This window comes from Haliotis rufescens, unplaced genomic scaffold, assembly GCF_023055435.1.
Source record: "Haliotis rufescens isolate VD_foot unplaced genomic scaffold, xgHalRufe1.0.p SCAF_9, whole genome shotgun sequence".
Taxonomy (NCBI): domain Eukaryota; kingdom Metazoa; phylum Mollusca; class Gastropoda; order Lepetellida; family Haliotidae; genus Haliotis; species Haliotis rufescens.
Window position 1 is genome coordinate 10,637,233 of NW_025964383.1, and position 54,089 is coordinate 10,691,321.

A 54,089-nucleotide genomic window follows, 5' to 3' on the forward strand; every position below is an offset into this window, starting at 1 on the left:
CCATGTCCTGCAATGGCCAGCACTAATTCCTGACCTTTCTCCAATTGAACCACGCCTGGGACGTCATTGGCAGATGTATACGTCATCGTCAAAACCCACACACAACTCTTAATGAACTCGGTGTTGCTCTCACTGATGAGTAGAAAAAAACATGAATCAAACTGACATTGGTCGACTCATCAGAAGTATGCCTCGAAGAATACTGCGAAATGTAAAGTGCAAAATCACACCAAGCTTTAGAGCCCGGCAGAACTGATCGCCTACTCCCAAGCAGATATGTTCATATCATTTCATGTGCCAATATCATATGGATCAGGAGATATGTCTCGATGATTCCCATTATTCCTATGATATATTTCCATCGATGGCAGATGTACAGCACGTTTGCCGTTAAACAGGGATGCTACCTTTGAAAAGACGAAATGACAGATGCGTAATATGACAGATCTCTCGCAGATATGACAGATCTCTAGTAGATATGGCACATGTATACTCACACGCAAAAGAAACGCAAGTGGTTTTAAGCAAATAGGTAACATACACGGAACCGTAAATTGATACGAGTTTTAGCATGTAGTGAAGCCTGATAGTGTTATCAATATGTTTGGTTGCATTTTGGAAGCCCCGAGTAAAAACGCAACATAAAAAACGAATTGCCATTTCAATGAATATGTGGGTATCATGCACCCATTCCTCGCGAAATCGAAAATGCACGAACTGTCACGAACTGTAGTGGGTATAAAACTGTGGCCGATTCTTGGACCTACCACTGCTTGGTCAGCAATGCCACGCCTAACTCAAATTCTATCGGACTTTTAGATATATAGAAATGACAGATGTATAAAAGATATGACAAATATATAGCAGAAGACAAGATCACAAGATTATATAGCAGATATGACAAACTGTATAGTCTCCATAGGCAAGTGACTTTGCTCGAAATATGCTACAATTTACCGAGCAGTGAATGGGTACCCGGTAGGACGAGATTGTGATGTGACTGTCATCCTTCTAGCACCTCACGGGCTGCTTGGGATGTATACTCCCCAAGGAGCTGAGAAAGAAAATCCAGTTTACACTGTTCCATTGACCTTTAGAATCATGTAGCACTTTAAGCATGCCTTAGGGTGTGGATTTCGCACTGTATAAACATGCACATTTTATGCACATTATTTGTCATAGATCTCAATTAATATGTCTGTGGTGTCGATGTGCAGCTGATACGCCTGCGTTAGTAGACAGACCTTTATAGAGAATCGAATCATTCTATCTCTGCCATGTTAGTTTATCTTTCAAAGTGGCATTTAAATAGAAGTTAGCCCACGCTCTACAACTGCCGTTAAGCTATCCATGTGAATCATTAACGCCGATGTAACGATAACCGCCCTCGTGTATCTAGGATCAAAATAGGCCCCTACCACGCCATGGTTTTCGCATGAGCAGCGAGAAACAGGTGCTGGTGGTTGTGCAGGTTTATAATGGGAGTGGATCCTAGATAAAGGTGCCAAACTTTCGCAGAGGCACTATTACTGTGAGTATTACATAATATGCGGCACAGATTGCCTGTGCTAGGGCTGACTGCGGCATAAAACAACGCATGTTTACTGTCGCTATGTACATTTTTTCACAACGCAGGGTTCCATATCAAAGTTCTGCCACTAATGAAATACAACAGCATTGTACCATTCCTTTATCCAAATGCAAGTTGTGTCGAAGTTAAAGGGACCTACGTACATACTTCGAGTTATCCGAGGTTCGACACAACCGAACGTGATGAATAAAGAAGGAAAACACAGGGACCAAGCTTTTACTTTGAGACAACCGTAAGTTGGACACACAACGGTTTGACTATATATTTAGACTATTCGATAGATAGTCAGTAGGTTGAGTGCATCGCTTTGTTATGTTGAGTAGAATACAGAAAATCGAAAGTGTACGCAGGCAGCGAGCGTCTATTTTGGTCGCCCACAGTACGGGCAGGATGCTAAATTGGTTAGTCTCATGATCAAGGCAAATATGGGTTACGAACCATCTACCAGCGGCATTGCCAAAGGATGTTATGATAAAAAAATGTATGATATTTAAGTCGATATTAATATCCCAATAACGCTAATCCAACAACCTAACCCCCATCCAAGTATAACCAATCAACCATATACACAGTTAATGTTATTACCCTTACTTCATTAAGTTTATCTTTTAGCATAAACTCTCCAAAGGTGAATCATGTCATGTTTATTGAACGTGTGATGCCTAACAGATTTCTTGGTCACTAAAACCAAAATTATCATGTCAATGAAACTAATCTCTTATAGCTTTTATGTTATGTTCAAGCATATGGTTATGATTTGTGTGATTAGAATATTTTTAATCAAAATCATTAGAACCTCCTTACATGTGTGTCATGTTTGTTTGGTATGAGCAACACTTAGGGAATAGGGGGGCACGGGTGGCCCAGTCGTCTAAGGCGCCGCGGTTCGCTGTGCAGAGTTGCGTCCCTTGGGCACGCCAGAATCCTTTGATTGTGGGTTCGAATCCCAGTTCGCTCCGATTATGTTTCTAGGTTTGTCAGCACCATACCCGTGCTCGAGGGTTTCACCGAAGTGGTAAACGTCTGAGACCTGCATCACTTCGGGCTTTCCTCCCACATTAAGCTGACACGCCGTGATGTAACTGGAATACTGTTAAAAGCGGCGTTAAATCCAACTCACTCACTCACTTAGGGAATAGAGGCGTGGAGGACAGTGGTTTTGCGTTCGCCCGTCACGACGAAGGCAAGGGATAGATTCCCTACGTGATTTTATTGTGCCTACGTGAGTATATTTTGATATTGCTGGAATATTGCTAAAGGCGGGGGAAACCCATACTCAACTTCTCACTCACTTACTCACACATTCCAACAATGGCGTCTGTAACTGAGTGGATAGTTATACTGGGACAAAGTGAGTGAGTTGGATTTAACGCAACTTTGAGCAATATTTCAGATATATCGCGGCGTGTCAGCTTACTGTAGTATAAAAACCCAAAATGGTGTACGTCTTGTGGTCAGCGGATCCTGGTACATATCAGGCACGCAACTCGAAAGTGCGGAGCTCAGACGACAGCCACCCGTGCCGATAAATCGGCTAAAGAACCATAATGTACACACCAAGTGGGTTATTACAGGTGTATTTGAGGATGAGATGAGAATACCAGTAAGGAATATTGTGATCATAATTAAGCAACGTTGGTGTACAAAATACTGTGATATAAGTAAAGCATTCTATTAAAAAATGTGTTTCTTGTTTGATGTTTCTAATATAGTCGCACGCGACAGCATAGCTAGTTGAAAATAGCTCGATAAAACTCAAAATAAGCAGAAATAGTGACTCCCGTATGGTTTAATACAAATATGATTAAACCTTGAAATTGAGTATATATCATAGACGTCGAAAATTGGACTTCAACATTTAAAAGTACTCGAAAATAGAAGTTCCATAATGGCGTGCGACAACATCCGTCGGAACGACATTTCAGCGAACACGTTGTATGTTGTGTGAAATTTAAAAAAATATATTTACTTAGGAAAATAATTAATTCCAGCCGTGTGGGGGCAAGCACTCAAATCCCCTGTTATTTTAGCGAGGTAACAAAAATGGCGCCTGGAAAACTCAGGAACCGGTAATAAGGTATGAATTCGTGCACATCCCTTACCAAAATGGCGGAAGGTGTCCAGCATACTGCATTCGTGCTAATAACTAGAATTCTGATATGTCAACTGAGAATTGTCTATTGGTTATTTACACCCAGATGCTGGCAGGAATAGGATCAAGCTGTAATTCAACACACATTTAATTATAATAAGTAGATACAAATATGTCTACATAAATATGATTACTTCGATCTAAAATGAAATGTGTGATTAACTATCAAATGTCCGAAACTGTCAACATGCCATGGAATCCGATGCCCTGCGATGAAGGATGTTAAAACATAACGGTCTTCCTCGTCCTCCACCATGACTGTGGCATTTATTTTTCTGTAGGTATTTATTGTTTTACTAAAAGCCGAGGCAAGTCTAGATCAAACTGACCAAGTCCAGTTTGCTTGATTCCACATGACTGTGGAATTTATTTTTCTTTAGGTATTTATTGTTTTACTAAAACCCTAGGCAAGTCTAGATCAAACTGACCAGGTCCGGTTAGCTTGATTCCACATGACTGTGGAAGTTATTTTTCTTCAGGTATTTATTGTTTCACTAAAAGCCTAGGCAAGTCTAAATCAAACTAAGCAAATTAAGTTTGCATGATTCAACATGACTGTGGAATTTATATTTTTATGGTTATTTTGTTTTACTAAAAGCCTAGGCAAGTCCAGATCAAACTAACCAAATCTAGTTTGCTTGATTCCACATGACTGTGGAATTTATATTGTTATGGTATTTTGTTTTACTAAAAGCCTAGGCAAGTCTAGATCAAACTAATCAAGTCTAGGCTGCTTGATTCCACATTTCAGAGTAAAGGTCATTTCAAAGAAAAAACAACTATATTAAAGACATGTTTCTTTCAAAGAACAAAAAGTAATATGTAAAAGACATGTTATCATTGACTAAATATTAGTCTACGGTCTTCCAAACAACTGAATACATCTTTTCAGCTTTTACCTCTACACAAAACATTGAATTTAGATATATTAAAATAGTACCTACTTCTAATAACACATATTGCTTCAGTCAACAATAGACCATTGATATTTCCCCAAACCACACAGAATCAATAACATCAGCCTGTCATCATTGATATTCGTATTGGAAATTAATGGTCAACTGATCAAGAAGCTTATAAATGTCTTGCTAAAGGCCAAAGTCTGGGTCGTGTCCAAGAGTTATATATGATGCTGACTGACCCATACAGTGTATTCCAGACATATGTATTATTCATTAATGCTTGCCAAGTAAAGGTCAATAGCGGTATGTCTGTCTCAGCCAATTTACAAATGCCAAACTTTATCAGACCGATACAATTCGATTACCATACGATACAGCAGTAATTGTAGATTGAGCTCTTGTCCACGCTTCAACCTTTATTTGAAACGAGGATTATGTCGGATCTTAATTTGATAATTTCTTCATCGCCTCTTCCCCAGCGTGTAATATTAGGATCAAACATTACCGTGATTAAGTCAAGTGACGATGGTCTTCACCACTGGATGTCAGCAGTATTATATCGACCCTTCTTCAGTACCTGTTAAAGATAGTCATCGAATCATAATAAAAGGCTGGAAGACATAACGTAGCATGTGACCTACATTTCCCTTTTGCACGACACCAGTACTAGTGTTATAACTGTCACTTCAAAACCTGCATTGGACGTATCTCGCGAAGCAAAGACGTATGGTTAGCGACGATAATATCAGTAAGTCTCGCTGTGGCATGAAGCTGCGCTTGATGAACACTTGATGCTGACTTGATATGACAGTATGTAAGTCACGGTAGGAGAATATGGTATTGAAACAGTGAACTATTATACAGCACACTTGATGGTCATGATTTAGAGCACAGGTGTTCCGATATCGTGCACTATCCAGTCCCAGTATGTAGAACAATATCAGATGATCATGTATTTGCAACTGCCATATATGTTGAATGCTTTATTGCACAAGGATACAATGAATAACTGAATCTGTGGCAGTATGCTGTATATTAAGTCTTAGAAGGGCTGGCAAGGCAAGCCCTTTGTCCACGTGAAATGAAGCAAGACAGATAATTTACAGTATGATAATATACTGCTGTAATCGTCGCGGGGTTTTCGATCCACATGTCCTTGTTTGGAGTGGATCAAAGAGTGTATGTACTGATAAATGCAGTTCACAACGACATTCTACACATCCGATTTTCTGTTCAACAAACACATATGCTTGTGTCATCCTAAGCGGATTTGGGGGGCACAGGTGACCGAGTTGTCTAAGGCGCCGCGATTCGAACCCCCGACCTTCCGCTCTCCGGGCAGATGCTCTACCACTCGTCAGGGGCGGAGAGATAAAGTAGGCTGACAACAGCGAGTATACGGGTTCCCTCGTTTACATTGCCCGATGAACGATGAAAGGGCAAGAAACAGCCTTGACATTCTGTGCACAACTATACACCGTGAATGAGTGGAGTTTACCCTAACACTTTCAACCAGTATTCCAGTTATGTCGGGGGCACGGGTGGCACACTCGTATAAGGCGCAGCGATTCCCTGGGCAGAGTTGCGTCGCTTGGGCACGCCCGAAACCTATGATTGTGGGTTCGAATCCCGGTTCGCCGGGATTATGTTTCTAGGTTTGAATAATGTTAAAAGCGGTGTTAAACCCAACTCACTCACTCACTCAAATAAAGGTCAGTGCGTCAAGGATAATTAATTTACATGTACATGCATCAGTAACAGGTAAACCAAACACAAATAATCACTTCATCTAAGGTGATTTGGGGTTGGTATGTGACGCTGCAGAATGTGTCGGACTTATCGGTTTAGCAAATGGGGGTCAATTCAGAACAGGGCTGATACTGCTATGGGGCGTTACTCAACAAACAAACATTTATGTTTTATGCAAATTGCGTGAGTGGTAATCAGTGAGGCAGGACATGATGACCATTTCGCGAGCATCTGGTCTCATTCCTGGTTTCAGCGATCCATTCAAACAATGTTAATTTGATACCCGGGGGAGTCTGTTTCGGTGGCTTATCCAGACTGGCTATTCTGTGCTGTTAAAGTTACATTTTTACGTATAGCGTCCATAGAGCTGATATCTGGGGGTTAGAATGCACTGTTTTATTTAAATAGGTACCTGGTATTACTTACTAACGTATACGGCGTTGAAGACGTTAAATCGATAGCTCTTCAAGCTGTATTTGGCACGGATACGATCGAAAAATAAAATGATGGATGTGTCAGGGGGAAATCTATTAGTGAAGTGATCTTGTTGGTTTAGGTTTGCTCCTCGAACAGCTAAGTGCAACTGGGTATTAGTCCATACACATCGGATGTGCGAAGATCACGGGTACATATGGTCATTTACAATTCTTATTTCCTTTTCAACACACCGACGAATGACAAAGCGATGAGAAAAACAGTGGGGGATTTTATATTGCCCCCTCTTGTTTCCTTTAGACACATTTATGTCAATTTGACTTCAGTTAGTTGGGTTTAACGCCTCTTTTAACAGTATTACGGCGTGTCAGCTTCATGTGGGAGGAAAGCCCGAAGGGATGAAGGTCTCAGATGTTTACCACCTCGGTGAAACCCACGAGCACGGGTATGGTGCTGACAAACCTAGAAACATAATCGGGGCGAACCGGGATTCGAACCCACAATCATAGGTTTCTGGCGTGCCCAAGGGACCCAACTCTGCACAGCGAATCGCGGCGACTGGGGCACCCGTACCCCCCAATTTGACATCAACATGTGAGTAGCATTCCATTGAATGATTCTGCAAATTATATATCAGATATGGAACTATATATACAAACTTGTATGTTCGTCGAACACGTTTTGAAATAATCGAGCCTGGATCGGATAATCCAGTGAGTGGCATCGCGACATCGGTCTTCGCAATTGGGTTACGACGAGATGCATCGGTGATGATAGCAACAGTTAAAGACCTTCCTGTTCTCTACGTAAATATAGCATAATGCCAAGGAATTTATCTACTACTTCAAATAGTTTTTACTTGTAAAAAGAAGTTAAAGAACACCCGATTCGTTCACATTACTCAAAAGCATAGTTACTCTGTCATTACATAAACTTGTTTTGAGCAGTACAGTAAACTACGGTTATAACGAACACGCTTATAACGAACTGACGGATATAACGAACTAACTTTTTAGTCCCGACTATTTGCTGTAGTTATGCTGTATATATGCTTATAACGAACTACGGTTATAACGAACTAATAATAGTAGTCCCTTTGAGTTCGTTATAACCGTAGTTTACTGTATATATGAATCTTTGTATAGCTATCAGAAACCAGAAATGGCTGCAAGGCGAAGTGAACACATTGTCAATTGACCTGCCGTATTTTGTTGAATGTGAACTTGTCAAAAGTAAATCTGACCATTTATTACTACTAAGCACTGAGGTTTAAGCTCCCAACTTCACCCGATGCATTTATCCTTAAAGAATATGCACAGAGCATAGTGTTAAAAATGAATGTCGTGTTATTAGAACATTGACTTCAGACAATAGCACTACTCTGTTCCGGCTTTGTGGATTATGTAGGTAATAGGCTCAATAGCCCCCGAGTCACTTACCGGTGTTCGTAGACGTAGGGCAAAGATCGTATTATCATTTGTAGATAAGCACATGAGACAATGATTCAGCACATCCAAGACCGCCCAGTCAAGCGAATCATTTAAGTAAACTCTGCAATACAACTATCATACGCTCCTGGCACACACAACCAACAACTGATCAAGGTGGCCACAACTTGTCAAAACTATATCGCTTTATTCCTTTGCGTCTGTAACGTATATGGTATGGGTATATTATCCTTAGACAGTACATGTACAATGGACAAGTCTGCAGTAGTTCTACATAAGTACATGCAATACAAAAATACGATATGTTATGAAATAGCACTATACACCCTTGAAAAAAAGAAACGCACAGGTAGATTATTAATAAATTTATTGTACCTAATAAAGTCGATATATTTAATTTAATATCATGGATACAAATATGAAATTTTGGAGCTCGATATTCACATGTCGTCGTTGTACAAATGAATTGAAAACTGTTCATTGTCATGTCACATAAGGCCACAAAGTTGCGCTGAACTCGTTGCGTGTGACCGCCCCGGGCAGCAATCACGGCTCTGCATCTCCCCGGCAGTGACTGGATAAGTGTACGAATTCTGTCCTGCGGAATTCTGCGCAATTCTGCCTGTAACGCGTTGGCCAGTTGTGGGAGTGTCTGCGTGACATCCCAGAAGTGTTCGATTGGATTGAGATCTGGAGATCTCGACGGCCAGGGCAGGCCGTTGATGTTGGCATTGTGGGGGTAGTCTACAATGGCACGAGCTGTGGAGCTTTGTCCTGTTGAAACAGCTCCCTCTGGCGGTCAATGATTGTAAGAAGGTGAGGTTGAAGAATTTGACTCATGTAGCGATTTGCTGGCAAATTTCCCTGAACCACAACCAAGTCAAAACTCGTGGTGTAGGATATGGCCCTACACACCATGACACCACCGCCAGAGAATTTGTCGAATTCACGTACACAAAACGCTCATTTCAACGACGATAAACACGTTGTGTTCCATCTCTCCGGTGAATAAGAAATCGTGATTCATCGCTAAACCACACTCGTCTCCAGTTTCCCACATTCCAATTCCGTGAGGTATGGCACCAACGCAAGCGTCGGTGTCGATGAATATGTTGTAAAACATCGACGATAACTGGTCTTCTGGGTCGGTTTCCAGTCTCGCGAAGATGGTTCCTGACAGTCTTGTCCGATGTCCTCCTTCAACCAGGGATGCGTCCTGCAGTCTACGTAGGTGTAGTATTGCGATGGCATAGGTGGAACAGTCGAATGTAGCGATTCATTGCAGAGGTGGTAACTCTTGAACGGCCGGTTCTCGGACGGTCTGCTGTGGAATTGAACTGTGTGCATCGGTCACAAAGGCGGCAAATGGTGCTGTGGTGGAAATTGAAGTGGCGTACAACAGAAGACTGCGATTTTTCTTTGGATATGTCCAATGGCGATGTTCCGATCGGCAGCGCTGAGTCGCGGCATTTTCAAACTTGAAAAATGTTGACAATTGAATGACATCTTATAGGCTTAAGCTTGGCTTTTTATAGCAACTACCACGAGTTACGAATGCCATAACTTGCACGTCCATATTGCTTTAATATTTTCCTCCATGACATTTTTTATCAAGTGTGAAAACAATGCCGTTTAAAACATTACAAATCGACAATGGCTGCGTTTTAACGCTCCGTTTGTCTAATATCAGGCCACCAAAATTTTCAATAACATATATCCAATTTATATACCGTTATTTTTTGCTTAGTCAGGTTCAGTGAACTATATACTACCTGTGCGTTTCTTTTTTTGAAGAGTGTATGTCAAGGTAAATGTCATGTTGTTGATGTTCCACGTCGACACAATGTACAGTAAATAAACAAATATCTCAAAATATGTTGTGCTAGTGTCCCAGTTGTCAAAATATTGCTACCAGCGGTGACGCAGCAGTGACAATTCAGTATTCAACCCAGACCAGGAGCGTTTGGGTAAAACAAACAAACAAGCACGCTGTGACTGTTAGAGTACACGTGGCGTGATGAGACTTAGCTTTAAAGATTGTGTTCTTTCATCTTCCGGGTAGATGAAGGTGCCTCGTAGGGGTGGCAGAAATGATCGTGGGTTCGCATCCTGGTTCGTCTTGATTACGATTAAAAGTTGATCATGTCATGCTTGTGGGTTTCATCAAAGTGGTAAATGTCTAAGACATGTATCATTTGAGGCATTCCTCATGCCATCGTATGAGTGAAATACTCTTAAGCAAATACGGCGTTAAACGGAACTTACTCACCTGACATTATTTTAAATTGCAGAGGGTCTCGGCTCATTACACTGCGAAACTAAAAAGGTTTCTGCAGTACGTGAAGCTCCATGGCCCTTTTGTTATTGCACTGGGTGCGTTTTTCCGAATCGTACGTGTTTCCCGACTAATAGTTTGCATGTCCTTGTTGTGATAATTTTAATCCGGGAAATTTGTCACTGACACCATAACACATTACAACTCTTCATTTTGCACCTCTGTGTCCGCTAATTATGCCTTTAAGGCCAAAAATATCTATATTGCGTTTCTTTTTTGAAGAGTATATTTCAGAGTTTAAGCTCTTCTTCTTTGGAAGAAAGACTTTGTGCCTTGTCCATACGATAACCCTGTATATGGGGACAACGAAAATAGTAGATGTTCAAGGAAGATGAACAACTCATTGCGACATTCTTCTACTTTTTTATCACTTAATTTTCTTTTCAGGGTATAGGTACACTTTATGGGTATTAACACATTTCAAAGAGAAAAAATGATGGACAATATACTTTGTAAACTAGTTTTGACATGAGGACCAGAATGCATTCTGAATAGTAAGTGAACTATTTGAAATAATAAGAATTTGTTAGAATGAGACCATTCAAATTCGTACGTTTGTTATTGTAAAGGTATCATTTAGTTAGAACGAAAGTCAAATTAAGTACGTCATTCCTTCTATCCAAATATGACATTTCGCTTACTTACTCCAATTTTATGCCAGTATGGCTTTCTATCAATTTCGACATTGTTATGGTTTCTTTGACGTTAAGACCTAAAAGCAGCCACGAACATGATAATATAATTACGTCTCTGACACCACGTCTTTCGTGAAACTGATGGCCTGCCTGACACACCCGACAAGGTCAAGGTCAAGGCCACAAAATGTGTGTCCAGAGAGAAAACATTTACGGCTGCCCAATAAAAAAACACGAGGCTGGTTTTATTTGTGTATCTTTATAGCATATGATTCATCTTAACGGGCATGTGAGTCCTTGGGCCTCGGGTGGTACGTTCAGGCTTGCAGGTGGAAGGAAATGTCACTGCTTGATTGGGACATGTGTGGGATCCAAAATGTGGACTGAGTTGAGAGTGGTCCGGATAAGGGCGAATGTAGCAGAAATTGTGTCCAGTGAGTTGGGTTTAACGCCGCTTTTAACAGTATTCCAGTCATATCACGGCGTGCCAGCTAAATGTGGGAGGAAAGCCCGAAGTGATGCATGTTTCAGACGTTTATCACTTTGGTGAAACCCACGAGCACGGGTATGGTGCTGACAAACCTAGAAACATAATTGGAGCGAACCGGGATTCGAACCCAAAATCATAGGTTTCTGGCGTGCCCAAGGGACGCAACTCTGCACAGCGAATCGCGGCGCCTTAAACGACTGGGCCACCCGTGCCCACGTCAGCGATATGAACACAGAGGGTCAAATATAATATATACTTGAATTCATACATGAGTCAGGTCTTTGTATCTACGACGTTTACAATTCAAACCCTTAAAACAATCGTATTCCTCTTGACCGAAGGATTGTAGGAAGTTCAGATTTAAAAAATTGAACATAAATTACCGTAGTAAATTTGGGTTTGTCGAATTGTCTGGTATTGGAGGATATTGGATTAGTCCTAATCAAGTTTTGACAGATCTCACTGGATGCAAGGGCTGCTAAATACGATAAAGCAGTGTAGAGGATCAAATGTGTTGACAAACCTATTATCCATCACCCGTTCACTGCAATCTCATTATAATGACACTGGGGGTGTTATATTATATAGGCTGGTGTTGCATTGGCATGAATTGTAGTCCCTATTAGTTGCGAATAATTGACGACAAGGCAGGTACTGTTTCAACTAGGTTAAAAATAGGTGTTTAGCAAATGAAAAGGCGCTGGCTTGTTCATCTAAACAGCTTTTTCATGTCTTTGTAGATTTATATAATTCATGAAAACATGTGAGAACTCATCCTGGTCCAATGAGAAGAAACATGTGAATTGAAACTGTTGTCAAGGACTCACCTGGAGGTCTTGCTGTTGCCACAGCGCCAGCCGTGCTTGTGACACAAGCTATTCATCATCTACCTTGTGTCATGTCGACATCTTTTTTTTTCAAAAGGATATGAGTTGAACACCATATTTTAGAAAGTCGATAATCATATCAGCGTCCGCTTTACATGTTTTAAGATGGTTTAGGAAAACCAAATAGGAACCTGTCCAGGACCCGCTGTTCCTGGGGTCGAATCCAAGGATTCCACCTGGTAAATTTCTACATCGTGCTTCAAGTCTACTACGACCTGCGTATTACGCTCGAGCTCACACGCTGTAATATTTCTATTAAAAAAACTGTTCAAGGAGTGTTAAACTAAACTCACTCATTCTAAAGTAACCAATTTTGAAACTCTGGAAAATGACTCTTAACCTAAAATCCAAGTGATACTCAAAAACCGCATCTGTGACTTCAGTTATCCTATAGTGATCGTCTGACATGCTTATTAACTATTTAATAACAAGTTCAATACACATTTCAATGGTTTATGTCCCATGGCAGACTTTATTCTGGTTCGAGGCGCGAGCTTATAGGCTAAGGCTTTCGCCGAAGACCCGAGTTCGCTTGACCACATGGGTACGATGTGTAAAACTAGTGTCTATTTCCCCCGCGCTAATATTGCTGGAATATTGATGAAAGCGGTGCAGGACATGTGGGTTGGTACGTAAACGTTCTCTCTCCATCCTCCATAGACGTGTTTGACAAATATAGTTGCGAGTTTGTGATTTCGGTGAGGCGCGTCTTTATTTACTTCATAAGACATCAGCGCAGATTGATTTGGCAAACTTCCGAACCAGCCTTGTTCTATGAGCAAACCGTCTAGACAGCGTAATAGGCAAGCGATAGCCTGAACATGCGTGTAGAAGGAGGGTCTGTTGATTACTGGAATCCGAAAGACATTTTATGTAGATGTCGAACTGAACAAAAGAATATATTTATATGTGTGCGTAAGACGACGTAATTATCATGTTCCTCGGCAACTGAAGTGTTATGACGTCTTTTCACGATGCGTCATAAAACAGCCATATTAACAAACGTCAATGTGATGATCAAAAGAAATCAATCGCTAATACTAAGCAGAATATAGTTAATGTCATAACTGCTACCAAGGTAGAAAGGTCAAGGCAGCCAAAGGAGGCGCCCTTGTCTCAGATGGAATGCAGCTGAGACATAATTATGAGCTGCTTCCCTGTGGACGGGAACCTTAAGGCGCCTTATTTTGCTGTGAGGGCTGGGTTGCGGCCCTTTGTTCAGCCAGGAGCAGCTGAATCCCGATTTCTACTGACAAATTGTGAACCTTGTTTTGTCAACACCTAACTTAGCATACGCCATGTCAGGATCAGCGTGACATTGGATATATATATATATATATATATATATTCTATAATTACTTCCTGATGCATATAAGTTAACAGTTCCGATCGGGTTGCATATACGTACGTACACAGATGTTGTGCTGTATGCCAGGTGAAGGGCGAGTGTCAGCACTGTATCGTGACAAACAGATAGACACGACAACAACATCCTGTGTTTTTCACAACCATACCTTTATCATGATCAGTGAAGAAAGTTATGGCCGCTTTATTCTGGGATGATCCTTCGTGATTACTTTCGTCACGATATGGCTGAAATATCGACGATGTGACGTAAAGCATTAACTCACTCACTCACTCTTGATTACTGAGAAAGTCAAAAGATGATTATGCGTGCCTACTATTTGTGGCATCCCCTGAAATATTCTATGAAAGAAGGACGACACGGAATGGTGACTGCTGGAGTTCTACTACTTCATGAAAATGTCTCTTCTCACATCTCTCGACTTGCAAAGGTTGCTGTGCGAGATTTCCTCACCCTCAATACTCCCCAGAACTGGCACCGACTGATTTCCACCAGTTTCCTAAACTGAAGGAACACCTTCGTGGAAAAGCTTTGACGTCAAGGGTGACCTCAGGGTTGCCGTGAATGTTTTTTTCAAGGTGGTTTCAGAAAACTTCTCCCTGACATTATATATCATTTTACCACTTGAAGATGTGTGTAATACAATCTGGTGCAATGAAAACTTCACTACCGATATGAGATGTGTATGGAAAAGCAGCAAGATTATGTTGATACATAAAAAAAACCACTTTCACAATTGTTGGTTTTGTTTGTTAGGCTTAGAACTGTTGGAACTGACCAGTCCTCATATTTCCCCTACCTCAAACCTATTCATTCCCGGAATATACGGCTGATTTGAAAAACATGAAATGTTAAGAAGTCACATATTTTCACGTCAATGCAAATAAGAAGATATTTTGATAAACTAATGTTTTATATTTGACACGTTTTTTAACCTCAGTGGGTGAGTATGGTTGTACGTCGCTTTTAGCAATAGTCCAGCAAAATCACGACGGGTGACACAAGAAATGAGCTTCACACATTGTACCTTGACCTTGACCTTCGGCGTGAGGAGGGAACGCTTTTATCACCAGGCTACCCACCGCCTATTTGAAACGTATGCAGCGCGCCCCGATACACTCATTCTCTTTACCTCCATTAAGCAAGAATAATGTGTCTTCAAATTAAGATGCAAGTTATAATGATATTCTTTATTATTGTCTGAATCGTGCAGCCTGATCTTTGTACAACCCTTCATCCCGACGACGTAATAAGTATCGATTTTTAGAACAACCGCGTAATTTGCTTCCGGTGACTAAATTTTATATCGCGTCTGATTGGCTGATTTTATTGCCTCATTTCAGAGGTCGCTCGGTTTTATTTTCGCGACAGAAATGTAATGAAAACGCGGAGGCAAATGAAATGTGGTCGATAAAACAAGGCTGTTATATTTGACGCACACAATTCTAGGTACAGATGTATTCCATGAAGGTTTAAGATTGTAAAAGGTGGATGACAAAAATTGAGATATCACTTGATGGCAGAAAAATAAATATGACAGATCGTGACCATGTGTTTTTTGCTACCAGCTGACATACCTAGCCTTGATAGAGAATGTCAACTCACTAGTCTTGTCTATATTTACTTTAAATGTGGACGCGTGAAGATCCGGGGTAGAACAGGTCGTTTACAACCCATGCTTGCCGTAAAAGACGACTATGCTCGTCTTAAGAGGCGACTAACGGGATTGGGTGGTCAGGCTCGCTGACCTGGTTGATGCATGTCATTGATCCCAATGGCGTGGATCGATGCTCATGATGCCATTCACTGGATTGTCTGGTGGAGACTCGATTATTCACAGACCGCCGTCATGTAGCTGGAATATTGCTGCGAGCGGCTTTAAACAACAAACAAACAAACAAACAAAAAAACGTTAACTATGTGTGCCAGGCTCACGTGGTACAGAATGAATAACCCCACGGAGATGACGAGTGAGGACGCTAATCGTGAAAGGCGAGTTAATGGATCCCGATGATTGGTGATTTGGTTGATCGGCGTCGTGTATCGTTGGTCATTACATCAATCACTGGATTGCCTGATCCTGATTCGAAAATTGAAAACTATTTTTTAGTTGGAATATTTCTTATATAAGCACCGACATTACGATGTCTCTGAAAGCGACATTTAGAAACTAGTTTTCTTTGAGCACAGATGTAAGGTGTGTGTGCTTGTTTGTGTGTATGTGTGCGTTTTGTGTATATGTGTGTTTTTGCGTGTGTTTGGTCGTGTGTGTGTGTGTTCGTCTGTGTTTGAGTGAGTGTGTGTGTATGTGTGTGTTTAAGTGCGTGTGTATGTGTATGTTTATGCTTTGAGTGTGTGTGTGTGTGTGTGTGTGTGTGTGTTCGTCTGTGTTTGTTTGAGTGAGTGTGTGCGCATGTGTGTGTTTAAGTGCGTGTGTATGTGTATGTTTATGCTTTGTGTGTGTGTGTGTGTGTGTGTGTGTGTGTGTGTGTGTGTGTGTGTGTGTGTGTGTGTGTGTGTGTGTGTGTGTGTGTGTCTTTGTGTCTTTGTGTGTTATGTTATGCATATCCATGTGCGAGTACATGCAGAAATATTTAGTGTACTCTAAATGTACCCACACATTCGTTCGTGTGAAATACGTTATTTCTCAACACATAATAGTAAACGAAAGTGGAGGTTTGGCATGTTTATACGACTAAATATCAAATCTTCAATTAACGAAGAACAGTAGCTTCCCATCCAGGTCGACAACAATAGCTCACTCACTCTTTCATCACAGAAATAAGACAAATACAATACAGCACACAATGAAGAATTGTAATGATCAGACTGGCCATTGGAAACATTAGGATCGATGGAGTTGTGCACCTTTAATGAGACTATTCAAGCGCCAGTAAAATATAACTGCCTTTAGCGACTCAACATAACCAGTACTCCGCGATAATAACACATTGCATGATCCTCAGATTGGTTAAAATAACTACAATCATTTCAGAATGCAGAGAGATGAAATGAATAGTAATTTTACAATGAAATAGTGAAAGCAAATAATAGATTTATCACGGGAGAAAGTAAACTGGCGGATATTTATTTACCTTCCAGATGATATGTAATAGATTGCGTTCCCCGTCAAGTATTGGTTAAAGTCAACTTGCTTTTTATGTCTATCCCATCAGAATATACACATCTTGCACTTAAAAAACCCAATCTTTTTCACGTCACATCCGATTCCCAAATTTGACATGTGTTTATTTACAATGAACTTGGAAATTACTGGATTCTGATGTTTAAATCGGAGGCTATTAAATCACAATAAAGCCCCTCTGATTGAAACAGCTTGTTTGATCACCGCGGAAGCTAATATTCATAGACTATGTAGGCATTTTTAAATAATCATATCTACAATAACAGGTTACAAAATGCGGTTAATACAATATATAAAGGATGTATGGTAATACATTTCGTGCATACAACACGATAGAAATCTACAAAGAGAATGTATTTTAAGTTTTGGAGACAACAGAGAGCTTGGAATTTGGCGCTTTTCTACATACGACTATATCATTTGCGTCACAATGAGCGATATGACGTCATAATGGTGACGTGCGGTGTGGAACGACGGCCTTGCAAGGCTTGCATGGTTTTCTTTAGGGATGCCCACCTCATGTTAGTTTGCCAAGTTGCCGTGGTTATATGTTTTCAATGCCTGATCACATGCTCGAGTAAAGTATTAATATGTTAAACAAAATGTTTGGGCATATGCAGCGTCATATTTAGTTTACTGGCCGTTATCGGTGATGCCGTAATTCAGATCGACACACACAAAACACTGGACTCATACCCCTTTAGTCAATATATTTGCGTTTTATTTAGTCATGGTAGTATGCGCGTTCGGTTCCAAATTCAATTTAGCGCGGTTAATCTGCAGGTAACCTGGCTCTACATCGAAAACACAGTATGTTTATCTCCCAATGATCTATGATAAGCAAAGCTTTCAAATACAAGATGACAACTCTACCCTGAAACAAAATAAATCAACACTTAGTTAGTGTCTTGAAAGGCTTTATTTATCTAGTGTTATCTCAATTTATTTAAGCTCTTATGCAGCGCATACACGACAAAAATAGGCAGCTGGGTCAGCCAGGTTTGGATTTCCCGTATTGAGCTATTATTATGCATGACTCATTTCGTACCGAGGGATTTTTTACATGACAGAGATACCATGTGTGATAATTAAGTTTGCGGATTTAATATTTATACAAAATGAAGGTGTCCATCAAGTTAACCACCAATTAGGAACATATAAAAGAACACAGCACCATTTGACTAGGAGTTATTTACAAGATTATGTATGTACACAGTATCATTCGTATTGTTGACGCTTGGGGTAGGTGGCGCTGTGTTTGTGTCATGTTATTTTACCTTACGTTAAAGATAAACTATGCATGTCTATGTTAGACGATACCGACTCACCAGTGGGAGATATTGTCACTAGGTGATGTTCGGATTCATTATATTCTTAAACTTTAAATAATTTTAGCGATAATATTCAATCATTTGTGAATGTGTTTGAGCATTTGTGAGATGGCATTGTATCATTTAAGAATATGTGGAATGATACTTCAAAATAAGGATGTGTGGAACATTTAAGAACGTGTGAAATGTTGTTTGAGAATATGTGGAATGATATTTCAGAATGTGTGGAATGATATATAAGAATGTGTGGAATGATATGTCGGAATGTGTGGAATGATATATAAGAATGTGTGGAATGATATGTCAGAATGTGTGGAATAATATTTCAGAATGTGTGGAATGATATATAAGAATGTGTGGAATGATATGTCAGAATGTGTGGAATGATATTTCAGAATGTGTGGAATGATATATAAGAATGTGTGGAACATTTAAGAACGTGTGAAATGTTGTTTGAGAATATGAGGAATGACATTTCAGAATGTGTGGAATGATATATAAGAAAGTGTGGAATGATATGTCAGAATGTGTGGAATGATATATAAGAATGTGTGGAATGATATGTCAGAATGTGTGGAATGATATATAAGAATGTGTGGAATGATATGCCAGAATGTGTGGCATCATATTTAAGAATATGTGGAATGATATGTCAGAATGTGTGGAATGATATATAAGAATGTGTGGAATGATATGTCAGAATGTGTGGAATGATATTTCAGAATGTGTGGAATGATATATAAGAATGTGTGGAATGATATGTCAGAATGTGTGGAATGATATTTCAGAATGTGTGGAATGATATATAAGAATGTGTGGAATGATATGTCAGAATGTGTGGAATGATATGTCAGAATGTATGGAATGATATATAAGAATGTGTGGAATGATAGGTCAGAATGTGTGGAATGATATTTTAGAATGTGAGGAATGATATATAAGAATGTGTGGAATGATAGGTCAGAATGTGTGGAATGATATGTCAGAATGTGTGGAATGATATATAAGAATGTGTGGAATGATATGTCAGAATGTGTGGAATGATATGTCAGAATGTGTGGAATGATATATAAGAATGTGTGGAATGATATGTCAGAATGTGTGGAATGATATATAAGAATGTGTGGAATGATATGTCAGAGTGTGTGGAATGATATTTAAAAAATATGTGGAATGGTATTAAAGAATTGTGAAATGATATTTAAGTGAGTAAGTGAGTCAGTGAGTGTGGTTTTACGCCGCTTTTAGCAATATTCCAGCACTATCATGACAGGGGACACCAGAAATGGGCTTCATACATTGTACCCATGTCTGCAATCGAAGCCGGGACTTCGGCTTGACGAGCGAACGCTTTAACCACTAGGCTACCCGACCGCCCCTGGAATGATGTTTAAGGATGTGTGGAATATTATTTAAGAATGTGTGAAATGATATTTAAGAATGTGTGGAAAAAATATTTAAGAATATGTGGGATTGAACTGAAATATATGTGGGATTATATTTAAGAATGTGTGAGATGAAATTGAAGCAGATTTGTTCAATGATATTTAAGAATGTTGAGGGTGAGATTGAAGTGTGTGGGAGATGATGTTTAACTTGGTTGGTTGGTTTGTTGTTTATGTTTAACGCCGCACTCAGCAATATTCCAGCTATATGACGGCAGTCTGTAAATAATCGAGTCTGGATCACACAATCCAGTGATTAATATCATGAGCATTGATGACATGCATCAACGAGTCAGCAAGCTTAACCATGATATGTAAGAATGTGTGGGATAGTATTTACGAATATATGGGGTGATATTTAACAATGTGTGAGATGATGCTGAAACACGGGTGAGATTATATTGGAGCATCCATAAAATTGTATTGAAGACTTTTTATGTGGTATTGGAGAATGTGTATAATTATTGATATCGTACTATGCATCTGATTACATGTATATTGCATACATGTACATTGAATACCATGGGAGATGGTAGGGAAGCATAGCTGAGTATGTGGTGCATTGCACCAGATTGTATTATACCCATCTTCAAGTGGTATACTGAGGTAAAATGATATACAATGTGACCATGTTGTTAACAGTTAGGTCATACTGACTGAACATATTAAGCATGAGGCTTGACTTGACATCACATAACCAGCAATGCAATGTCTCACGTGAGTCTGTTCATGACAGGGATCTGAGGATAAGTTTAATCTTCTCCTTTGACATCTCCATCTTCCCAACTGTCACAATACGCATACTAACTGATACTCTTTCAGGGTTGTACACGCCAAACATCGGCAACAGTGGCTGACTGAAGTCCACGTTTTCCAGTACCTTCATGACCTGGCTGTTCTTCACGTCAATGAACACAACCTTTTTCCTGCTATCATCGTAAGCAACACCAATATGTAGGGAGTCAAGAGCCCCTGTTGTGTTGGGGAGAGTCTCAGTAGGTAGACACGGCAGATGCCTCTCCTCCTTCCAAAACATTTGACAGATGCGATTGTGGATTGAGCAATGAGACACTGCCATGCTGTAAGAATGTGGCAACTTCGAAATGGTGTGTTCCGTGTCCGCATAATCTTCCCAGCACATACCTATCTCAAAAATGAGATCATTGTTTGTAAGGGTCCTGTTCAAACCAACCCTGGCCACCATCTCCAGGTAGCAAGGAAAGCCAGGACGTGGGAAATAAGGTGTACCGCAGGTGCCCATATATCGCTGAAGCCTTCCTTGACCTTGAAAACGGATAAACTGTTTCTTGTTCACCAGTTCATTGTTGGCGGTTATGTAAGCCTTGTGGACGTTCACCTTGTCATTGTTGAACGCAAGTTGAATGCCTGTGAATTGTAGATATGGTCATCTGGTCAGAATATTAATACAAAGGACGAAATGCAGCGTAATGTTTGCTAATACATTCCTTAAGCTATAATTCTTTGATTGACTCTCGATTGATGTTTAACGCCACACTGAGCAATATGATGTTCACGCTCGCTAACTTAAAATAACACAATTCATCCCTGATGTCTGAAGATGAATTACAGGGACTGGAAAAATACATCTTTTAGCAGTGGGGAATATTCATAAACTGAATAACTCACAGTGAAGGATGCTGGTCTTTGTTAACTGCGTCGGCTCTTGGATGTAGAATCCTACGGAAAGGATACGTGTACGTCATATTTGTGGATAACATGATCACAAAGTAAAAAGTGTTATTTTTCACAATAGTAATCACGTTAATAACATGTTCCATCTAGTACCATACTTACCATACTGTTTCAGTTGTTCATTCAGCAACGAGAGTGCTTCACGTCTTAGATCGTTTTCCTGAAAAGAAAAAAAACAACATCTTAGGTTATAATGGCCCCTTATATCTTGCATGCACACCCATTGACAATACACTGATCCATCTATCAAAACGTTCTTTGATCAACCATATATATTCATCCATCCATCTTTTTTTCTATCCCAGTTCCAACAGACGCCATTATTCGGGGTACCTCACTGATGAGATACATCGAAAAAAGAAACTGGCCACTAATAGATGCTTCTCTTGGTTGTTTTAAGTTGTGCAGTCCCACGCTAATTCCCCGACAACAAATTCTATGTTTTATAATCAGCCTAGACCAAACATAAACATTATAAGGTTATTACAACTTATAACAAACCCAACTTTCAAGGACTCGTTTAAACACAATGCTTCAGATTTACCGTCTACCGTCTAATTATGTGGTAGTTTTTGCTCACTTGTTCCATAAGTATAATAGATCAGGTTATGAAAAAAGAAACAGTTTGCTGTGGTCTTAGGTGTAACTCAGAACCATCAAATATCGGTAGTTTATGATGTGCCGATTACTGAGACAGTTTCAAACTCACTTGCTTGCTTTTGGCTTCTTTTATTTTGTACTCGTCAGTAAGTGATGCAATTGTCCGTTGCAAGACACCATTCTGTTGTTGTAGATCTAGACAAAACAAACATGTTTCTTTATCCTGAGAAACATAATTCATAGTGTGAGTTTGTGATGTATGTATTCATAGCTACGAAATGGTCATGAACTGAAAATGGTCACCATGCGATAATTATAGCATTCACAAATACATTTCACTGTGCGGAGGGAACGCTTACGAAATATTGGCATTCAAAATACTCTTACATTCAAATTATGACAGTTCATAATTGCATATATACGCCCACATGTGTTGGTATAATATTTAAATTGAATAACAAACTTCATCTTACCTTTAAGTGTTGGCACTTCATCCCTGTAAACTGTATCTCTCTCCTTACAGATAATGTCGCCGACTCTGTGTATCAGGCAATGTAATGCCCTCAGTCCTTGAGGAGAGAACACAATGTCCTTATTCAGTAATGTACATTTTGGTAGTAATCGCTTCCTATCTTCCACTGCGTTTTGGGCTATCATTGGTGCGAGGGCAATCAATTGCACCTGGTCAACGTTCAAGCATCGTTGGGCGTAGTCAGTTGTCATCCTGAACGCAGCTTGTGTTTCTTGTAAAGACTTAATATCCTGTTTGATGGCATCTTGCAGTCTTTTTATTTCAAGTAGTGTGTTTTGTCTAAGATCTTTGAACCGATCCTTTAGGGCTAAGACGCTGCTTTCGTAAGAGTTGGACAGATTTTGAAGCAAACCAGTCCTTCGCTTATTGAGGGAGTCCAAAACTCCATGTCTTTGCTGGAGAGAGGCCTGATAGCTCTGTAGATTTCCTGTATGATCTGCGATCACCTGCTTCAGAAGTGTCATTTGTTTTTGGTACTCGTCGTCAATGAGGCTTATGTCATGATCAGCAGGCAAATTTGAATGGCAAACGCTACATACGGCCTTTTGGCATTCATGGTCTATGAACATCACACTTTGATTAGAATGGATATCACATATTGGTCTCTTGAACTGTTCAAAATTTGGATTTTCAGGAAATCCCTTAATACTCTCTACGTCATGAAATGTACTTGTCTTGATCTTCTTGTGAAGCTGTGTACAACTTTGGCACAGGTATTTTTGGCAATCCCTGCATAACGAGACCACTACACCTTCGCATGGTTCCTCAAAGAATCCACAGCGGATATTTGTATCACGGGTTAGTTCATTTCGTCGAACATGATCAACCTGCTTAACCGCATTGCAAGCGGCCTCACGCCCGCAGAAACAGATAAAGGTGTTCTCTCTATGCTGCTGAAGACAGGGCGCACACACAGTGTGAAGACAAGTCAGGACAAGGCCTTGTTTAGGGTCGCATGCCTCGGAGGTCCCTAAGGCACATTTCATTGCATCAATATTACCTACAGGAAAATATAAACAATACATACATATAACAACATATGAAACATATTGTTAGGCCGTTTTCGCTCACCCAAGGTGGGTAGGGAAGCCAATTTATCGAAACCAAATCTATTTATATCAAGCAACTTTTAAAACTTACTTTGTTAATTTTGGTATTTTTGCTGCATTTAAAAATTGTTTAATCAGAACAACATTTATCTATTTGCGGTTTGTTTTAAATAAGTACAGGGTTCCCGGGTAGGCTTGTTGTGGTACCTATTATCACACACGCCCAAATCAACAACACATTATTCCGTCATGCATATCATTCTGATTTAGCAAGCTGCTTATCCGAATATGAATATTGCCGAGAACATGAGCAAAGCTAGGAAGTTGAAACACAGTTATATGATAATCGAATCTATCATACAATGAAAACTCCATTGGTTAATCATTTATTTTGTCCTAGTTACGTTCGAAATGTTCTGCTTTGTCATTTTTGTTCACAATGTTATAAAAATATGTTACGAAAATGATTAACATGAGTGGTAGTTTAAAAGTTAGGTACTAATACATACAGTGTATGGCTTCAAACGAAGTACAGTTTACAATGCAGAAACCAGGCTTACCGATGACACTTGTTTGTTTCTCTTCTTCCATCCCAAACTCAATTCTAGGAAGAGCTAGCGACTTTGACTGTAAGTCTTTAATCTCCTTTAAATACATTCATATACATGTACTATTATGAACGTCATTAAAATGTCCGTGATAAACAATACGCCTGTAAACTGCACTTATACAATACTCTACTTACAAATTATATTTGATTCAGATAGGATTTATGTCAATGTTCAGAAATGATATACATTAATAATCAGAATTATTTTACTATTTCAGAGAATCCTATCTGAATTTCTGAAATAATATACATTCAGAAGACCCGTGAAGATCCGGGCTAGAATAGGTCTTCTGTAACCAATTCTTGCCGTAAAAAGCGACTATGCTTGTCGTAAGAGTTGACTAACGGGATCGGGTGATCAGGCTCGCTGTCTTGGTTGATGTATGTCATCGTATCCCAATTGCGTGAATCAATGCTTATGATATCAATCACTGGATTGTGAAACAAACAACATGCAGAAATAATTATGCTTTACACGACATGTCTATAAATGATAGATAACAAGTCAGAAGTTCATTTAATAACAGTGATATCCATTTGGAAAAACTAGGAAACAAAACAAAGTCATATTCTTACTTTCTCCAGTGTGGCTATATGTTCCTCGAGACGGTGGCACCTTGTTATCTGACCCTCCAATTCCTTTTCGGCTATGAATGGAATGTTAAATACGTATAACCGTATGCCGCATTGGTTTAAGTAAACTGGAGCCATTGTCTACATTGTGGTTAAACAGTTTGTTTTAATGGTTTTCTTCAACATTAAGTTAACAACATTAGTTTTATTTCATCTAAGAATCAGTCTTCACCAAAGACCACAATAGTACACATGAAATACAAATAAATGTACCGTTTATCTTCCCTCGCCTTGCCTCATCGAGTTCTCTTGCAATCTGTTCGCTCTTGTGGAAGACATTTGTTTCATATTCTTGCTTCTGGAGCTCCAGCTGCTGCAGTGCAACATAGTGAGTGAGTGAGTGAGTGAGTGAGTGAGTTGTGTTTAAGGCCGCCTTTAACAGTACATTGTGTATTCCAGTTAGATCACGATGAGTCAGCTTAACGTGGTAGGAACGCCCGAAGTAATGTAATGTAGGTCTACCACTTTGGTGAAACGCTTGAGCACAGGTGTGATGCTGACAGACTAAGAAATATAATATTTTGGGGCGAAACGGGATTCCAATCCACAATGATAGGTTTATTTGCGCAATACACGGCTAACTGAGGCGCCTTTGACGACAGGGCCACCCGTGCCCCAGTACAACAACGAACCTTGTTGTCATCCCATTAAGGAATAGTTTAAGCGGGCCATAATACAGGAACCTCACAGGACACACTACACATAAACCTTTTACATTCACATTCACATATATTTTGGCTTTTGGTATTTAACAAGGAACTATCGTTAACAGGAATTTCGACTTCATGATATACCTTCAAGGCAAAATATTGAGCCATCATTCTTTTTTTATAAACTTGTGATGGTTCTGCAGAAGGATAATATATATTACTGCATCTTTACCGCAGCAGGGATATAATGTTAACGTTGCTGACATTTTACAAATAACACCGCGCAGTATATGAAACAGAGCAATATCATTTTTTGTTCGGGTTAGGAATCCATTAAACATCTAAAACATACCTGTTGTAAATGACGAACCACTTCCTCTTTAGCTAGAAGTTGTCTTGACACTTCCGTCTGAGGAATGTATACCAGATCAGGACGTCCTGAAAGGAATATTCAGCTCACATCAACATAAACAGGTACAATGATACTAGTACACCATACGGGTTTAGATAAATGTGTGATCGTAAGCGTGTTAGCAGCAAAATAAATACAGACAACAAAATTTAAGTAAATGCTTGCTTATAAATATCATAAGTACAAAAATAAAATTAGGTGCCTTATCGAAATAATATATGCAGAAATAGGACAACTCGAACAAGCAATAATAATCACGATCATAGTTAGTATAAGTTAGACATATTACTCCTTTGTATATATATCATAAATAAACTTGTTTGATATAAAACAAACAATTGATTTTGTCATGCACTCTATTGTCTATGTATTATATCAAACTAAAATATTGGAACAAGTACATTTCAATAATTTGCGAAGCCATACAATTGATTGTTTGTCAATGACTACACATTTACGTCTTTTAACTCCACATCTGCTCTTTTTCGAGATGATAGGTGTCCCAATGATTGCTACACACAATCGAATCTGACAATACATACCTGTCCCAAGTGCTATGTCATCCAATGCCTGCTTGACATGGCGCTGATCCTTGTTCAGAACAATACAGAATTCCTTGTATGCCTGCTCCCCCTTGCACATTAGCAGCATGACCAACTCCCTGGTCTGGTCACACTTGACCTTCATGTCCCTGCATCGGTCATACTCCACCTGACTGAGAAGATCCACAGAAAGCAGGTGGTCAAGTACTTCCTCCGGCTGTAGCTGTCGCTGCAGCATGGGGAGGCCCTTCTTCAGAATGGTAGATGGGTCCATGTCGAATCTTGTTATGTATCAGAATAAGGTATCATCTTCTCCTTCATCCTGCAATGTGACGGTGGGAATTTATTTATATGCAGTTCGAATGCACGAAAAGCTAAAAAAGACATCCGTCATCTTGGAACTTGAAATGGGGTTTAACGTCGTGTGTGTGTGTGTGTGTGTGTGTGTGTGTGTGTGTGTGTGTGTGTGTGTGTGTGTGTGTGTGTGTGTGTGTGTGTGTGTGTGTGTGTGTGTGAGTGAGATGGGCCACTGATATACCATGCCGCAGTTTAACACGAATACCCCACTCAGATACAGAATACTGACTCGAGCCGACCGATCCTTGTGTTTAGACCCTTAATGCCGGGCGCCATGCAGGGTAACAACAAGTACCATCTTTTAAAGTCTTGTGGTATGACGGACGGCGATCGCACCCCTGACCTTCAGCTTTCCATGCGGACGCTTCACCACAAGAAAGCATCGGGGAACCATGTATTGTGTCTTCCTGTCTATATGAGAGATATACAGTTTTATACATTCGTAATTACTACCGAGTAATGTTGTATTATGATTATAGCACGAGTGGCAGATTAATTGAAGGGGTGAATATAGACCATCCTGTATATTACACATACACTTTCTTTAGAAACTCCTGAAGCAGTTTCTGTGTTTTCCTATCACAAAATGACATCAGCTCACATCATCTATTGTATGAATGACACATCTTTAAGTATGTACGACAATGCAATGAAATGGCATCTCATTGAAACCTTCAAAGGAGGGTCCTGATGGAGTATACTGCTCAGCGTTAATCAACTAAAATAAACTATTGGTAACATAAGATGAGTAAAACAAAACAATTCGTTAAATATCAACGTTAAATGTCAATAACATTTGCTTTAAATAGTCTAAATGTACAGTTATTCATCATGTAACATACATTTTATAACACCATTCAAATCAACTGCCTAACTATGATTGGAAAAACCTGTTCGAGACGTTTCTCCTGACAAAGCCGAAATGTGACTGACGACTAAACACCCAAATTATATTATTTTATTTTTATTTTTTATTTTTCTATTTATTTGTTTTTTATATGTTTATTCACATTTCAAATAAAATACAATGTGTAGCATTTCATCAATTATACATTATTCAAAAATCAATCCCTTTCCAAAATGATATTATACTGACAGGTGATTTGTGTCACCTCGCCGGAACCCTCACATGCTACAAGGTTGTTGGCATACACAATGAACACGCATCACACGAGATGAGGATGTTGAACACCCATCCGTCTGATTTCATTCACTGGTACTCGCTTACGGTTCGCTGAAACAGCTTTCGACCGGTGGGAAATCCCAACAGTATTACAGTCTAATCGTTTTCGCGTATTTATACGCTATGAGTTATTGGACAAAGCGACTAGGAAGTAGCATTCTTCACAAACGCGGATGTTGTATACTAACATAATAGATATATATACATACACTTCAGTACAAACTCCCGACAAACGTCGATGACCTTTGCACTCTAATATCCATTGTTCGTGGACAAAGCCTTTCAATTTGTTTCTCGCTTTACGTCACTGTAAGCGTGGGTATATATTTTTGCGCCGCTTGTAGCCATATTCTAGTCATATCTTGGTGGGTGACACCATGGGCTCGACGCTTTGTACCCATCAGGGGACTCGATGTGGGCGTGACCAGCGAAAGGTTAAACCACTAGGCTACTCATTCGCTCCTATCTCTATAGACTGTACATTTTATTATCGGATCTCGGTCAGAAAACCTGTGATTTATTGCATGACGACGCTTTGTGTGTGTGTTTGTGTGTGTGTTTGTGTGTTTGTGTGTTTGTGTGTGTGTGTGTGTGTGTGTGTGTGTGTGTGTGTGTGTGTGTGTCTGTGTGTGTGTGTGTCTGTGTGTCTGTGTGTCAATGTGTCTGTGTGTACTAGTCTTGACTGATGCCGATTTCATAGTGCCAGGCCACAGAGATATCCATGCTGCAGTAAAACATGAATACCCCACTCAAGACACAGGATGCGGACGTGGTCCTTGTTTTAGCCCCTTAATGCCGGGCACCAAGCAGGATAACAACACATAAAGCTGTCACCCACTGGAGCATGAACAACTTGGTATACATGTACATTGAGGGACTTACGAGACATTCCAGGCAGAGTTTCCCGTTCAGCCCATGACATTAGACGTGTCAAAGAGATAACATTCATAGACAAAATAATTTAAGGAAATTATTGGTTATAACTGTTATCTGAAGACGAACTAGTTTAAATTTAACTACGAAAATAAAACTAGCAAAATCGTCATTGGTTTTCAGCAATTGTGTATTAGTTTCTATTTTATGTTCCTTTTGGCCAAGCAAACTGGAGAAACGAGGGAACAGATATAATTTTAGATTATGAGATAAATACCCATCTGTATATCCACAAGAATGCATTCATCTTGCTCTAGTCTTAGATAGGATTTATCTTTTTTCAATTGTTTTTGATTAAAGATATTTTTTTGTAAATGAATAATATTACCAATCTTTCCAATCATGATGCACTTCTTTTTTTGTTCAGTCAAAGAAAATATTATTATTATTTAGAAATTAAAACCACGTGTGTGCATGATACGCCGACGACACTGATCAGCTGCTTGACGTGACGCCATTCACGTCACAACATGCGAGGTCAAACCACGAATAACTGTCCAGACAGCAAATTCACAGAAGCGGAAAATCACCGACCGTTTTAGCCTTGATTCTAAATCGGTGATCCAAAGACACAAAGCATTTGCTAATTGCTGACACTACAGATAATATTTGAAACAAAATTTCTGCAATACCTCATTCTTTCGACACATGTCAATGCAAATCTATGCAGGACTGTCCAATTCCTTTTTGGTATTAATTTTGTATGATTGTCGGCTATACCCTGTCAGATATTTACAATTTTACTACTTATGCGTTTCTTTTTCTGCAGAGTATACACAGCTGAATGTTGAAATGACGCATCCTATCGACTTCTGGTAATATTTTATTTTCTGAGGAAATTTATTATGTGTATTATAATATACTATATAATAATAATAATAATAATAATATTATTATTATTATTATTATTATTATTATTATTATTATTATTATTATTATTATTATTATTATTATTAATAATAATAATAATAATAATAATAATAATAATAATGCATCTGTATATTGTACGATCACAGTACCATAGTGTCAGATGTACAATAGACACACGGGACATACAAATCGGCGCCATTATCCCAGTGTATGGTATCCATGAGTGGATATCTCAAATGCAAAAAAATATGATCTATAAGATTAGAAGTTGATGTTTTCAGTAGTTGTAAATTTTGTGTATCGCCTGTTTCGTCGACAGAAACTGGGCCGAGTACCTACTTACCTTGCCATACTGTGTTGCGTCAACTCTCGTTCCGATGTTGTGGCCATAAACTTTAAATCTCCTTTTGCGATAAAATGTGCAGCGGTGGGGGCAATCAATTCACACGAACACGAACATAATTTATCATTCGAAACGGGCGAGCATGGACGTCAACTGGTAGGCAACTACACAATGTTGACATAACAACGTAATTTGTAACACGCTGGTGTTGACGTACGTAGCTTTATTTCCATATCTTAGATTAGAATAGATTCTGTCAATCAGTGCCATAAACGTCCTGATAATCTGCACTGTCGGTTCGTCCATACCGCCGTGTAAATCGCCATTACATACCGTCGAAAAAAAAAATGCAGTACTTTACAAAACTAATTTATTACAGACCGCCTCCGTGGTCTACTGGTAGAGCGTCCGCATGGAGAGCGGAAGGTCCGGGGTTCGATCCCCGGCCGCGCCATACCAAAAGACGTTAAAAGATGGTACGTGTTGTTACCCTGTCTGGCGCTCGGCTTTAAGGGGCTAAAGCAAGGACTAGTCGGCTCGGAGTCAGTATACTGTGTCTGAGTAGGGTATTCATGTTAAACTGCGGCATAGTATCTCAGTGAGCTAGCACTATAAATCATACAAGTTCGTGTTGCGAGGGCAATGCTGGAATTCCTGATCAAACAGGTCCCAGCTCCCAAACAAAGGTCGTAAGTGGCGACTAAATTCGGATAAACTGGATAGGTTTCTAAGTCAGGATGTGGGTGTGGCGTTACACAACGAAAAAAACTATTAAATAGCTTGGCCTCTGTGACTCAACTGACACACGTATTTGCATTCAATATGCCGACATTCCACCATGGTTTGAGCTTACACCCAGGTATTATCTAAAATGTCAAAACGATATGACTATAGATGTTTCACTCTTACATTGAATTCAAACTTGTTCCGACTAGCTCGGGGATTTATGCTCGGTTATTTTTACCACGTCGTCATGCTTGATTGTAAAGATATCTAACAATCACGGAGGAAGTTCCCGACACGGGTAAACTAAGGATGTATTGACAATAGTTGTGTTTTCAATGGTGACGGTTTCGATTTACGTGTTTGGGTTGCTAAACACATTGAATTGATACAATGGATCTAAATAGCAATATTCAATTTATATTACTTAAAGTTTGTTAAGGTTCAAGTTTTGGTGATATAAAAAAATTATCCAACAAATAACGATTGACATATCCTGGTATATGATGACTGGGGAACCCCTAAAGGGGAGAGAGGCATTCTGTCATGGACCATGTGCATGAGGTGCTTGCAAACCTGTGTTTGGGTGTATCGTAACAGAAACGCTGCACATCATTATACGAGATCACGAATGCATATGCATTATACTAGATCACGACATTTCCTATTAAGGTTTGCAAACTGAATGCACTTATGCCCCCTCAGCGTCAAAGAGGACGTTCCACGACAGCACAATAAGGCTGATACATCGGCATGCTTGAAACTAGGTTAACATAACGTCACTTTGCAAACATTGTTGATGTCAGCCAAAGTGTGATCAGTAGGGCATGGACTCGATTAGATCATAAGAATCGTAAACAAGTTTGTTTGTTGCTTTAGGCCCCACTAAGCAATATTTCAGCTACAGGACCCCTTCAGTAAATAATCGAATCTGCCCCAGATAATCCAGTGATTGATATTATGAGCATCGATCTGCTTCTCTGTTAATAGTGAGTGAGTGAGTGAGCTGGGTTTAACGCCGCTTTTAACTGTATTTCAGTTATATCGCGGCGTGTCAGCTTAATGTGGGAGGAAAGCCCGAAGTGATGCAGGTCTCAGGCGTTTACCACTTCGGTGAAACCCACGAGCACGGGTATGGTGCTGACACACCTAGAAACATAATTGGAGCCAACCGGGATTCGAACCCACAATCATAGGTTTATGGCGTGCCCAAGGGACGCAACTCTGCACAGCGAATCGCGGCGCCTTAGACGACTGGGCCACCCGCGCCCCCTTTCTCTGTTAATAAACAATTGCCTCGAAGATGACCCATGATCAGAAAGATATCACCAAGGTACATGTTGATAAAACACGTGATATGATTATGAATGATAGATGACTCACCAGCCGCCACATCCCTCTTGAAAGAGCTTTGAATAAACAGGACTGGACCAGACAATCCAGTGATTGATATTATGAGCATCGGCCCAGGCAATTTGGATACGATGATACACGATCAAACACATAACATAACCTGACCACCGCTTTTCACGACAAACATAGTTGCTGGGGACCTACATTTTTACCCGGAATCCCAACGGGGTCATAAATATGTACAGCACGCGGCATACAAAAAAAAGTACTCCAGAAACTGCCAGTATAGTTTTCACGTAAAAACGGAGTGTCAGAGCAGAAAATGGAAAAAAACATAACAACAGAGACGGCGTGAACATGACCACATTGTATTTGCATAAACTACTCAAATGGCACTACACCCGTACAGCTAAGTATCAATATGCTTCGTCCCTGAGAATAAATATTTCATATTATTAGTTCAGATGAGGCAAAATGCCTCCCCTTCCGACTCGTGGACTTTGCCCGAGCAGTAATACACCTAGACTAAATGCTTTTTGGAAATATGTCATAAACAGGTTGTCATGTAGAGCAACAAGGACAGGAACAGGAATACAGTTTACTGCGAAATGTGGGACTATATACAAGGATGTATCTGGAAAAGATACGGATGTATTGATTATTCATAGTCACAAGCCCAATTATCGGAAGGAAATTGTTTCATAAAGTAGTGACGCATGGTGGACTTTTAGACTCCATTAACTAGTCTCTTTCTCGGAATCCATCTTTTAACGCACACACATACACCTACACGCAGCCAAACACAAACACGCACGCACGCACGTACGCACGTACGTACGTTCGTACGCACGCACATGCAACATGCACACGGATTCGTACGCACATGCACACACCACACTCTCGATACATCTGTTCAGTCAACACTGTTGACACATATATGTTCAGTAAAACACCCTCTTTCTGCATCTGGTCAGTCGAACACCATATCAATACACCTGTTTAGTCAATCACCCTCTCGATACATCTGATCAGCCAATCACCCTCTCGATACATCTGTGCAGTCAACAACCCTCTTAATACATCTGTGCAGTCAACAACCCTTTCAATACATCTATTCAATCAACAACCCACTCAATACATCTGTTCAGTTAACAACCCTCTCAATACATCTGTTAAGTTAACAACCCTCTCAATACATCTGTTCAGTTAACCACCCTCTCAATACATCTGTTCAGTCAACCACCCTCTCAATACATCTGTTCAGTCAACAACCCTCTTAATACACCTGTTTAGCCGGCCACCCTCTTAGAACACCAGTGCAGTCAACAACCCTCTTAATACATCTGTTCAGTCAACCACCCTCTTAATACATCTGTGCAGTCAACCACCCCCTTTATACATCTGTTCAGTCAACCACCCTGTTTAATACACATGTGCAGTCAACCACCCCCTTCATACATCTGTTCAGTCAACCAGCCTCTTAAGACATCTGTGCAGTAAATCGCCCTCTTAATACACCTGTGCAGTCACCCACCCTCTTAATACGTCTGTGCAGTCAACCACCCCCTTAATACAGCTGTTCCGCCAACAACCCTCTTAATACACCTGTGCAGTCAACCACCCTCTTTAGTGCACCTGCGCAGTCAACCACCCTCTTTAATACACCTGTACAGTAAACCGCCCTCTTAATACATCTGTTCAGTCAACCACCTTCTTAATACACCTGTTTAGTCAACAACCCTCTCAATACATCTGTTCGGTCAACCACACTCTCAATACATCTGTGCAGTCAACAACGCTCTTAATATACCTGTTCAGTCAAAAAACATCTTAATATACCTGTTCAGTTAAAAACCCTCTTTAGTACACCTGTGCAGTCAACAACGCTCTTAATACATCTGTTCAGTCAACCACCCTCTTAATATACCTGTTCAGTAAAAAAACATCTTAATATACCTGTTCAGTCAAAAACCCTCTTTAGTATACCTGTGCAGTCAACAACCCCATTAATAGATCTGTTCAGTCAACAACCCTCTTAATACACATGTTCAGTAAACAACAAACGTTATACACCTGTGCAGTCAACAACCCTCTTGATATATCTGTTCAGTCAACCAAACTCGTTATGCACCTGTGCAGTCAACAACCTTCTTAATACATCTGTTCAGTCAACCACCCTCTGAATACACCTGTGCAGTCAACACCCCTCTTAATACATCTGTTCAGTCAACCACCCTCTAAATACATCTGTGCAGTCAACCACCCTCTCAATACATCTGTGCAGTCAACAACGCTCTTAATACATTTGTTCAGTCAACCAACCTCTTTGGACACCTTTGCAGTCAACAACCCTCTTAATACACCTGTTCAGTCAACTGCCCGCTCAATACATCTGTGCAGTCAACAACACTCTTTATACACCCGTGCAGTCAACAACCCTCTTAATACGTCTGTTCAGTCAACCACCCTCTTAATACATTGGTGCAGTCAACAACCCCCTTAATACATCTGTTCGGTCAAAAACCTTCTTGATACATGTGTGCAGTCAGCCACCCCCTTAACACACCTGTGCAATCAGCCACCTTTTTAATACATATGTGCAATCAACAACGCTCTAAATTCATCTGTTCAGGCAACCAACCTCTTTGTACACCTCTGCAGTAAACAACCATCTTAATACACCTGTTCAGCCAGCCACCCTCTTAGAACAAAAGTGCAGTCAACAACCCTCTTAATACATCTGTTCAGTCAACCACCCTCATAATACGTCTGTGCAGTCAACAACCCTCTTTATGCACCTGTGCAGTCAACAACCCTCTAAGTACCTCTTTTCAGTCTACCACCCTCTAAATACATCTGTGCAGTCAACCACCCTCTCGATGCGTCTGTGCAGTCAACAACGCTCTTAATACATTTGTTCAGTCAACCAACCTCTCAATACATCTGTGCAGTCAACAACGCTCTAAATACATCTGTTCAGTCAACTAACCTCTTTCTACACCTTTGCAGTCAACAACCCTCTTAATACACCTGTTCAGCCAGCCACCCTCTTAGAACACCAGTGCAGTCAACAACCCTCTTAATAGATCCGTTCAGTCAACCACCCTCTTAATACATCTGTGCAGTCAACCACCCCCTTTATACATCTGTTCAATCAACTGCCCTCGTTATACACCTGTGCAGTCAACCACCCCTTTAATCCATCTGTTCAGTCAACAACCTACTTAATACATCTGTGCAGTCAACCACCCTCTTTAGTACACCTGTGCAGTCAACCACCCTCTTAATACACCTGTGCAGTCAACCACCGCCATAATACATCTGTGCAGTCAACCGCCCTCTTTAATACACCTGTGCATTCAACCACCCCCTTAATACATCTGTTTAGTCAACCACCTTCTTAATACATCTGTGCAGTCAACCACCCCCTTAATACATCTGTTCAGTCAACCACCTTCTTAATACATCTGTGCAGTCGACCACCCTCTTTAGTACACCTGTACAGTCAACAACCCTCTTAATACACCTGTGCAGTCAACCACCCCCTTAATACATCTGTGCAGTCAACCACCCTTTTAATATACCTGTTCAGTCAAAAACCATCTTAATATACCTGTTCAGTCAAAAACCCTCTTTAGTACATATGTGCAGTCAACAAGGCTCTTAATACATCTGTTCAGTCAACCACCCTCTTAATATACCTGTTCAGTCAAAAACCATCTTAATATACTTGTTCAGTCAAAAACCCTCTTTTGTATACCTGTGCAGTCAACAACCCTCTGAATACATCTGTGCAGTCAACACCTTCTTAATACATTTGTGCAGTCAACCACCCTCTTAAAACATCTGTTCAGTCAACCACCTTCTTAATACACATGTTCAGTCAACAACCCTCGTTATACACCTGTGCAGTTAACAACCCTCTTGAGACATCTGTTCAGTCAACCACCCTCGTTATACACATATGCAGTCAACAACCTTCTTAATACATCTGTTCAGTCAACAACCCTCTTTCTACACCTGTGCAGTCAACAACCCTCTTAATACGTCTGTTCAGTCAACAACGCTCTTAATACATTTGTTCAGTCAACCAACCTCTTTGTACACCTTTGCAGTCAACAACCCTCTTAATACACCTGTTCAGTCAACTACCCTCTCAATACATCTGTGCAGGCAACAACCCTCTTTAAACACCTGTGCAGTCAACAACCCTCTTAATACGTCTGTTCAGTCAACCACCCTCTTAATACATTTGTGCAGTCAACAACCCCCTTAATACATCCGTTTGGTCAAAAACCATCTTGATACATGTGTGCAGTCAACCACCCTCTTAACACACCTGTGCAATCAGCCACCTTCTTAATACACCTGTTTAGTCAACAACCCTCTAAATACATATGATTGGTCAACCACCCTCTCAATACATCTGTGCAGTCAACAACGCTCTAAATACATCTGTTCAGTCAACCAACCTCTTTGTACACCTTTGCAGTAAACAACCATCTTAATACACCTGTTCAGCCAGCCACCCTCTTAGAACAAAAGTGCAGTCAACAACCCTCTTAATACATCTGTTCAGTCAACCACCCTCTTTAATACACCTGGGCAGGCAACAACCCCCTTAATACATCTCGTCAGTCAACCACCTTCTTAATACATATGTGCAGTCAACCACCCTCTTAATACATCTGTTCAGTCAACCACCCTCTTAATACACATGTTCAGTCAACAACTCTCGTTATACACCTGTGCAGTCAACAACCCTCTTAATACACCTGTTCAGTCAACCACCCTCGTTATACACCTGTGCAGTCAACAACCCTCTTAATACACCTGTTCAGTCAACCACCCTCTTTATACACCTGTGCAGTCAACAACCCTCTTAATACGTCTGTTCAGTCAACCAACCTCTAAATACATCTGTGCAGTCAACAACCCCCTTAATACATCTGTTTTGTCAACCACCTTCTTGATACATGTGTGCAGTCAACCATCCTCTTAACACACCTGTGCAGTCAGCCACCTTCTTAATACACCTGTTTAGTCAACAACCCTCTTAATACATCTGTTCGGTCAACCACCCTGTCCATACATCTGTGCAGTCAACAACGCTCTAAATACATCTGTTCAGTCAACCAACCTCTTTCTACACCTTTGCAGTCAACAACCCTCTTAACACACCTGTGCAGTTAGCCACTCTCTCAGTACATTTGTGCAAACAACCACCCTCTAAATACATCTGATCAGGTCCGCCCGGAGAGCGGAAGGTCCGCGGTTCGATCCACGGCCGCGTCTTACCAAAAGACTTTAAAAGATTGTACTTGTTGTTACCCTGTCTGGCGCTCGGCATTAAGGGGCTAATACAAGGACTGGTCGGCTCGGAGTCAGTATACTGTGTGTGAGTGGGGTATTCATGTTAAACTGCGGCATGGTATCTCAGTGAGCTAGCACTATAAATCGGCATCAGTCCGGACTAGTACAAGCAGCAACACACAAACACACACACGTACATGCACGTCGCTATATAAGTGCAATAATCTTGGACGCGACGTTAAACCCAATTTCACCTCACCTCACTACATCTGTTTAGTCAACCACCTTCTTAATACACCTGTTTAGACAACCACCCTCTTAATACATCAGGAAATATTTACCCCATCACGAGTTACGAACAATGACGTGCGTGGGTTTTTGAGTGAGGGAGCGACGTGAGTGGTTGAACTAAGATACTCGGACTGTTGCTATCATCATTTGCCCTATGTATCGACAGTCAATATGATCGTGTACATCACAGAGTGAAAAACACAATCAATGATGACTACCTCGAAATTATTACACGTATATAACTATGGTTGAGGTGAGGTGAGGTGAAATGGGGCTTAACGTCGCGTCCAAGATTATTGCACTTATATAGCGACGTGCATGCACGTGAGTGTGTGTGGCTGCTTGTACTAGTCCGGACTGATGCCGATTTATAGTGTTAGCTCACTGAGATACCATTCCGCAGTTTAACATGAATACCCCACTCAGACACAGTGTACTGACTCCCAGCCGTCCAGTCCTTGTTTTAGCCCCTTAATGCCGAGCGCCAGTGAGGGTAACAACAAGTACCATCTTTTAACGTCTTTTGGTATGACGCGGCCGGGAATCGAACCCCGGACTTTCCGCTCTCCGGGCGGACGCTCTACCACTAGTCCACGGAGGCGGTCTAACTATGGTTGAATTCAGTTATATAGGAACACGCATTGCATTGTCAAGTGAAACCTCATTAACCCTGACATTTCTAATCAAAGTGAATTCGTCCCGGTTAACAAATGTGTGTGTGTGTGTGTGTGTGTGTGTGTGTGTGTGTGTGTGTGTGTGTGTGTGTGTGTGCGTGTGTGTGTGTGTGTGTGCGTGTGTGCGTGCGTGTGTGTGTGTGCGTGTGTGTTGGTGTGTGTGTGTGTGTGTGCGTGTGTGCGTGCGTGCGTGCGTGCGTGTGTGTGTGTGTGTGTGTGCGTGTGTGTGTGTGTGTGTGTGTGTGTGTGTGTGTGTGTGTGTGTGTTGGTGTGTGTGTGTGGTGGGGGGGGGGGGGGGGGGGATACGTTTCCACATTTGTCAGCACCATACCCGTGCTCGTGGTTTTCACCAAAGAGGTAAACGACTTCGCCATGCATCATTTCCCACATTTCACGCTGTGATATGACAGCAATACTGTCATAAGCGGCGTAAAAACCCTACTCACTATGACTTAAAACATTCATAAACATATATCGCGGCATTAATTTGAAGGGGCATAAAAAAACGACTAAACTAGAATAACAGCCATTACAAGTTATATTGTCATATACACCTACAGATCGCAATGACGAGACAATAACTTCCGATCATACTAAAACAGCCATGCAAAATCCTGCAAGGATATAAGTTTCAGTGACTGCTATGCGGAGTGCTCCTAAGTGTATTCAGTCATCGACAGAATGACAACTGCCGAAGTAACATGACGCATTGTCCTATCAGTAAACATACATAAATATTCACAGTTTGTTTTACAGAAGTGTAAATGATTGCCCAAGGGTAACTGTAAATGTTTGCCCGACTGTAACTGTAAATGTAAGTGTAACTGTACCTACGAGTATATCCATGTCTGGATGATGCAGATGCAGGCATCGATCAGCATCGGTTGTTTGGAACCTATTTTAACCCGGAAACCTCACGGCATATCAAAACAACATCAGCATCTAGATGATTTGCCACAAATGTGTTATTTAGGGGCTCCACAATCGCTGCTGCACAAACAAGGAGTCATCCATTGACCCGAGTGAGTTTGAAACGTATATCAGCAGGGACGAGTTTTATTACTTGCCCGTGAAGAGATCACCCGTTTAATAAACATACAGCTGTATTACACATTGTGTAATACCAAAACGCGTGCTTATGTACTCTCGGAACACGTTTCACGAACAAATATTGAAAGCTCTCAACATACCTTGGCTTATTCAACGACATTGTGTGTGGAGATAATAGATCACTGAGAGGAGCTTATGCACACTCGATGACACCAGCAACCTTGTTGCTAGGCTGACGTCACATGGCATTGTTTCGCCGAAGGATCTTGCAACAAAATTCCACAAATTACGTCATCGGGTATTGTGACGTGATTGTACACTTTGAGGTGCAAGGCCCCGTTCCACAAGGCGATCGTACTGTAGCGCAACGACAGTCGTTGGTCTAAGTTAAAGTATGTGAGTTGCGATAACCTTAACGCTACGATAATTTTGTGGAACGGACGCCTGAATTCTAAAGGTGGACCGTTGTATGGTATTAAATTCATACGTTTAAACTTTTGACGTGTTTGAAGTATTACTCAACTCAATCCAACTCAATTGGATTATGCCGTGGATCGTGTAGGTGTCGGCCTATTCACACTCGAGACGATAATACTGAAAACGTTATAAATGGCAAGTAATAAATAAAATACTAAACTCGAACCCGTGTAAAACCAGTTTTATGAAACTCGTGAATAGTTGTGGTATCTGACGAGCGAAAGCGAGTCAGATACCACAACTATTCACGAGTTTCATAAAATTGGTATTACACGGAAGTTCGTTTAGTATTCGATATATCTACTGTGAGAGAAGACCTACAAATCACACTACTGTCAACAGGATGATGCATTTCGTGCAGTTCACTCAGCTTGTAAAGTTTCCAGAAGAGGTGGTTGTCAGTGTTTGAATAATTTCCTTGTCATGACATAGATAGTTTATTTCACTTTCATACATAATCGGTACTTTTACTGTGTGTTGTTCCTATATATATGTATGTAGTGAATGCTTTTGAATAAAGATACATTTTCCTCATTTTAATACACACTGTTTATATTATAACTAACACCATTCATTGGTCATATGATTTGCAATGTGATAACGGATTATGTTTCCTTCTTTAGTTTCCAATTTTTGTGGAAAAAGGAGCATATGCCAAACTGTTACTCATCTTCAAAGTTCCTCTGAGATAAAGGGACGCTAGTTTTATGTTCATTTAATGATATATAAAATTGGCGTCCCGTTATCTCAGAGGAACTTTATCAATATCGATATGGTATTATGATTGCGTATACAAAACATTATAGAAGGAAATAATTTACCGATTTTGTGTCGTTGGCATAAGGTTTGACATAGCTGTTTAAAATCCACGATAACATGCCTCAAAATAAAATAGTAAATACAGCAGGTCATGAAATGCGATTTCTTTGAAGACCATAGGACCATTGCGTAAGCCTAGTGTTGAGTTTTTCTTCCCTTTGGTAATACACATGCTATTGAAAACGATCATGTCACTCATGCACAAAGGAGACACAATGACAAAATTGTGGATACCGCTTCGACGCATTATTACTGACTAACTTGTCATAATCTGGGACAGAGGAATGTATATACAGTACAGTACGGTTATAACGAACCCAAAGGGACTACTAATTTTAGTTCGTTATAACCGTAGTTAGATATAAGCATATATACAGTATAACTACAGCAAATAGTCGGGACCAAAAAAAGTAAATTCGTTATATCCGTCAATTCGTTATAAGCGTGTTCGTTATAACCGTAGTTTACTGAAGTTGTATACATGTAAACGAAATATCATCCTTTTGTTATGCTCCAAATCGAGGTGCATGTAACTAGATATACACGACACTGCTGGATCTCCCTGTGATAAATCATCCGGTACACACGTACACGTAAGTTCGCATGAATCTGTCCTTCACACGCCTGTCAGCGCTTTACCCCGTCTGTGTTGTGGTATGTCTTATGAGTAGCACCCCATTACATGCATAGTCTCAAATCAAGTGTCGAGGTTTTCAATTCTAAGTGTAAACACTGCTTACCTTAACAGCCTCGATCCCCTCTCGATTTTGGCCTGTCAAACGTTGTTGATATAAATAGACACACAGTGTTCACAGCGCATGCGTACCAGGCCATCCTACAACTTTGTTCACTCATGATTTTATATATTCACTGCGCCTAGCTGTTTGTTTAGGTATTTAATAGACTAATTGATATCCCATTTTACAGACCCAGAGGTATATTTAATTATTGTTTGGTTACAGAGACACGTTGTGACGTCGCAGTTTCAGACGAGGAAGTAGATTGCTTGTTGATTGTGACTGTGTCGCTATGACATTACAGTATAACCATACAATATTACTTACGACCTTTTCTACACAAGGGGTTTCTACCCTTCTTATACACTACGCCAGAGTAAGCATAGAGCTTTATAACAGGTTGTTTATCACAAGCATAAATCAGTGACCTACATACAATGTAAAGCCGTTTCATGCCGACGTGTCCTGCCTGTCATAATATTTCGACATTGAAAATACAGTAAACTACGGTTATAACGAACACGCTTATAACGAACTAACGGATATAACGAACTAACTTTTTAGACCCGACTATATGCTGTAGTAATGCTGTATATATGCTTATAACGAATTACGGTTATAACGAACTAAAATTAGTAGTCCCTTTGAGTTCGTTATAACCGTAGTTTACTGTAGCTTTATCTACTGTTAATGTCCAAAATACTAAAACGTGGTTAAATCTGCAACTCGCGGTAGGTAGAACCGTACATTCTTTCCTGTATCAGGCCGGGTCAACCTACGCTGACACTGACTGTAAGTGTACGCTAGGTTAATATCCTACCTAGATATTATCCCGGGGGAAGTTTTACTCTAGAGTATAGTAGCCTACCTTAGTGTGGGACATCTGGGACAGGTTATGTTAAAAAATTAAGGGTAAATCATCCCAGTGAAAGACACCTAAGTGGAAATAGGAAATTGTATGCTGGGACAATTTACACTAACTTGAATCAGTGTATATTATCCCATGAGTGTATCCGATCCTAGGATAAATAAAACTGGCAATAGGTTAAAATATTCTAGTGTTATTTATGTTGATACAGTAAATTACGGTTATAACGAACTCAAAGGGACTACCAATTTTAGTTCGTTATAACCGTAATTCGTTATAAGCATATATACAGCATAACTACAGCATATAGTCGGGACTAAAAAGTGAGTTCGATATATCCGTTAGTTCGTTATAAGCGTGTTCGTTATAACCGTAGTTTACTGTACTTGCATTTTCATCATGTTTGGTTGGAATGTATATAGCTTGGTGTGAAATGAGAGGTGTGTAAGTGTGTGTGTGTGTGTGGGGGGGGGGGGGGGGAGATGTGGTGGTAAATATATGTTGATAGGGTTAAACACACTGGTATGGGTTCAAATTCACTAGGGAGTATCATCCTGACACTAGAGAATTTCATTCCCGGGATAAAAAAAAAGGGTAGGATAATATTCACTCTTACTTAAGCTGGCTGTAATACTCCAGATAGTTTTTTTTTAGAATCCCACGTGACTTTTACCATGTGACGCTAGTGTGAGGGGAGATGCCTCATACATAAAGCATTAATATGCAGAAAGCAAAAGTTTAACATACGTTTATGTCAAGAGGGGCAGCATTACCCTCAACCTGAATGAAAATATGACATTGAAATTTCAGTTTCTACTAATATAAGGTTTTACGCCGCTTTTACCAATATGTCAGCAATATCACGGCGGGTGACACTAGAACTGGGCTTCACACGTTGTACCCATGTCGGGAATCGAACCCGGGTATTCGGCGTGACGAGCGAACGCTTTAACCACTAGGCTACCCAATCGCCTTCTACTAATATAAACTCACCGACATTTCATATTATCACACTGTTGCTTGATAGTAGTTGTTTCACAACCAGTCTACATAATCACCTACTTATGACACTTCACAAATTAGTGTGATCACCATAGAAATGTACCATCCACATCAGCCACAACACATCACAAAATCCAAATGTCTTCCTCTTGCTGACAGGGTATCTTGACTGTACTCTCTGATTCCTGACAGTTTCAGATAGTCGACGTCATGTGATCGGTCTGACAAGTTCTCCTTCCAGTCAAGGATCGCAATGTGGACTCTCAATCTATAATTATGTTCGGGAAATACCACCCTTTTATCCACACACTAGAGCAAGGCATTATTAAAGGACTCACCATAATATGCGTCCGTACATAATGCATATACTTCAGCTTTCTTGTACAATGGGAGAGTGTGGAGATATGATAAGAGAGCCCGTGACGCATCTTTATTTGCGAATGGTTCATACTTCGGATCACGTTTGCATCTTGATGTGGCATGGCAGCTTTTGGTAATGTTCCACAATGTTGTCGATATTGTTCGTTAGCTTTTCTGGACCATTTTCACAAGTTTTAATTTCCAAAAATATGTGTACGAAAAGAACTAGCTTTGTCTTCCTGAGCTTTGTACCATACCTTCCCTTCATTCGTCTTGGGGGCGGTCGGGTAGCCTAGTGGTTAAAGCGTTCGCTCGTCACGCCGAAGACCCGGGTTCGATTCCCGACATGGGTACAATGTGTGAATCCCATTTCTGGTGTCCCCCGCCGTGATATTGCTGGAATATTGCTAAAAGCGGCGTAAAACCATACTCACTCACTCACTCACTCACTCACTCATTCGTCTTGGACCCCTCAGTAAATTTCCGTATGCTATGCTCCTAGCTATACCGTTTGTCATGTGTCAGGTGTCATTAGCATTTTGAGTGTCACCCCGTTCTCTTACAAATCGTGTCACTGATGCGTTGTTATTATGTTTTCTTTGTTTGTTTGTTGTTTTACGCCGCACTCAGCAATAGTCCAGCTATATGGCGGCGGTCTGTAAATAACCGAGTCTGGACCAGACAATCCAGTGATTGACATTATGATCATCGATCAATTGCCATGCATCAACCAAGTCAGCGAGCCTGACCACACGATCCCGTTAGTCGCCTTTTACGACAAGCATTGTCGCCTTGTTATTAAATGATCGTACAAGGACTGGCACTTGTAGCTTGTCAAAATGGTCATAAATCGTTTTAAACTCCAAGTAGTCCATGTCGTTGAGTAATGGGATCATCTCATTTTGAAATGGTCCCTAATCTAAGTACCCTGTGGGTATATCAGAAAAGCGTGCATTTCTTCGCCAACAATATCGCGCATCCGTCATTATCCCATTACCTTCTCTCATGTCGGGGCGGTCGAGTAGCCTAGTGGTTAAAGCGTTGGCTCGTCACGCCGAAGACCCGGGTTCGATTCCCATGGAATCAATGGGTACAATGTGTGAAGCCCATTTCTGGTGTCCCCCGCCGTGATATTGCTGGAATATTGCTAAAAGCGGCGTAAAACCATACTCACTCACTCACTCAGGTCAGATGCAACGTACCACCATGTAGAGATTTTTCCTGCCATGTATTCGATAAATCTGTTTCATTTTCATCATTAAACATTTGCACCTCCTGCACATATCGTTCCCCAATATTTCCTGATTCTGCGCCCTCAGAAAATTTGTTGAAATGTGATGGGAGCATACAAATTCCACCGTAGTTCGAGACAAGCGATCTGTCGTTTGTTTAATGAGCATATTGTTTGGCTTTTTATTCATCCTAAAAAAATCGCAGTGTTTTCGGTACGCCCACTGATTTATTGGTTTGTTTGTTTGTTGTTTCACTCAGCTTTATTCTAGGTGTATGACGCCGGTCTGTGAGTAATCTGCACCAGACAATCCAGTGCTCAACATCATGGATCAACCAACTCAGCAAGCCTATTAAAACAAGCATGGATTTATGAAGAGGTGAGGTGAAATTGGGTTTAACGTTGCATCAAAGAATATTGCACTTATATAGAGACGTGCATTCACGTACGTATATGTGTGTGTGTGTGTGTGTGTGTGCGTGCGTGCGTGCGTGCGTGCGTGCGTGCGTGTGTGTGTGTGTGTGTCTGCTTCTACTACTCAAGACTGATGCCGATTTATAGTGCTAGGCCACCGAGATACCATGCCGCGGTTTACCATGAATATCCCACTCAGACACAGTGTACCGACTCCGAGCCGACCAGTCCTTGTTTTTGAGTAAAAAATCAGGTAACTTATGGCGCACATCGTGCCATTCATAATCAGAGTTATTGTGCATTGATAAACGGTCTGAGGTGCCGCAATACGCTGTGCCGAGTTGCGTTGCTAGGGCACACCAGAAACCCATAATTGTGGGTTCGACTATCCCGGTTCGCCCCGATAATGTTAGCAGTCAAAAAAGGGATAAACGCCTGACACTTGCAACACGTCGAACATTCTACCCACATGAGCGGACACGCCGTTTGAGAACTTGCATACTGTTCGTCGTTAAACCCAACTCACTCACTCACTTATCTACACATTCAAATGAAGAGAGCGGCTTGAGAGTCACATCAGTGTGACTAGAATACTTTGAGCTCTTATGTTTACCACTGCCGTAACAAGAGTAGGCCAGCGCTTTGCATAGTGAAGTGAGGTCGTTGAACCTGGAAGAAGGAAGGTAACAGGTGGTTACACATTTCACAAAACAGTCACCTCCTCATCCATAGAGGTAAGTACTGTGATTATGATTGCTTTTCTCTACATATACATCTAACAAATCTTAACTTTTAAAACAAAACATTGCGATGCCATCTGCTGACATTTAAACAACACGCTCACATTTGAACACAAGCGTCAGATTTCATTTCTCACATTATTAGCGCAGACAAATACTGTACAATTTGTTTATTGAGTTTGGGTTGTTTACAGACAATAACATGTTAAATCTATGTAAACTGGGAAATGTATAATACTTGTTTGGGGACATACAATTAATTCAGGTGCTCCCTAATGTCTACACATCAATAAAAAATGACAGTTACTTTCAACATACCCATAAGGACACATTTCATATTTCACATGTACCCATTTTCTTAGCTTTCTTGACAAACCCACGCACGGCAAGGTTGTCTAGGGTTTTGAATCCTGTCTGATTTGGTGTTTTATAGTTATATTTGTTTTGTTGTTTGTTTGTTTTTCGGGGGGGGGGGGGGGGGGGGGGGGGGGGGACATTCGATGTGTCGAGAGGGTCATATTCTATTGTGAGTGAGTCTTCTTCGCTTATGTTTGGGTTCAGGTGTCCATGTTGGTTGGTTGTGGGTTTATTTGTCGTGTTGTGGGTTGGTTGTGTGTTTATTTGTCGTGTTGTGGGTTGCTGTTTTGTTTGTTGGTGATGGTGGATTTGGAGGCTGCGATGTTTGGTTGTTGTGCTTGTTTGGGTCTGGTAGTTGTTGCCCTAGTGGCTGTGGTGTTTTAGGTGGTCAGTCTGGGCATGTTACTTGCTCTGTGGCTTGTTTGGCCTGCAGGTGTAGATGTTGTGGCGTTGTTGTGTCCGGAGAACTCTGCCGTCAGAGATCTCCTGGATGTGGGTGGGTTTGATGCGGTGAAGATATTTTCGGTGGGTATGTCCCAAACAGATTTTATGTTTTCTAAATGTGTCTGTTGTTGTGTTGGTTTTGGTAGTGGTATGATGTTTGTCTGTGGTGTGGGGAGAAGTGGTTTGGACGTGCGTGGTGCTGGTTTTCTTGTTTGTAGTCTTGCTCTGTCGGTGTCAGTCAGCATGTATCAAATCATTCATTATAAGCGGTGAGATTGTGATGATTTGATACTTATTTGTCTGAATGACATCTCTGAAAACAAGGGGTGAACCGTTACAAAGTAATTCGGGGTAACGATTTTCAGTGCTTTAGAATCAAAGTATCGGCGTGCTACATATATAAACAGGACATACATGTTACGATGATGTGTAATTCCTTAATCAGTACGATGTATGGTATAAGTATATACACTTAAAAGTAGACACATGTTAACGATAATGATGATAAATAAACGCAGGTCGGGTTAGTATTATTTCCATGGTTAATTTTAAGTTGCAATTTTTTAACACTTTCTTATTATGAAAGAAATGATGGTGCAGAAAACGGCCAGCAATTAACACTATAACCTTTATGCAATCGCCTTACTCCTTACAATCCACAAAGAAAAATATACAGGGCGCCTTTTCACTATTTGTTCTTTATTTGATATCAATAATTGATTTTTGGATATCAAATTTGATTTTATTATATCATGAAATGTTTACTGATATCGCAAATCGATTTGGTTATATCAAAAACTGTGATAATTATATCAAGTATACGTAATGTACTTTATCATAAACAAATCGAATATGGTACAGTATCTCTAGCCTTCGTCTCCGTGACCTTATGTCCATTTTTTAATAGTTCGTATAGATAGCTACAGTAGTGTTACATTTACATACATAGTCATATTCAGAAGATGTATCTGCATATAAGTAAGGACCAGCTTCTTCCCTTTATTCACTCAGTTTTCGTCCTAGCTCTGAATGTGGAACACAGGCGTTAGGATTACACATGTATCTTGTTACAATTGTATTTTAATGGGATTTGAATATTATTATTTACTATCGTGCGTTTTTATGAGACGTTTTATGTTAACCATAAAATACATTTAGTGCCTCTAAGCTCAACACAATTGACAAATACTCTAAAACATATGACCAGTAAACTATTAACGTACGTTGAAACTATATATATTGTAAATGCCAAAATGATGTATTAAAGATCAAGTAGAAGGTATATTGACAGTAGCGCTGGGAATTTATTCCACAAGCCCGAGATAACAACACTGCTTAAGCTCAATGTTTAACTCTCCTGGCGGCCATTATGCAACGGGCTTCTTATACACAACCCCGCGCTCACGTCTACGGGTCTCTTCCTGTGGTACGGTAATTAGTAGAACCTTCTCCCCCAAGTGTATCCTCCATGTTATAACCTACTCTCATTAATTAAATGCTGCCCTTTCCTAGCGTCAGGGCTATGGAGCTGAGACAAAGAGACACAACCATCATAAAGTAATTAGGGTCCAATAAAAACAATGCTCCGCCAAACCTCATAAACATGATCACTGAAAGTCGTACCACAGACGTTTTAATGTCAAATCAGCATTTGAATAGCAAAAACATTTAACAGTATCATGTATTCTCTTAACACCATCGGAAAACATCATGTAGATGCCGCAACAGTACTAAAAATGAGACATCAGCAAGTACATACGATAAAAATGTGTATTGAGATTTCTCGTCGGGATATAAAAAAAATCCTCTCTTTGTTACCACCTCCAAGTTCAGCTTAACATGGGTCCTCCTTTGGTCAAAAGATTGAGGTTTCAGGGGTCTCTGAAAGACTTCACTGAGGTCCCCACAAGGTTTCAGAGCGGTCGCAAAACCCATTCGGTCGCAACCAGTCTTTTGAACATGCACGAAAGACTGGCTGCGATCGCTTTGGTCACTCGGAGATTTCATTGGTCTCCTAGAGGTCCCAAGGAGGTGGGCATGGTGTTTTAATCGCAGATTGGTTTCCACTGTGCGGCGATCGGTTTCGTCTACACAAAGGTGCTGACTCTTTGAAACTTTGTGGTGACCTGTCGGTGATTGATCAGTCATGAGGCGGTGATCGATGGCGTTTCATTGGTGACTGATTGTCCATCGGTTCCAAAGTGGTTTCCAAGCGTGCGTCGATCATTCGCCGTTGGGTTTGCAACATGTCACCGTCTTTACGATTTACGACATTAGCAAATTTAGCCCACATGAACGTTTCAGTGTGATATTGTATACAAAGTTACATATAGTGTATAGGTTGAAATCAGACTTTAGTGTTGGAAACATGAAGTCAGAAAACAAATTGAGTAAGAATTCTCAAGTTTGTTTCGAGAAATCGGAGCCTGTTTCAGATACCTGATTTTCTTAATCCTTCCAAAAAAAATAACAAACCAATTTTTCAACAATTCTTTGTTTTGGTTGAAATGAATAGTTAACAAATACTGCTTGTCTTTGCATTTTCCACAGTTAACTGAAACTTTTGATTCTGGTTCAGAAGTTTGAGCAGTTGGTTCAGAATCAATTTTTCTCTTTCTGTCGGGGACAACGCACAACAGGTCGGAAACTGATGCCTTTTGGTCATCTGAAGACCTCTTGTATACCCGACCGGCTTCACTGCGGTGACCTGAAATTCAATTAAATAAAGTATTAAACTGAAGAACCAAATTCAATCTATTACAACAGATTCAAATCCTCTAAAATGAGAATGCATTTAAATAGTAGTTATACATACATGCTGCATAAATACACTTTCCAAACTCTACAGTTCAGTATTTAGAGTGGTAATACAGACAGCCAATTTTAATAGTTAATTAATAAACTTGCAATACTTATCGTTGAAGGTTTAGAATACTTGTTACTTTTACTCAGTGTTACAACATCGTAATGTACAAATCAAGAGATGAGAAAATTACCAGTTTGTTCACAAATAAGTTGTTCCGAAACACCTGAACGGTAGAGGCGAGTTGCTGACGTAGCTCTTAGTGAGTGGTTTGTTTTCCGTCCCTGTATGCCTGTCGCTGCACACAACCTCTTGACAGTAGTTTTCAGCGTGTTGTAGCCAATGGGAACCCTGGAAAACCATTCTCCTGGTTTCGGTTTCTTCAGTGGTGTGAAGTAGAATGCATTAGTTTGCTCGCCTGCTGCTTTACTGCAGTAACAGAAATAAACATCTTGGAATATTTTCGAATTTCCATCGACAGTTACAACATGACTTGATATACAACATAAGCACCAGGATAACATATGGCTGCATTCATTCCTTTTTGGGACCGACGCTGATCAGTACATATATAAAAACATTTTACAAACGATTCATTGTTTACCATTTGTCAAACGATATCTTTCCAAGGAAGCCTGCATTTTTTATTAAGGCGGACGTAACATCTCTCCGAGTTTGGACAATCATAAGCTCGGACCTCCTTTTGGACGACTTTCCTTTGTCCTAAACCACCAGTGTTACTCTTCGATACATCTTCCTTATACAGAAGATACTGCCTCCCGTTGTCATCAGTATGAGGTCCTGTTATCTGAGGATCCCTGAAGAGTCTCACGCGTCTGTGTTCCTCACCTCCGCGCAAAGAAAAGTGTAGCCCTGACGAAAGAATTAAAATATAATAGAATATTTCTATGGTATGTGCAAAAGACATGGTACGGCATTGTCCCAATGATTTTCAACATAGCAGACGAATCATAACATCTGCAACATTCTTGTGTGTAAAAACTGAAAATGTATTGTTAATATTTTAGTGACAACAAAGAACAGGTGCGGGTTACCCCTAAAACGAGCTATAATAGATGATACCAGCTATAATAGATGAAATGAGCTACAATTCCAAAGAGCATTCGGTCTATTGCAAGGGTGAATCGCTCAAAACATGGGAGTGTGCCTTTAATGCGTACTTCCGCAAAGCGGTTGTCAGGCATGAGTTCGATTTACAAATGCAAATTCATATTATGCACAGACGAAAGTCCACGCACCTACATAATAGCGACTGTCGAGGTGTAATAAACGTCCAAATACGCCCACGAAACGCTGGGATTTACCTTCCAAACTTAAACGAAGCACACATGGGTAGCCGACATCTGCAATGGGTTATTGCGCATGACCGGATGTCGGGTGAGATATCGTATTTTCCGCAAAAGGGTTATAAATAATAGTCGACAACAACAAATTCTATGGTGATGTGTAGGGGGCAAAATAAGAAAGTAGTTTGGAACAGATAATATTTATTGCCTTTCCGTGGATTACAATAATTTCCCCATGGAATAATGTCATTGGATGAGCAAAAATACACAAGTCTCACAGCGGGGTATATAAAGGCTCAAAATATCAGATAAAATCATTTCTCTACAAAGCTGCAACGTACGGGTAAATATGGATTGTCCTTGTATCAATCATGTGGAATTCTCACTTGGTCGCACAGACTTGCATCCACAAAACATCAGGAAATGCAAACAAATCAAAGTTGCACTCATACAAAGCCAACCCAGAACTTTTTATGTCAACCATGTTATGAATATGCCAAAGAACATTTTGTGCCAACATGTGAGAAGTTCAATCCGAAAGATGTGGCACAGAACACTGTGGATGGTCAATATGACACCGATGAATTGACTCTCATTGTCAATGCACTTGGACAATCCAAAAACCAAAGTTTATCGGAAGATGCAGAGGCTATTGGTCATGAGTATAGAGATATGACTGAATTACAATCCTTTGACAGCAAAGACTGGTCAGAACAGAGAAATACTGTCACAGTTGCCTTTTTGAAGGGTGCCCCAGGCACAACAGATGCATCAGGGAAACATAAAATGGGCAGGCTAGTGCGATGCTATGAGCAGTTGTTATCCACACGTAAAAGTGGACTTGAGGCCCCACTAACGTTTGTGCTCAATCTCATGTTGTATCTCATGACAGGTAGTAAGGGTGGATGTAGTGTAAATGCAGCCTCAAGCCCTTGTGGCTCGTACAGTACCATTCAAAAATGGCTTCACACTATTGGCAATGAGCCATATATATGTCCAGTATCTGGGGATATGGTTACTTTTTTCAACAATAACCAGGTCCATGCAAGGAATTGGTGTGTCCGTTATGACTGCAAGGCCCTTATCAGTGTTATCCCAACCATCTTGCATATGGATTATAAGTGGTTAGTGTACACGCCAGCTGCTATTGCAGAAACCAATAGATGCAAGGGATGTTTGTGGGATGTTCAGGGAACACAGGATGCGCTTCCTCAATGCACAAATTAAAATTGTCCTCTCTGAACAAGAGCTTGGTAGCCTTATAAGAGATGTCATTGATGCCCCTCCTACAAAAAATTAGAGTGACGTAAGACAGGTAGAATATGAAGTACAAAATGTTGATGATGGGGTCGGTTCACTAAAAAAAAAAACATGTTCGGAAAAATATGAAATTAGTGAAGCAATGAGCATTCCCGAACCAAACTTAATCATTGGAAATCCTGTTCATGTAAATCCCTGTTCCTACGATTCATGCAAACGGGTGTTACAGCACATTATGGTGGAAACCCATGTATGGGGTGGTAGACAGTGGACAGTGGTTGGGTGTGATGGGCTTCCCTTTAACCTGACATCTCGACTAATTGCCTCAACGTATCAGTGCGCCATATGTCAGGAGTGTTGCAGTGGGTCAGATGATTTCCGACAACACATGGTGACGTTACACAACCTGCACGATTGTGAAATAAGAAAACACCTGGCTTTTGGTCGCCTGTAACTTGTCCCCGGTCCCGGCCATAAGGAAATCAACATGGTTCGTGCCATATTTAAGTTGTTGTGGCCCTTGGTCAATTACAGGTTTAGCAGGTAAGCTAGGGTATAGATCACCCAAGGCATTGTCTGCATGTGAGAATGCCTCCGATCACCACAAGGTGCAGCAGTCACTTGAGATCTTGCTCATGGGAACAACCAGGGAACTGTTGTTACCATATGTCAGAGATACCATCCGCAAAGAACAAAATCCAACAACAGACGGATATGCCAAATGGATGCTCACTGTCAAGAATGACAATTACAGTTTCATTGTCGATTCCATTCTGACATATGTACTCTCTATATATCTATTCCGAGCTGGAATGAGGCGTGGGAACCAAAATCTTGCTCGGGAGAGTGAAACCCTTGTCAGTGATCTGTCCTACGGCCTCAACATGACACAATATCAAGAACTGACGTTCAGGTACTTAAAAACTACACTTTTATTATAACTATACAATCTCATGCCATTTAACGATAGCATCATATTGCAATTAACGTTCCATTTGAATTATCTCCCTCTGCAATTATTGTGTTAAATGTAAGTATGAACTGCAGTATATTATGATACATTCTGATTTTATTTTAGAAAGCAGCATCCGCCGCATTAAAAGATGGATGCCCCCTGGCCTACCAACACCCACGAGATGGGATAGGATATGCCACAACATTGACAGACTTGAGAATGTAAGTAAATATGAGACATTTACTAAACGTGTCATCGCCCGTGTCTGTCCCCGCCACCCCTACCCCAGAGCCACAATGAATTAAACAACAAACACGTACATTGTTTTACATATTTTTATGGTATACGCCGAGGACAATAGAATGGAATTGATTTAAATTTTTTGAGGTCCTTGTCCTTCACATAATGGCCAGTACATCTGTAATGTACCCAGTATATGTACTGGCCACCATCACACCCGACTCAGGGACCCTTCTCTTCGTCCCCCGGCCCATCCCTCTCGATCCCACACAGGGAACAGTGATTTTCGTCTGGTGTTCTAAAGTGGGACGGGTCAGTCTGCTGTTCCCTGTG

The 54,089-nt window shown here is 40.5% G+C and overlaps 1 protein-coding gene across 2 annotated transcripts; it reads right to left on the reverse strand.

Moving 5' to 3' along the window:
- Positions 1 to 16,663: 16,663 nt before the first annotated feature.
- Positions 16,664 to 41,829, reverse strand: LOC124123174. 2 transcript variants are annotated; one of them, XM_046486452.2, is made up of 11 exons: positions 41,779 to 41,829; positions 26,653 to 26,974; positions 26,051 to 26,136; positions 25,262 to 25,358; positions 24,992 to 25,062; positions 24,366 to 24,450; positions 22,698 to 23,756; positions 22,334 to 22,419; positions 21,727 to 21,784; positions 21,559 to 21,609; positions 16,664 to 21,297 (listed from the first exon to the last, which is right to left on the reverse strand). In XM_046486452.2, exons 2-11 carry the CDS (start codon positions 26,924 to 26,926, stop codon positions 20,639 to 20,641), a joined length of 2,526 nt encoding a protein of 841 aa, XP_046342408.1. In that variant the 5' UTR covers positions 26,927 to 26,974; positions 41,779 to 41,829; the 3' UTR covers positions 16,664 to 20,638. The 2 variants fall into 2 exon arrangements, with proteins under 2 accessions (XP_046342408.1, XP_046342407.1); XM_046486451.2 differs by having other exon boundaries at positions 25,262 to 25,361.
- Positions 41,830 to 54,089: the final 12,260 nt, after the last annotated feature.

Excerpts from the sequence above, each read along its gene's own strand:
- LOC124123174 (XM_046486451.2), bottom strand. The coding sequence starts at position 26,926 with ATGGACCCATCTACCATTCTGAAGAAGGGCCTCCCCATGCTGCAGCGA. Across the intron at positions 25,063-25,261 it reads AAGGCGAGGGAAGATAAACG|CCGAAAAGGAATTGGAGGGT; the intron begins GTACATTTATTT and ends TTCCATTCATAG. Across the intron at positions 24,451-24,991 it reads ATATAGCCACACTGGAGAAA|GAGATTAAAGACTTACAGTC; the intron begins GTAAGAATATGA and ends ATGTATTTAAAG.